Genomic DNA, 72089 nt, shown 5'->3' with positions numbered 1-72089 from the left:
AGAAAAACACAGTAAGAGTATTTCTAGTCCATCACAGCTTTGTGTGAATGAGCATTACCCATCATCTTTAAGAACCAGGCAATTGCATGAGGGTAACTTCCCCAAACATTTCCCAGATATTTACAGAATTCTGAAATATGCAGAGACATGCCAGTAATAATTACCTCATTAGAAAATACATATATATTCACCATGTTCTTAGCTTTCATAGTAAGAAATAATAATGGAAAAATTAAAATTAAGCAACCCAATTATGTGCAAGTCACACTTTGAAGTTAGGTACCACTGCTTCCTCGTCCTGCCAGCTCTCAGGAGCACCTTGGGCCCAGGAGCACAGATACCTGTTCAGAGTTCATTGGAGAGCAGAAAAGCAGAGCCACAAGTTCTTAGTGGGAGCTCCACTCAGGCTTTGGCAGCTGATCAGGGGAGCCCTGCGAGTGCTAGGAGTTCTTCTGGAGGTTTTCCACAGAGCCCTCGCTGCTCTCGTTGAGGGGCGTTTCTGACACTTCCCCCAGCTCAGTATCCAGCACTTCCTCCTGGATGGTGAAGTGCTCTGGGGAGGAGGACTCGGAGCTCACGCTGCTGCCTTCCATGGAGCAGATGGCACAGGACAGGGAGGGCACCATGCTCTCCTGCAGCATGTTCAGCACCATGGGGATCTGCACGGATCTCAGCCCCGCCACGGCTGGCAGGGGCTTCACGGCTTCCCCCCACTCTCTCTCCTCATCTTTGTAGAGCAGAAGCAAATTGGACGACTTCTCTTTTCTTTTGGATTTCATGTAGCCGAGCATTATTCCTATCAGGAAGATCCCATAGAAGGACATGACAATCAGAATGTAAAAATACTCGTTGCTGTTGTTCTTCTCTGTGCTGGGGGATTCAGCATCAAGCATGGCTTGGGTCACATTTGCATGGTCCATCTTCAGCATGGAAAGGGTTTTACCAGAGCTAAAGCCTAGAGGAGAATGTAAATGGATATGTAAGATCAAACTTCAGAACAAAGGTGTAAAAGAAACACCTGGCAAAATGTTACCCCAGACTCTTCCTTATTCCTTGTCATTGTGAGCTTGCAAACCCCACACCTGATTCAAGCTCTCAGTCTATTGTACCTCTGTATTAGTATTGTAAGTAAATGAACTCTTATTCAGATACAGAAAACGTTAAAGGAAAGGAAACACATAAAATCTTGAATTCAATGCTGAATTATAAAACCCCAATCCATACGATAAAAAAAAGAAAACTATCTAGAAATTCTCTGCTAGGCACTTAAATATAGTTTTGTGCTACTTGATCATGTTTCCATGGTGGGGGAAAGTTAGAAGTATTAATTTGTTCAGTGATGCAGGAAAAAAAAAGTAATCAAAAAGCAACTTACGCCGGTATGTCAATAATTCCTCCTTGTGCAAAGCTCAAGAGACCTTTCCTCTACCAAATGCCGGGTGTTCTGAAAACCTTCCTCTGCTGCAGTTGGAATAAATAGCTCTCAAGAAATGTTTCATCACGTGTTTTAGAGGCACAGTTTATAATAGTTTTGTGTTGGAGTCAACAGATGAACTTGAAGGATTGCAGTTCAACCCACTGAACTCTTAACAGCTGTGAAAAGAAAAAGAGTTGGGAATTCAGATTTTACTCTTTCCTAACCAGTTCCACATTGGATTTTTCAACTTGTGAATCTGCTCTTTTAACATCCAAGTTGCTAAATCTGACCTCTTACCCTGAGAGCTGCTACACAGAATGGAAAACCTGCAGATTGTTATTCTGTGTTTGTCATACATATAGAAAAATATACACGTGAATTTTCTATCAGACACAACAAGTTATTTACATGTCTGCTATACAGAGTCTTTTCTAAAGAGACAGAGGAGGAAACAAGTTATTTGGTTTGGGCAGGATTAGAGACAAAGCTTTGGAAAGTGTGTGCAGAACAAAGTGGTGACTTTCAACTCATGCTGCAGCTCCACTTTTCCAACAGGTGAGGAGCTGGGGAGAGCTGGGCCCTGAGCATCCAGTGAGTTTTGGATGGATGGGTGCTGGTGCTGCCAAACTCTGGGCATCAAAGCAGCAGCTGTGGGATCTAGGTTCTCCACATCATCAGTGGTAAGGTGCAGACTCCTCCAGGGAGCAGCTTGGAGCTCCTGAAGTTTGCAGCTGCACTTTGCCTCCATAGAAGCAGCTAAGAGTTAATGCTGTGAGCAGGATATTATGCCTAAATAGAGGCCAGGCCCATGGAGTTAGTGATGATTTAAGCACAAAGGGACCTTAGCAGTTCCTGGGCAGGGGGAAGCTCTCTGAGCCACTGCTGCAGGCTGCTGGGCAGAGCAGGACACCTCACAGCCCACTGGGGATTTTGGGTGCAGCCTGGGTTGCAGGGCCCACAGAGTTCCCAGTGATCAGCTCAGTGGCACAGGAGGCTCTGAGACCCCCTTCCAACACGTAAGCAACAGCCCAGGCCATGGGAAGAAGGAGGCCCAGCCTGCACCTTAGGGATTTCATTTCCTTATCCTCTCCATCCCCGTTCTCCGCACACAAAGCCCAATTAGTCAGGGCCCACATGTGAATGTCACCCCTTCTGCAAAGCTTCAAGGATGTTTATGTAACAGAACACTCCACTTCCAGAAAGCAGTGGACTGGTGCTGGAGTTTCCCAACGGTAGGTCTGGGGTTTTTTTCCCTGCAGTCACTTGTGGATTCTTTGCACAGACAGCAAATTCTTTTCCAAACTCTGCCCTTACAATCCCTCTGAGGTAAAGGCAGATAGGATTAACTTCTCTTCACATGTAAGAGAAGGCAAGAGAGGGAAGTTAAGCAACTTTAGATGTAGTTGAGTATTCGAGAAAAGGCAGGATTGCATCTGTGTTTGGAACCAGCATTTTCCATCATTTCTCTGAACGACTACAGAAAGAAAGAAAAAAATTACATTAGCCAGATTGCCCTCTCTGCACCTTAAAATAGAGGATCCTCCCTTTAGGATGTTGGTTTTATCTCCCTGTGCATTCCCATGTGATAGCTCAGGAGCTGTTGATGTTGGGCTAACGTCTGCTGGGATTGCATCTGACAAAATCTGTCTGCAGCACCAGCTTGCCAAGTCTGAATTCTTCTTCCCTGCTCCCGACAAATTACTGAGCAGGCAACGAGAGCACATCAACTGTAGACTAAAGCAGAACCAGAGCAAGTCTCTGGATTTTCTAGCTAACTTTAGGGAATATTTACTTCACAACTTTCTCAGCTCCATGTGATATCTGCCCTCCCCATCTAGCTCTGAAAATTTGGGGGTTGAAAAATCAAAGACAACGTGTCAGATTTTGGCAACACCTTCTCATGCAGAACTTTCACAGACTTGTGAGGAAGTGCCTTGCATTGTTGGGTCACTGAAAATTGGTTCAGTACAAGGAGAAATCCTTTCTCTCTGCCCATGAACGCCCCTTGGAAGCTGCTTGATCCTGGGAACAGGACCAACTAAAGCCTAAAGTCATCAGTGTCACCACTCACCTGGACACAAAGGCACACCCAGAGGCACAGACACCCCAGAGCTCCCAGCAGTGAGCCAGCAGAGCAGGGACAGACCAGCTCACCTGCATGTGCAAACAGACGCCTTTATTTGCTCCAAACCCTTGTGTTCTTCATGTAGGAGAAACTCTGTACAAAATTACCAAGAAGAACTGGAGCACCCAACTGGAACACAGGAAGACTGCTCAGGTGCATCCATAGATTTATGCAATTCCCCAAAAGTTTAACTGAAAGATGACTGGATTGCATAATTCTGCACAGTTATTGACGAAAACTCTTTGCAACTGTGTTTACTTTGGCTAGTTGATGACAGCTCTTCTCCATCTGTTAGCCCACAGTTCTTAAAAACAGTTTAAGTTTAAAAAGGCCTGCAAGGAATCCCTGAGCCTTCTATAGACATGAACAGCAGGGATAGAAAGACACTGGGGAATAACCACCTGAAAAACATATGCCACTTTCTTACTGATGCCATCAAGCTGTACTCTGTAGAAACTATATTTTTGTCCAAACACAAGGACCTACAAAATTAAAAACTGGAGTTTTAGTTTCGTGTTTCAAAATTGTATTTGCTGCAAATTATATTGTAAAGCCATTGATCACAGCAAAAAGCTTGCCTAATTTCAAATAGCTTATTTTAAAGTTAAGCTTACTAGCTACTTCTTTTTTGATGTCTCTTTCTTTCTTCCTTTCAGATCAATTCTTTTCCCCAAACTTTGGGGAATTTTCCCTGAAATTTCACCTACACATGTCTTATGCTTTCAGCAATTGCCTCTCACATGTTCCTCTCCACCTCCTTTGCACCCATCCCAAAGAAGGCTATAACGTTTAAGAATAATCCTTGTGCTGCTGCTACCACCTTCCATATTTCCCTTTGGAAAACATTCAGGCCAATAAAGCAGAGCGACAGCCAGGCACTCCAACAATGAAAAGGTCACAACATAGTTGTTGATGCCAGATTTTTTTTCTCAAGGTCCCTGTCTCCTAGAGAGCCTTTTGTGGCAGCAACCTCCGTCACCAAAGGACGCAAACGTTGAGGCTCGAGGCATCCCACGGGGCAGGAATTCACAACATGGCTTAAGGGATCATATAATGTGAGCCCTTTCTCCAAATAAAAATTTGAGGACAGTCAGAAAACTGAACAAAGACAGAATCTATTATGAAGACAACATGAAACCTCCTTAGAGACCCAGATGACTCTGCAGGCTGCCATGGAAAATATATGCCTAACCCTTCATTACGGGCATAGCCCATGCTCTGATGCTGCATTTATCTTTCTTGCCCCAGTTAGTGAGTTAATGAGAATTAAGACACCAAACAACTGTTAAAGGGCCAGCTCCTGTGGGAAGCTGAGTCTGTCTGATGAGTGTTTGCTGACAGTACCACTCTAAAGAGTACCCAAGTATGTGCTTTTTTAGAGTTATCATCTGAAAAAAAAAAGAAAAGAGAAACAGGAAGCACAGAGGAGTTGGGGTTTTTTTCTTCCTGCACACGCATATTTAATGGAAGTAAATGTTGGATAATTTACTGCTAGGGGGAAAAGGAAGGGAGAGTTTTGCCATGCAAGGATTGTTTTTGATTTAGACCTTCCAAGACACTACATTTGACAAAGGACAACCAACCAATGGTGATCAAACAGATGATCAATATATTTTGCTCACACATATTACTTCAATTAAGGTAAAGTTGGAGCTGCTTTTGACACCATAAAGGAAGACATGATAAAATAGATAAAATAGATGTTTGTGGTCCTGATCTGATCCTGCATTTAAGGATGTGCCACGCTGAGAGGTTCACACTGGCTTTCAGTCCAGCTGCACAACACACACCTCACTGAGCCCCTGAGCCAAAGCCCCTGGAGCTGCTGGCAGTGCCTTTCCTAAAGCAAACACCAGCACCTGCTCCTTTCAGGCTCTGTGCAGCTCAGTGAAGCCTGTGAGGTGTTGGAATAAAAGCTGGTTCCAAAGCAGCAATTCTCTCACCCCCAGAGCAGGCAAAGAGGGGCAGAAGAAGCACAAGCCCCCCATGCCCCCTCCCTGTTAATGCACTAACAGGAGGAAATTTATGACCTGTACTTCGTGCCCTTAACGCTTCTGTGCCTCATCAGCCACTTCAGTGAAATTAATCTCATAATACCTACAAATTTCTTGTGCTGGAGGCACAGCATGGTAAGACAGTGGCAGACCACCCCCCAAAAAGGCAACAACCACTGTGTCCACTGGGCTGGGCTGGCATTTGAGCCAATGGCACATGGCTGGCTCCAGGTCCAGTGTCATTTTCCATCACTCTCCCTTATTTTTCATACTGCAGAAATGGATGGCATTCTTCATAAACTTGACATGAGCAATTTCTAGAGGAAGATGGCAATTTCCTCAGTGTCATCTATCATATACTGTGTTGCCATCTGGATGCCAAGTGGGAGTAATGGTCTGATCTGTTATTAACTATAAAAATCTTAGTAAAATGCTGCAGCTCTGCCTTGTTACTTTACACCCTTCACTAAGGAAAACACGCAAATATAACTCCAGAAGAATCCTGCATCAGCCTTCTTTCCAGCTTCAGAGTTTAGTTTGCTTTAATTTGAATTTTATTTAACCTTCCTAGCAGATCCATATTCATGAAATCTGAAATGTCTCATGCCTCCTCTGCACACAGGGCAGCAAAAAAATAAAATTAATTAATAGAAGGAAGTCCAGGGTTTAGCAGCATTTCACAGCCAAGGTGACCATCTGCACTCACAGTCCCAGCTCTAGCAGTGGCAAGAGATTTCCCAGAAGCCACATCTGGAGTGTGCAATTGCTCTCCAAGCACACAACAAAGATCTGTAAAGGCAAATTGGTTTCAGATTCTGAGAGATGACAAAAACCAGAAAACCTCAATGATATCTGTAATAACAGTTCAGACTAAAATGAGCATTTACTGTAAGGCATGTTTTGTGAAAGTCTTGGAGTTTTGGAGAGGAATTCCTTTTCAGCCTCTAAACTGAATTTCAGAAAGTTAGGAGTGACTGGAAAGAGTGCAAACAGGTAACTCTCATGATAGCAATAACCAGAAATTACATTTAAAAATTACAAACTTTTCTGTGGTTAATATGAGAATCTGAGTTCAAAGTCACCACAGCCTCAATTCTCTCTCCTGTATCTAAGACAGGTTAAGAAGTTATTTTATCAACATAGATTTCTTTGCAATAAAATGAAACCTATACTTCACATTATCCTACCCTTTTCTTTTGATGTGACACAGTGAATGCTTGATGCTTGATCTGAAAATACTTTCTTTTTCCTTTTCCTTTACTTTTCCTTCTGCCAAATATAATTGTCTGTTGGATGCACTACCTTTAAAAACCAAATGAACTCAAAGCTTACTTGGCTTTTGGGGTCAAATAGTAGATTCAGCTGCTCTGTACAGCTTAACTGTTCAACATTATTTGCTTCTAGTTGGATTCAAAACAGCAAGCAAAACATTAAATTCTAGATGCCACCAAAAAAAACCCCAAAATGCAAGAGCCTTTAAATGTGATTAGCAGTGCTTAGGAGAAATTTACTGGCAAATCCAAACACACAATTCTTTCTGTTCAGCAAAGAGAGACTTCTTGTTTTCCCAGCTATGGAAAGGTCCTTATTTAGGTCCATTCATTCCCCCTGAACAGCTTCTAGCACTAATCTGCTCATAATGAGCACCTTGATTTACATTAGTGAAGGCTTTTCAACAAAAAATTTTAGATAAGGAGGTATGTATCAATATTTATAGGGCTTTTGAAAAATTCCTCTGCATGCAGCATGAAGATCTGTTTTTCCCTTTTCTTTTTTTTTTTTTTTTTGTTAATTTTAAGACTTTCTACTACAAGAGAAACTCAGCAATGCCAGTAATTGCTTAGCATAAGAAATAAAGGGGATGAAACCACTGAAAATATTCAAGTGCTCAACTTGAACCCTCACCTGACTACAGATTATAAATTAAAGATCATTGGAAAAGTGAAGAGCTGCTTGCCCAGCATAAGGTAGAAAGCTCATGGAGACACTGATCAACATCCAGCTGTCCAGTTAAACACAACCAGAGATCAAACAGGAAAGCATGCCAGGAATCATTTTTAGTCCTACTAAACCACAGCATGGTGGGTTTCATTTTCATACATAAAGGAACGGTGAAGATGTTGATGTTTAACAATGCAAGCTCTGCCTCAGACGTGCCCAGAGCTCCCCCTGAATCCAGCTGGATTTTAGTGAGTGTTAGGAACACAACTGCCAATATGAGGCAGGATTCCAGCATGGTCTGTGTCTATTCTTCTGCCCTAAGATTGAAATGCTTGCCAGAACTAAGGGGTACTGCATATCCAGTTCTAACACTGCTCTTGAAAACACAGCATTCAGAAGAGGTTGGAAAGAGAGAGAGAGATCATCATGGCATTTACTACAAAAACAATTCTACCTGTTTAGGAGCTCACACCATACAGTAAAGACTACAACCTGAGTGTCACAGTGATCTTCCATCCTCCCAAGGACAAAAACACATGCAGGGGGAGAGTCACTCTTCTCTCCCAGAAACAGGTGCAGGGCAGAGGTGAAAGGAACAGAGAGTGCTATCACAGTAGCACACATCCAGCCCAAAGTCAGAGCACTTGCAAGGCCTTCGAGGAACAACCCACTTTTTTTTCATTGTTGTTTCTTCCAGTCCTACAAAATGAGTTCACAAAGAAAGAAGCAGCCCTTCCTTGTTTCACAGCCATGTCAGGATAACATCCCAGGTCACTGTGACCTTCGGCGCCTGTGAGGTTTTCATTTTCACATGAGCACCAGATGTTGAGCCCTCTCCCTCCGATATTCACTTTTCTACAGCATCAGGCACTCCTCACATGTGTGTTTGTAGCACTCCCTCTGAGTTTTGGTTGTGAAACCTCCCAATTTAACTGTAGCTGTTACAGCAAACATCCATTAATTTCAGCTCTCAACCCTGTTGACCTGAATCTTCATGGGATTTCAAATACAGCTTAGATTACATCACTGCTGTTCTCAACAGCAGTTCCCTTTCATGCTGAAGCAACTAAGATAGCACTTCAGTTTGATCTATTACATCTTGGCATCTGTTGACTGCATTCACTTTTTAAAGCATTCGCTTTTTAAAATACTCAGAACAGCTATTTGTATTCTTGTTCCAAAAGTCTGCTTTGGAAACACAACAAAAGGAGCAAAATAGCAATCTGGGGTGTAAAGAGCAACAATAGGATGAGCCCCAGGTGTACAGCAAAGAGGACAGAAGGTGCACAAAAGAGGCAGTGACAGCATATGCATCCTCTCCAAAGGGAGGGGTTCTGCCAGGCAGAGGAGGGAAAGCACTCAGCTGTGATTTCAGAACCTGAGGCTAAGATTTGCTCCTGTGTTTCAGTGTTTTGGTGTTAGTCCTGATAGCCACAGCTGTGAGCATGCAGGGGAAGGGTCCCTGAATGCATAATGTAGAGAATGGGCTGTGAGCAACACAGGATCATGCCAGCTCTCACAGGACAGCATTTCTTTCTTCTTAACTGTTAGGAAAACTTCATTTCCTTCACAAGCACTCCTAATCCAGCCTCGTATGGACAGTGATGGAGCCTGAATAATCTAATCCTCCACTACCAGGACCTTGGCTGATGAAACAGCCCCCCATACCCTCCCACACCTCCTGCACAACAGACATTTGGAAGGGGCTCCAAGAGAGCTGGGAAAGCCCAAGGAGAAGGAGAAGCCCTCCTGAGATCTCCCTCCCCAGGGCTGTGAGTGCCCCCCGAGATCAGGCACACCCAGGGGTGGCGCTGGCACCAGAGGGAGCAGAGTGTGCAGCCCCTGGGAATCACTGCCACATTCCTGGGTCTGTGCCCACCCCACCCATGGCAAACTGCCCCCGTGCCACGTGGGGAACAGAAAGGGGAGAGGGCACACACCCACAGTGCAACAAGGCTGATCAAAGGAATCCAAACTTAATTCCCAAATGGATTACTAAAAAATTATACCAACGAAAAGAAATTTAGCAATAAAAAAATGCCTACTCTAGGCAGAGGTGGTTTACTTGCAAATGATAAAATAAAACCCAGAGGGGATGTATTTTTCAAATGCAATCTTTTATATCTCAGCAGACATGAAAAAAATTTGTTAAAGCAAAGATAACCATTGTTTTGATGGAACTGTGCATTTAGAACTTAGGGGAAAACTCTCCCTTCCTCTCTTGGCTGCTTGTAACATGTGAATAATCAGCCCAAAGTAAACAACATGTGGTCTTGTGTGGTCTTTTCATATGAGGTTGGTATTTCACTCGAAACTAGGAAGTGACAGGAAGTGGGGAGTTCTGCACAGATATAGGAGACCTTGTGCTTTCCCAACCAGCTCTGGAAATGCAGTGTGTTTGAAGAAAAAAAATCATTCCTGTTGCAGATGGGAAATGCAAAAAGAAATTATATCTAAACACACAGAGTAAATAAATGTTTCTTTGAGTCACATAACTAAAGAATTCTGTGTAGCCTTACTTACAACATTTCCTGACTCTTTCACGAGCATTTCAGTGCTCCAACGTCACTGAGTACCAGTCAATCCTTAAACTGCAGTGTTAAAGGAGTTCCTGGAAGCAACATAACTGCTGCATTATTTGCAGTGTAGCTCTTGATGTGCTGCTGACAGAAACCACCCACCTGGGGAAGAGGAGCAGGGCCCTGGCAGACAGAAAGGCTCAGCCCAGCAGGGGCTGTGCTCCCCTTGTCAGGAGTCCATGAGCAGCTTTCTTCAGCAGGGCTCCTGGAAGAATGGTGAGTGTTTACCCTGCTGCTGCTGCCCATTGTCACACCCACGTGGGCTGTGGAAGGTTTGTCTGGGTTTCTGACCCACTGCTTCTCACCCAGCCCCAGCATGCCCCAGCTCCTCCCACCAAGGCAGGGGATGCACACAGAGCATCAGCTCCCCGAGTTTTCCAGCTGCTGCCCCTTTCCCTGCCCCAAAACCTCTCTCCCACACCCCCTATCTGTATCCCCAGCCCTCTCTCTGTGTGGTTTTGACCTCCACCCTGCCCAGGCACTCAATCCACTCAGCCACAGCCCAGGAGGGGTTTGTTCCCTCCAGGCACCCCAGAGGATTTGGCTGGGTCCCTGAGTGCCCCGGGCTCAGCTTTGTGCTCTGTGGAGCACAAGGGCGCAGCCTGCTCTCACACAAAATCCTGCCTCTCCGAGCTGCAAATGCAAACTGGGAGCCATGGCTTTGAGTACTGGAGCTCATGTGGTCCTTGCCTTCATTTCTGGGCTTGTCACCTTCTGAGGTACACGTCCTGCCACCTTCTCCCTCTGTGGGTCCAGTCCCTTGCCTCTGATTTCTCCCAGATTATCTCATTTTCAACATCAGTCCTTCAAAAACCAGGTTGCTAAAGCATCTCCTTAAAAGCCCTCTAAAATAACCCTGCTATCTTGTAGGGTGGGAAGTGAGATAGAAAAAAGATTTTAAATAGCACTGAAATACTATGAAAAATACTCATGTGCACTCAGTACACATCCTTGTGCTTGTCCCTACCTTCTCTGCCTCGTCTCTGACATTACTGGCTGTAAACACAACGTGTCATATCAAACCCAATGGCTGTGCTTGTGCAGGGGCAGGGCTGTGTTCTCTGGAGCTAAATTCCTCACATTTTTCTGAGCCCTGAGGTACCTATCACACCCCACACATTTGGGAAGCACTCTGGGCTGGGACAGCTCTGCAGGGTTCCAAGTGCTTTCCCAACACCTCTCTTGAAGAAAGAGCTGCCCAAGCCAATTCCTTCCTTCTCCCCAAAAGTGAACTCTCTGTGTTTTTCAGATTTCCCTGGGGGTGCAGCTCAGCACCTTGCTCCCCACAGCACCAGCACAAGGCACATTCCAGGAATGCTTCCAGCCATAGTCTGTGCTTCCAGCTCCTCACTCTCCTCTTCTCCTGAGAGTTCACCCATGATTTAGTCAGATATTTTTATTTTAAATAGTTGTTCATTTGAGAGCAGAGAGGGGTGCATCTGTTCTGGAAGGTTCCCTGTCCAGATCCTCATTGCTTGGTATATCCTATTAGGATTGGAGCAAACACCAAGAAAATACTAATCTGAATTCATTTCCATTTGTAAATAACAGATTTAAATGAAAGAGTGAATGCAGATTTAACAGCATTAGGATTAGCTAGCAGCATAAGCAAAAAATGAACCATAGGAAAAAAACTCACAAAAAAAAATTTCAATCCAGTTCTTTGGGATTAAGGAGTTTTGACAATTAAGCTTTATGATTTGCTGCTGAACCAACCAACAAGTCAAAATATGTCATTATTTTTCTCTAAACCCAAGAACTAATAAGGAAAAAAAATAAACTCCAATCAATGTTTTGGTCTATTATAAAGGCTTTTTTTTTTTTTTTTTTTTTTAATATCAGGATCTGAAGATTACTACAGAACATAACTAAAATGTAAACAGCACGAGATTGCCAGTGATGAGCTGTGCCAGGGTACAACTTTGAGATGACAAGGGCAGAACCAACTTGTTCTGGACTCCTGCATGATGTGGGGATGAATGAAACAAAATTAATCTCTTCCAGTAGTGAGAAGGATGAAAGGCAGCTGCAGAGTCACTCAGACAGGCACAGGTCAGAAATCCCTGAGGGTACCACCACCCTTACCTGCAGGACCAGCAGGCTCTGCCCACCTCTGCTGCAGCCCCACTGGCTCCTCAGCTCTCTCAGGAGGCAGGGCTGAGCTGAGACACATTACAGGAGCCCAAATGTTCCCAGCAGGAAGCTCAAACCCCCCCCCAGTACTCTTCATTTTAAGGAAAGAAAATATCTCGTTTATTACAGGCGCTCGACCAGCACAGGCACAGCCTGGGAGCTGCTCAGTTCCACAGGACACAGCAAACCCACACAGAGATCATTCCTCACTGGAGCTCTGCCTTGGTTTGTTTTTCTCTAAGGTGAATCACACTCTGCCCTTTGGCTTTAATACCTACATCCTTTTCTAGAATAGATCCCTACCACCTCAGCTCTGCAAACTGCCTCATGACATCCCACTGATGTCACTGGCAACAAGGGCTGGTCCCCTCTCCTCTGTGCCCCAGAACAGCACAAATCTGCCCCTTTGCAGCACCTCCAGCTCTCACAGCTCAGAGTTTGCTGGTACACCTCTGCCATTAGCTCCCCCTCAAACACAACTCACGTGGACTCTCTTTGGGATGCAGCAAACCACACCAGGTTTGCTGCAGGTGGGAGCTGTGACAGATCCTGTCTCATCAGAAATCTCAGGGTAGGGAAGGTTAGATCACCACTAAAACACAAAGTTGCGTTTTTTGGTTTTTTGGTGTTGGCTCGTGTCTTTTTATCCTGCCCCCATTACTCATTTCAGGGTCTGATGAAACTCAAAAAGGAAAGAAAAGAAAATGAAACACAGACATTAATTTGGGCACCCAGTGCTCAGACACTTCCAATAAATTGCCCAGTGCCTTGCTGTAATTGAGCTCAGGAAAACAGCCATTCTGCTAAATTAAAGGTATTAGAAGCCTTATGAGCAAAGTGATCCTAGGCTTTGCCCCTTAATTTATTAGCATTTTCATTTAATTTCTCTTATTTTACTCAACCCTTCCTTTCAGAGCTGGTCAAGTTACAGCCACCAAGGTTCATTATCACATGGAAAAATCCACGTGCCAGGCCAGTGCCACAGACTGCAGCAGCACCTGGAGAGCAGTGACTCCAGCAGGAGGGAGCTGCACAGCCCAGCCTGAGTTGCCATGGCCACGAGCGATGCTCAGGGAGAGGAGATTGCCATGGCACCGGCAAGAGAGGCCACGGGGCAGGGGACACGCTCCTGATCCCAGAGCCATCGCTTCCATTAACGAGGGATTGCAATGGAGCCAATTGCACACAGGTAATGCAGATTTCCAGGGCCATTTCTGTTGGGCTAAACTTAGCAGAGGTTCTAGCCCAGCTTTAAAAACAAGCGGCAAAACCACACGAGTTTGTTGACAAAATAAATCACAGACAAAAGATAATGGATTTCTATTGTTATAGCAATAAATTGGGGGTAATTAATATGGACTAAACATAGTAGAAACTGAGGATGTGAGGATCCCTCACATCTGCATGAACTCCATACTGCTTGCTAAAGGTGAAAGGTGGAGGCTTCCTTCCCAGAAGGCAGATACAGTGCAAGGAAAACCAAGCAAGCAGCAACCTCCTCTGCACCAGCATTTTTAATACTGGAAATTTGTCCAGGACTGGGGTGCTCAAAACTCACTCTGTGTGGCTCACAGGCACTCTGAAGCAGGACCACACGTTATCAACTGCCCCTGTTTAATCAGATACCTTGCAGCCCTGAGACACTCACCTCACACAGCTGAGCTGTTGCCAGGACACCATTCACACTTCTGGCTCCCCATTAACATCAGCTAATAATCTTCTGCCCTGGGCTTTCAAAGCACTCCAGAAGGATCCGAGGCTGCTGTAAGAAAACAGGGCAAGAGAAAAAAGCTTCTTGCTCTTGCAAGCAGTCAAATTAAGTTTAGCCCATGGCTTTTGCATGCCTCAGATAACCAGGAAACCAGAAAAATAAAATCCTAAATCCATTACTTTAATCAGCTGGGGATCTGAGTTGTGAATTTTGAATTACAACTTGCTAGGAGTTGGCAGGAGCAATTAAACTTTAAAAGGCAGACATGACCACAGGTTCCCCTGTCTCCACCCGTTTTTCCCTCGAGTGCTAACTAGCTCACTCTCTCTCTCTCTCTCTCTCTCTCTCTCTCTCTCCCTGCTTGCATCCACAGCTGGCTCCCTCCTCCTTCCCTGGAAACCCACAGCACAGCCCCATCCCTGCTCAGCTGCTTCCCCATTTTGTTCAGAGCACAGACAATTTGAGCAGAGGTTCAGACAGGGGCACAGAACTGTTCATCCTGAACAAACCTTCAGGAATCAGCATCCCAGGGCTGGGCTGGGGCGAGCCCTGCTGCAGAGGCTAGCCAGCACTGCTGCTCCTCAGCATGGGCAAGACAGGGAGACAGAAAAACTCCAGCCAGCCTCATCCCACCCCATCATTCTGCTCTGACTGAAACAAACTGTTATCTTTGACCCTACTCTCCTCCCAGGATTCAATCACAGCGCTTGTGAAATGCTGCTGCTTCTGCAACACTAAATCCTCAGAGGGGAAATCAGTTCCATGGACGTGTCTGAGCAAGGGCTGCAGAGCCTCAGTGAGCACCACGCTTCCAGGGCTGTGTGTCCCACTCAATCCAGTCCCTACCCTCAGCAGGAGGGGAGCAGGGGCACAGGGAGATGAGTGCCAAGGCTGCTGCAGGGAGCCAACAGAGCGATGAATGTCCAACCTCTACTGCAGCAACCAGACTGTTCTTACCCTCAGGTGGGTTTGTGTCAGATCTTATTTCAGCTGAACTCGATATTAGCCTTCAGAACAAGTAAAATAAAGAAATCCTTACATCTATGAAAAAAAATTTTGCTGGCAAATAAAAGAGGGATAAGAACCCCAAACCGACGTCGGTGTGATGATACCTGGGAGTGAGAAGTGGAGATTTCTGACTTGCACCCTTCATTCTGTCTCTGGACACGTCACTGGCTCCAGGACTGAGAGGAAAACACGACTGGGTCACTGCCCAGCAGGAACACGACCTCCAGGGAGGTCAGGGGCTCTCCCCTACAGCAGGAAAACTACAAAGGATGGATTCAGAAGAGATAAAGATTTTTTTTATTTTGCTCTGCTATTGTGAAATAGACAGTCAAAATCCTTTCAAAAATAAATAAAGTAGGCCTGGGAAGATAACTCTTTACAATAATGAAAGGTATTGCTTTTTTCTTGATCCAAAATGTGAGGGAATCAGGTCAGAACCATGGGTCTTTGCTCTTGTGGGAGATTCCCAAATTCACAGGAAAACAAATGTCACTGCTGCTCACCAAGTCATCCTGCAGTCACCGAGCCATGCACGCAACTGCTATCGTAACTGACTCATTGAGAGGCTACAAACATTTCCCACCATTTTCCTGTAAGGTTGTGGGGTTTTTTTGGTCTAGTGACTGAAAAGAAAAAAAACAAGTCAGCTCCAGCCCAAAAATTTAAAATTACATTTTAAATATTACTTAACTGTTATTTAAATAGTATAAATGTTTATTGCCTTCCTTCACACCTTCTGTCAGCTGAGTTTTCTTACACTGCAGTTTCAGGGAATGAACACACTCAGACTGTGCCCCAAGATATTCACACAGCTGCCTTTTAAGGCTGCCACACAGACCAGCAGAAAAACACCAGTAGAGATTTTTTTCCTTTGAAATTACCAACACAAACATTTCATTTCATTAGCTGAGGAAATAAAATTAATTCAAGTAAACGATCCAACCTCACATGGTCTGAGCTACTGAGTCCCTCAGTGCTGCAAGGGCATTTTCTCCCAGAGTGGCTGCAGTGACAAGGGCTCTGTGACACTTGTTTGCTGATGTCCCCAGCACCCCACGCTGGCTGGGAGCCCCTGGCTAAGGTGGGTGCAGCTGCAGGGGAGCCAGGCTGCTCCAGCCCCACCTCTGTGAACACCTCCAGAAGCGATGCCTGCTCACACCAAAAAACTCCTGCAGACAGCTGGAGGTACAAACTCTAGAATCAAACAGAGGAAGAGGAGGGATAATGAAGAGGATTAAAGTTTCAATATACTTTAGAAAACAATTTGACAAGACTTCTGGCAACTCAATAAAGTCTTTTGGTGCAGCTAACGCGTGCTTCCGATTTTTAAAATGATTTATAATAGGAGTAAGATACCAGATGTGGAGATGATGCAAGCATTTGAGATGCATCAATCTTTAAAGCTATTTCTCTCTGAAAACTATGAGAAAGGTCTTGGCAGCAAAGTCAAAAAGTTTAAAAAAAGGGTGAAAGGAGACTAATTGTTTATTAAGGGGAGCTGGGAAGAAAACCAAAGCAGGACTGTGGACCAGTGGAAGCTGGGTATCGTCTTGTGCAGCCTCTGCCGAAGGTTACCGCAGCGTCCTCCGCTGGATGAAGGCAGTGTTGAGGAGATGAGCTCAGTTCAGGGATTGCTGTGGGGAGGAAAGGCTCCGTTTGCCCGGCGGGGTTTGTGCAAGCCCTGCATGGGGAGGGTGGCTCTGCCCTGCCCCGCTCCCCGGCCCCGTCCCACGGCCAAACGGCGGGAGAGAGCCGGGGCAGGAGGGCACCCACTGCCAGCGCTCCCATGGTGCTCCCAGAGCTCCCCATGGCACTGCCTGCATTCCCCATGGCACTGCCAGAGCTCCCCATGGCACTGCCTGCATTCCCCATGGCACTGCCAGCGCTACCCATGGTGCTCCCAGTGCTCCCCGTGGCACTGCCTGCATTCCCCATGGCACTGCCAGTGCTACCCATGGTGCTCCCAGAGCTACCCATGGCACTGCCTGCATTCCCCATGGCACTGCTAGAGCTCCCTATGGCACTGCCAGTGCTCCCCATGGCATTGCCAACACCCCCCATGGCACTGCCAGAGCTCCCTATGGCACTGCCAGAGCTCCCCATGGCACTGCCAGAGCTCCCTATGGCACTGCCAGAGCTCCCCATGGCACTGCCAGAGCTCCCATGGCACTGCCAACGCTCCCCATGGCACTGCCAGCGCTCCCCATGGCACTGCCAGAGCTCCCCATGGCACTGCCAGAGCTCCCATGGCACTGCCAACACCCCCATGGCACTGCCAGAGCTCCCATGGCACTGCCTGAGCTCCCCATGGCACTGCCAACGCTCCCCATGGCACTGCCAACACCCCCATGGCACTGCCAGAGCTCCCTATGGCACTGCCAGAGCTCCCCATGGCACTGCCAGAGCTCCCATGGCACTGCCAACGCTCCCCATGGCACTGCCAGCGCTCCCCATGGCACTGCCAGAGCTCCCCATGGCACTGCCAGAGCTCCCATGGCACTGCCAACACCCCCATGGCACTGCCAGAGCTCCCATGGCACTGCCAACACCCCCATGGCACTGCCAGAGCTCCAGCTCCAGCTGACAAAGGGACAGCCAGACTCACAGAGGTACAGGCAGAAGAGAGTGTGGAAGAGGAGGAACCAAACAATTCTTTAAAGAGGTCTCACTAAAACCAAAATCTGAAAGAAGCCAGAGGCTGGCTGTAATCTCAGCCCTGAGAGGGGAAGAATGTATTCCTAAAGAGACTTTCTGCTTTGCTGCACTGAATCACCACAGGATTCTTCAAACCACAATGGGCTAGAAATTTCTATCACAATAAAGCTGTTCTGAGTACTACTGGAGCTTTCTTGAAAAAGTAAATAAACAAAGGCAAACAGATGGAAATAGTTATAATTCAAATACTTGGAATTGCTGGAGCGCTGCTTTCAACTGTCCCCAATTGGTTTGGGCCCTAAAAACCTATCCAAACTTTTTCTAGCTAAATCTAGAAAAGAGTTAAAAAAAATTAAAAAAAGAAATCCCTCCTGGCATAAACAGGTGGGAGGTCCCTGGGCTCTGGCCCATCCAGCACGCTGTCACACATTGTGACAGTGATCACAGGGGTCCCAGGGTGAGGGAAGAGATGACAAAGTTGACTCCATGTTTCAGAAGGCTTGATTTATTATTTATGATATACATTATGTTAAAAACTATACAAAAAGAATAGTAGGAAGGATTTCATCAGAAGGCTGGCTAAGAATAGAAAAGGAATGAATAACAAAGGTTTGTCTCTGACTGACACAGTCTGGACAGCTGGACTGGGATTGGCCATTAATTAGAAACAACCACATAAAACCAGTCACAGATCCACCTGCTGCATTCCACAGCAGCAGGTAATAATTGTTTACACTTTGTTCCTGAGGCCTCTCAGCTTCTCAGGAGGAAAAATCCTAAGGAAAGGATTTTTCATAAAAGATGTCTGTGACACTCCATAGAGCCCGAGGGCCAGCCTGGCACCCCGGGCACCCCCCACCTCCAAGGAGGGACAATCCCTGGGAGTGGGACAGCCAGGGAATGGCCCAGCAGTTCAGGAGGCTGACCAGGTATTTCCTGAGCCACACTAGGGCCAGGACCATGGTTGAGCAAAGGAGAGGGGCAGGCAGTGCCCCCCAGCACAGAGGGGATGGAGAAGGGGTGAAGGGCAGCATCCTGTGGCCAGTTAAACTGTCAGACATCACACGGCAATTCAGAACCTTGCTTAATATTAACTGTGGGACATTTAGACTAATGGACAAAGACAGGTGTCAGAATAATGTAATTTTTTTCTCTTTTCAAATCAGGTTTTCAATTTCCCACTGAACTGGGGCTGCTAAAGACCAGCAACACTGACTGCTCACAAATCCTCAAACCAGAGGCTGAGGAAAGCAAATCTTTGCTTTCGTGGCAGGCATTTCTCAAATGGAGTTCTTTCTCTCCTCCAGATTAGCTCACCCTTCCACCAGGAGCACAAAGACAGGGTGGGTACTCACCTGCACAGTGCCCTGAACTCAGGCATGTGACACCTGGCAGGCACAGCCTCACTGTTCCAGCATTTCAGAAAAAATCCTGTCTAGAAATCTCTGCCAGTCAAGACTTACCAAGAGCATCATGCTCCCTGTGGAAGCAATCCAATTTATCTACATCATTTTGTAAAAATTCTGTAAAATAATTTAAAAAGACAAACCATCAGTTATGGAAAAAAAGCACACCAGAAAGATCTGATCAGCCCGTGGTATAATGAAAAGTTACTGGTAGAAAATAAAAGTGATAGAAGGAAATGGAAAAATGGTTTATAAACAAGTATCCCTTAGTAGCACTGGGAAAAATTCTGGGGAAAGTCCCAAATCTCATCTATTTATGAAAACTAGGAAAATTACTGCAAAACACACACTTCCCATCAGCAACATGCTGCCCTCAGCCAGACCTGTCACCTGCCAGTCCTGGAAAACCTCAGAAAACCTCCACTGCTAAGCACATGGAGGAGTAACTCTAGCGGAGATACTTTCAAAGGGATATTTCAGAAGTTTATCAAGACTTCAAACAAAAATGAAAGAAATTTCTGAGAGAAGTTTTAGCACATTTTGCTCATAACATCCTTGGAGAGACATCAAACAGTTCAGCAGGAACCACCTCCCCCCAGAGCTCCAGGGTGGTCTGCCCCAGGAAGGGACAGCCCAAAACCTTCTGGCCCCAAATCTGCCCTGTTGCAGTCACCCACACCATGTCTGCCTGTGCCTGTCAGCCCGTGCAAGTGCAGAGGCACAGGCACATATCCCACCGGAGCTGCACTCAGCCAGCAACCTACCAACCCATTTTACTACAGAAATCTATCCATGGGTATCAATCAACCCATTTTGCTCCAGAAATATATCCATGGGTATCAATCAACCCATTTTGCTACAGAAATATATCCATGGGTATCAATCAACCCATTTTGCTCCAGAAATCACTCTTGAAGAGTCCCCCTTTTGTGATTCTCCTATTGTTTTACAGCTCTTATGCAGCTTTGGCAAGAAGGGAGGAGGATGTGATGCTGAACAAGCCACATTGCTCATTGGCATTCTCAGCCCTCCTGCTAATTATGTAACACTGCTCTAGCTGGAACAGACCGAGTCCTGAATTGCTACAAAATTGAGCAAAGTCACCTCATTTCCAAGAAACCTGGCAGAAATACCTAGCAAATGTGTGTGAGATCCAGAGAACTGATGAAACATAAAATGCTCAATGAGTTTCAGTAAATAGCTTCCTCACAGCTTGTTAAACATCCACAGCCCATCTTCCAACTACACTGCATAACAGGAACTATGCTTTCCAAATCCTTCTTCAGCCTGGTAAGCTACATGCCTAAGATTTAAAAATGACTATGCAAATATGGTACTAGAAAATGTGCCAAAAATAGAGAGTTTGAAAATTCCCGATACAAGTCTTATTTAAAAAAAACTGAGCTGTATCTGACCAGCATTAAGATAAACACAATGAATTTTATGGGAATTTGATAGTTTCATTTGCTATTAATAATTTCATATTTCAAAATGACACTTCTTTCTCCCTTAACTTGTCTAGGAGCCTAAAGTAGCAGAATCTTGATGTAAATTCACTTTTTGTAAGCAAACTCCCTCAGTGTAAGGGTCTACATCAAAATGTCACCATTTCAGAGGAATAAAGGTCACCAGCCACCAGGCTCATTGCCAAACACTACTGTGATTGCACATCAGTGGGAAGCCATATAAACTTTTCCATTAAAGTTTAACTCTTACATTCATAAAGTCATCTCCCAATTATCTGCAAATAATTACCAAAACAAAAACCAACCAACCTACCCAGCCTTGCTACCAATACAAGGCATTCCACATCCAGAGAAAGAAATAAACACACACGTCATGCAGTGGGAAAGGGTAGAGTGGAATACATGGAAATTCAGGAGCTAGGGATTCAAATATGGTACATGGATTTTCCTGCTGCTGAAAAAACTGGATGTACAGGACCCAATTTGTGAAATTAATTTTATTTTTGAAACATGATATCCAATTACAAATAAATAATTCATACAATATAACTCAGGGTATACAATGTTCAGGCAGTTCAGAGTAACAACCAAGATCACATGGAAAATGAGTTTACATTAAATAACCCATTACAACAATATACAGTTGGTCATTCAATTCATGTTTCAGCCTGGTCCAAGGTGTAGGCAAGTTGAAAATTGTTCCTCTTACCAGTAAAGAAACAGATGTACACTATTTTATACCAAGTCCAAAGTAGTTAATACACCACAGTAATAAAAATTAAAAATGCTGCATTGCATCACCTAAATGTAGTTTTAGTAGAGAATAAAAAGGTTGTGAATTTTAGCAGGACAAAGGTTATTGCAAAGGAGTTTTATGTCCTATAGCAATTTCTGCATAAACTTACCAGCTTTACAGGCTGTTCCTAATGTATGGTTTGGATCCCATACCCTTCTCTGCATCCTGTCTGTAAAGCAGTGGGATGTAGGGACCCGCTATGTTCTTAGCTCCAGTCACACATTGCTTTTCACACAATCTTTTTTCAGCAGAACCTTTCCCTGCTCAGCCACAGCTCCCCTCTGATGTGTGCTCCAGCCTCTGGGAGACCTGCAGCAGCAAACCCAACACTGTCTTTTCTGACATGCAACTTTTGAATTTCTCACCTAGCCCAGAAACCCTATCCTCTGTAAAGAACACTAGCAATTAGATTGAATGATAGCCTAAAGTCCTGAAAATATTTTAAAGAATTGTGAAATTTAAAGGATATTCACAGCATCCCTGGAATTTCTTGGTCAATTTTAATAATGAAATACATGGATTTTCACAAGAGAGTAAGTAGTTACAATTTTCAACCATTCAGAGACCTGATAAGTTTTTATTTACAAAAGCTTTGTTAAAAATCCCCCTCTTTTGGGGCCCTTCAGGTGAGGTATATGCCCCTTGCTCTTAGTTTGAACCCAGATTGTTTAAGGTTGCAGCTCTTCCCATGACAGATGCCCCAGGTGACAGAGAGCACTCCTCCCACACACACACCTCTCTGCCCACAGCCCCTGGGACACTGCAGTGCATCCCAGCAGGTATTTTTGTTCTTGTTGCTCAGGCCATGGGAAGACACACACAAAAGAAATAAAAATTTAGAGAAAAAGGAGGGAATTCCCAGCCGGCAAGCAGTGCATCTCTGCAGGGCTGGAACAAATCCCTCCAAAGGTGTTCTTGTGCTCACAGGGTGGCAGCCAGAAGGACCTGGCAGCCCAGAGGAGCAGGGGAAGGAGCCCCACACCTGAGCTGCAGCCTGACTGAACATCCAGCACAGCCCCCAGCACCTCCCAGCACTCCCAGGGACATGGAAGTACTCACAATCCAGCAGGAGAGGAGCCTGTCTTCTGCTATAAATCAAAAGAAAAAACCCCACACTCATCACAAAGATTTTTAAAAAGTCTTTCTATCTCCAGCACTGAGACTGAACTTAATGAACTGCTTTGTTTTCACATTCTGTAGAAGAAATAAATGTCCACAATGAATCTTAATGCCTAATGAAAGAAATGAAAGAGAAACTATATGTATCACATCCATTTTAAACATAAAAAAACCTGAACTGTAAAATCAAATGCATAGTTAGACTGCAACCCCATCTTGTGACTGGATTAGAAAAAAGAAAATAAAACTACTATTTCCAAACCATTTTAAAAGTTTCATTTATGCAATTTCTCAAAAGGGGATTTAAAGCCTTAGTAGAACAAAATACTAACTTCAGATTTGTTTAACCAAAAGCAGATTTATTTTCTTAAATCTGCTGCACAATGCACCAAGTGATATACATAGTACTTCAGCAATTTATTATTTTTCACTAAAAATCACAAAAATATTTGAACAATGTACAGTCTGTGCTGAGTTCTATTTAAGAACCTGTTGATGGAGCACAGGTACAAATTTAAGTGTTAGTAATGTCTAATACATGGTGTGACACTTCCCTACAGCCTTGGCAATTTTTCCACATTTGGATTCTTCAGCCATTTTTCAACATTTGTCTTATCTCTATTTGTCACAAGGTTTTCATTCATGATCTGGATATCTAAAGGCAATAATCTCAAAAATATGGTTCTGATTTCTCTTTGTTGCTTCTATTTTCATTTGATAACTAACACCAAAATTTACCAAATGTTAACAGTTTGTCATGGGCAGCAGCAGGGGAAATCCATAATTAGCACAAACCACCTCATTATTTCATCAGGGAACCTGCTTGATAACCTTCAACTCCTATGAGTCTCCTTTCTATAATCAGTGGAGAGCATTAATTAAAACAGTATTTCAGAGGTTTATAAAATGAGAATTTGCACATCAAATCCCTCCCAAAACCTCCTGTCACAAAGACAATCAGCAGGAACTCCCTCTCCCAAACCAAGCTTCTGGCCTTCAGCATTGCTATGTGCTACCACAGCAGGGCACTAAGTAAGCATCAGGACCTTGAGTTTTAGCACTACAATCATACAAAATGATACACAAGAGAGCAATCTCCAAATTAAAACCATTTTAGTATTTGCTTCATCACAAAGTTGACTAATGTATGCCTTTTCACATTCTCATGTAACCCTGAATATTCTTTCCAGGAATATTTTGAAAATAAAATTCACATCTGAAACAAATCTGAACGCTCTTACTCAAGATGAAAAGAGCCCCCTCATTTTTTCAAACAATATCCGTGAATCTCTACTGAAACAGAAATTGAGACTCCTTCCCAAAGTAAGAATTAGATGCAACAAACCAAGCAACATAAAAAACTATGGCTGACAAATGCCTCAAATATCTGTTTTTAAAGCAAAAAGTACTACACAAAAGAACAGAGAATCAAAGGGAGATTTTTAATGGCACAAAGGGCAGCTAGGCACTGTGTGAGCTGAGAACATAACTGTCATTATGACTTTAAAAATCCCCCCAGGAAGAGTTGGGTTGCAGCTAGGGCAGAGCAGGGGTCTTGCCAAACCTTAATAAACAACGGAAGAGGAAATCTGTAATGTCCAGACCTAATGTGAAAAGACAAAGGTTGCTACAGTCCCTCTGTTAAAAGGACACAGTCAAGCTTGTGAAGTATAAGGTGAAATTAATGATGAGAGTTCATATTAGCACTACACAATTCAGCTCTGGATGAAATAGTCACGAGCTATTTAAAAAAGGAGTTTCTGCATCTGAGAGATTATTCTTGGGTTTAACTTCTGCTGTGTTAATAGCATCTTCTGTATCAAAGGAGCTTTAACTAACACCTGCAAGAGTACCTGCCTCGAGGCAGAGCTGTGCCACGACCATCCTTCCATTTTCAGATAAAAATAAAAGTAACCATTAGGCACATATTGAAGGTGCATTACACAAGCTGGAATGTCAAACATTTTCTCCCTCAGATTTACACAGAAAAAATAGCACAGCAGCAAATAACCTGGTCCTCTGTTCAACAATTACCTTGTTACAAGCATTTTCAATGTACATAATGTCACAACATCAATACCTTCTTATCTTTAAATAATTAGGTAAAAAAAGGCCCCCAGTATAACCATTTCTTATATAGCCAAGTTCTCTCTATATACATCCAAATTTTCAAGATACAAATAAAACATTATACAGGATTTATAAATGTTTAAAAACTTGAGGCTTCAGAATCATGGTTTCCCAAAAAGACCTGGGAAAATCCACAGACTGACAAGGTAGCAGAGAAAACTGGAGAAAAGGAGACACACAAATTTGCTGCCGTAACATTTTACTAAACTTGCCAGTCCTCACGGTGATGTCATTAGAAAGAACAGTTTAAGCTGGAAATGAGGAGTGGTGGTTTTGTGTGTTGATCTCAAGTGTTGATTGAGACAGGCAATTCAAGTATTTGCTGTTTGATCCCAGCTCAGCAGAGCAGCAGTGGGCAGGGGGGTTATTTGACGTTCTTGCCGTACATGCGCTCAATGTCCGGCTGGTAGAACGCCGTCAGCTCCTTGCGCTTCAGCTTGAAGGCGTCTGTCACCAGACCAGTCTCTGGGGTCCAGGGATCTGGGCTCAATCGGATCTTCACTGGGATTTCAAACTTCTCCAGGTTTGCTGTGAAAAGAAACATTTTTAACACAGAGTCTAAGTGGAGCCGCTTTCCTAAAGTTAAGCACAAAAGGAGAAATCATTTTCTCACGCACGTGACCCAAATGAAGAAGTGCTCCTCCAACCTGCCATGGTTGGTTTGACACCTGTGGGGTCACAAGCAGAAGGACAGAATCTGCTAGTACTTGTTTGTCCAACTTCCACAGAAACCTTGGAATAAAGCCAGTTCAGGCATCTCTGCAGCTCCCTAACTTCCCTGCATTTCCTCAGTGCATGGAAATGATGTCCTCAAAACAAACTGTCGGAATTCAGCACATCCCTCTGGCTGTCTGGATGGCTGAAATCCCTGCCAGGGGGCTCAGAGACCTTGGCACAGAGCCCAAGACGCCTGCAACTTTGATTATGACCCATGGAAAAAATGACCAACCTTATATGAGGATCTGCAAGCCACAAAAGTCCAAGCAGAATGATGGTTAGTTTGTCACAGGGTGAAAAATACATTTTTGGGGTTTTTTAGAAGGGGGGTTCAGGGGACAAGATGGAGGAATCTGGGTGTGTCCTGCCTTTCTCCTTCTTCTTAGCCTCCATCTTCTGCTGTGATGCTGGCACTTTTGGATTGGCTTAAGGTAGAAACTCACTGTCTAACATAGGGGATAGGTATTGGGAAGTTAGTGTAAATAGTGTACACATAGTTTTTAGTATAAAAAGATAACACCGCCCTGAGGGCGTCAGTGTACCTCTGTCTGACCTGCTGAACGGACTTTGGCAAGCCAGAGAAAGAACAATAAACCACCTTGAGAATGAGAACTGAAGAGTTCTGACTCCTCCTTCGACTGGCGGGCTGGGAACTGAGACTTTCTAATGCATCTCGGGGTCACTCTGACCAGCAGAAGTCCCAAGAAAACTCTACTCTATCAGCATCATGGTACCCATCATCTGGAGAGAAAACCTTAAAATCCATACTACTTAGGTTAGAAAAAATGGGGAAGTTTGTTTTTTCCTCACAGTTCTAAATTCATCAAGGGAATTCAGTTCATATGGGAGCTCTTCCCTGTACTGAAAGAGAGCAGTGCTCTCCATGTTACACCTTCAGCACAAAACACTATCATTTGCAACAATTTCTGCTGTGGTTTCAGGGATGAGAAAAGAAAATAACTAAGAAAAGTAGTCAACAGAGAGCAATAATTTTAAAATCCTCTCCTTTCAAGTTGAATTTCAAAAACCTACACAAATGTATATTTATCATGTGCAACCTGCCATTTTTAGATTTTCCTCCCCCTTTTTCTCCCTTTGGCATTAGATTACTAGGTTTGGGTTTTCAGGGTTTTTTTGCAATTTATCACTAAAATCCATAGTGCTTAAAAGTAAAACCAAAACCAAATATAAAATAACATCAAAAGCATTGAATCAAATACTACCTCTCATCAAATTTTAAAAGTACTTAATTCTGTTTAGAACAATGTCACACAAAAAATGAAAGCAACTTTGTACATGCTCCCCATCACAGCAGCTTATGAGAATGACTTTGGCCATGTGCTCCACACAGTGAAGAAAAGCAGACTAGAGAGGTGGGGCAAGGAAAGAACAGCTGCAGTGTTGAGACTGCACTCCTGGCAGGAGGGTGCTCCTGGGATGGGAGCTGGCAAATAGCTCATCAGAGTTTAACATATTCACAAGCAATATAGAAGAGATGAATATTAACAAGCAGAGATTGCTGGAAGCATGTAGTCATCCAGGGTAGAAAGGATGAGGACAAAGGGCCGAGAGGGACAGAAGGACATCGTGATGTTGCAAAACAGCAGGAAACATCCATTGCAGGAAAGTGCCAAGAGATGAGTATGGAAAATTCTACACCCTGATGATCATTTTAAAAAATCATTCTGTGGCCATAACTGACTGTTATAAAAAAAGCTAGTGCTCAGAAACGGCCAAAAGCAAAAATAAGGCAGAAATTATTACAAAGAACAAACAAGATATCCCTGTGCCACTGCTTCACTCTGCACCAGAACAGCCTGACACAGTATGGCCAATTAGCATGAAAAAGATACTGAGGGGGAAGAATAATCCACACTGCCAGAATCACAACCACCACTGGGACTGTTTACTGCCCCCCCTCCCAGAGCAGAGCTCAGCAGAGTCAGCCTGAACTGGCAGATGGAAGGCTGGGACAAACAAGGCATTTCTTCACACAAACAGGCCAAGCAGCTACAACCTCCCACAAGATACTGTGGACACTGGTACAGAATATCTGAGTAATTTTCAAATGTGGCTAGAAAAGTAAGTGTAAGGAAAGTCTTCTGAAAATTGCTAACTACAAAGATGCTGCTTTGGGTTTGGAAGTCCTTCAGATGCAAGTGCAAGCCAGGAGAGCCCCTGTCACCATGGGTTTATTTCAGCTCTGCACTGGTATGCAGCATGTCAGACTGTCTCAAACCTAATGCATATTTAATGATTATGGATCTATAGCTGGCCCACACTGGTTTTGGACCAGCACCAAGGCCAACAAGATACTACAGGACATCTTACAGAACACCAAACATACGCACATATATACAGGGAACTGTACTTGTGAAGCTTCACTGGTTTTATATTCTTTCCTCAGCTATGGGCCACAGTAAGAGAAGCTGCATGAGACAAAAGGACTGACCCAATTCATGTTTGGTTGTTAGGGGTTTTTGTATGAAAATCTCACTTCATACAGGTTTAAATAAATATTCACACCCATGGAAATATTTTAGGGCCTATGCTTACCTACTTCACAGACATTGCAGTCCACAAGATTGATAGCATCTACCCAGACACTCACCTGCCACAGCAGCCTCAGCTAGAACCTTCAGAACCTCTTTTTCCATCTCAGGACTGTTACAGATCTCTTCCCAGGTTCCTTTAAATCCTTTCTTTCGGGCTAGTTCTGCGAGCTCCTTTTGATTTGGCACAACAAATCCAATGACATAAGAATGGAAACTGAGAAGCACAATGTACTTTAGTATGAATTTGGCAAAGCAAACAACTCTTCAAAAATAACATTTCAAGTTGGGGGTTTTACACTTCATACAGAGATATTGCTCTTAACAGCTGGCTTCTGTTCACCTGATCATCCTTCTGAAATAGTACACAAATTACCTCGGCCTGCTTATAAGTAAGTAGAAAGAGAAGCTACTTACCTTACAGTAACTGGATTGCTTCAAGGTGTGCTGTCCATATGCATATTCCACTGTGTCTCATGCCCAAAGCTTTGGGAAGCAGCACCCACACGATGTCACTGCGCCCTGCTCTGCTCATGTTTGGCAGCCCGGAATGGAGCCTGGCGTGCGGCCTCCCTACCTCAGTTTCCTCTCAACTGCAGAGTCCAGTTACTGTAGAGGAGTAGAGGACTGCAGTGAAGAGGGGTTGGACAGCAGGTTGTGGAATGAGCATATGCACAACACATCTCAAAGGATGCCTGCTTCTGTAAGGGAAGTGACTTCTCTTTCTCTTTCAAGTGATTGTCCATACACTCACTCTACTGTCGGCACTCTTTGTCTGCTCCTGACATGCCAGAGCATAGGAAGATGTGATCTCAAAGCCTTTGGGCCCTAAAGCACAATTCACTCTGAAACAGGTATTCAAAGCTTTTCTGAAGGTGTAAAGTTTAGGTAAAATGTGCGCACAACCTCACACAGCAGCTTGACACATTCTAACAAAGCAGATCACAGAGCCAGAGTGGAAAGTGATCTCAGAAGAGCTCCTAATCAATTCACCTGCCCTGAAGCAGGGTCAGACACATCTAACAGATGTTTGTCTACATCTTGCTTAAACATCAGCAAGCACTAATGCCACCACTTCATCACTCCTAGCATGGATAAGCTGCTGCTGATGGAAACTCCTGACTCTTCCTCTTTGAAATTTACCTCACAGTTGTCAGATGTCCCTCTCTTTTCCACAGAAGCTATTTATTCATTCACAGATTTTTCTTGTCACCTTTTTAGTTTTGCTTCCTTTCTTAGGTTCATTTAGACATATCAGCAGTGCCCTTTCCTCCTAATTCATCACAGGTCTCTGCCCAGACATTGCCATTTTCTTCATGGACTCCTTTCATGAGGTTTCTCTCTTCAGATGGGCCACATGTGGAACTCAGACCCTTAATACTTGTTAGAGCAAGGAGATCATGGTGCATTTTGTAGGCAATACATCTGATTATGCCTTTTACCTTCTAATAACAGCATGGCAATTGTGGACTCATGTCAGCTCCTACAGAATTGCTACCAGCTGGTGGTTCTCACTCTGAACTTCTGCAGTCTTTTTAGCTGTAAGTATAATTTACAACTCCTCTCTTTCAACTTACTGCTATTTTCAAGCAAACCCCCACCTAGCCAAACTTGCTCTGAATTCTCATCCTATCCTCCACTGTGGCTTTGGCTCCCTCCCATCTTAACTATCTACAGAATTATTAAATCTTCTCAAGTCTCACCAGAGACAGATCATTAATACAAACTATGGAAACTTAGCCTGAGCATGCAGATTACTGGACTATATCCTTTAAGGTCTTCAAGATAATTTTAAGATACTACCTCTAAATATGCTTTTGGTTACTGCACATTACAATTTTCTCCTTTCTTACTGGCAGGAATCATAATGAGCATCTGACAGGAGCTGAGAAGACTGCACCAGAATCCATTATAAACACAGACTTCCCTGGCAGCATCATCACAAGCTTTGCCTGCCAGCACAAAACCATTGTCATTTTTCTCTTCCTGAAAATGTGTTAAAGGATGATTTCAGATTAGCCTCACTGTCACTACTGCCTGCATCTCACCTTCTGCCTTTGCCTCTGCCCCATTTCCCCATACACACTCAGGCTGCACTCTGCACTGAACCCGAGTAAACTTTGTTCCCTGCTGTGTATGCATTGTGTGTGAAGGCACCTGGGACACAAAGGACTCTGGCACTTTCATCCCTGGTTCCTGTAGTCTTTTGACACGCTCAAGATCATGTCCAGCAATATCACCAGTGTCTCCAGGGATAAACAGCACACAGAAGTAATCAGTTGGCTGGGTAAACATCAAACTTTCTAAAATTCAGCCCCTTCAGTAGAAGTGTACTTGTTCTGGACAAACAGATTCATCCAACTGGTTTTTTTCTTGGAAAGAACACCTTGCAGCTCTCAGTTCCTGGTACATGTAGGTTTTCATTCTGTGCCACAAAGTTAAATCTTCATTTGTTGCAGTTCAAAGCCAAAGCACTGTTTTGTCTTGAGAGGTATGCTGAAGGTAAATCTTCCCTCTCGAGCAGGCACTGCCCTGTCGCTGCTCCTGATGCTGCTCCTTTGTATTTGGCACCTTTGTCTTGGAAGTGATTTTCAGTGGAAATTTTCAGACTTTGGTCCTCCAGACCTCCTTAGTCATCTCTTCCATGATGAAAGATTTTGCCAAAATGTCAGTCCTACACTAGGGAGCCTCATTCCCTTGCTGTGCTTACAATTCTACCCACGTATGGCTCTCAGACCTGTGGTCAGAAACATATTTAATGGCACTACACACAGATATCACTGTTTCTATGCTGTAAAGTCTGCTCCTTACCTCCTTGAGATTACTGAGGACTTCCTCAGGTTTTTTGTTATGTTTACTCATTCCTCAGGTAACTGAGCTACTTATTTTCCTGACGTGATGCTTGAAACCCACTTAATGTGTCTTGTGAAATGCTGATAAAGCAGTAGGAGTCTCCCCTTACAGAGCTCTAATCACCATTCCTTTCAGCAAATGTTTTTTATTCCTTATCTCATTTATTTTGTCTGAAGTCAATATACCTTTTGACGTAGCAATATCATGCAAACAACTCTGATTCCCTACTACCACGTTCAGAGGAACTTTGCACCCTAAAATCTAAGGTCAAATCAGATATTAAACCCATTTGTAAAAGTCTGCCCTCCTTGTCGTTTTTCATGTGGGAGACAGAACAGCTACAAATAAAGGACTCCTCCTGCATATGAGATCAGCCAGGCAAAGTATAAGGAGAGACAGGATCCAAGAAAGGTTACAGGCACTGTTACCAAACCTCTCTGAGCTCCCACTGCTGAGGTGAGCACATGCCCACAATGAAATGTGCATATGGACAATCATTCAGGGACTCTATTACACGGCTACTCAGGCCACATTACACACATAACAGTATTAAGAAAGTGCAGCACCAACAGAAAAACCAATCTGGAATGTCTTGTTTGTCCTTGGTCTGGACTCTTGTTTGTAAATTACCCCTAAAAATTGCTCATAGGTTTTCCTGGTTTTAAGTGATAGACAAGACATGGCCTATTAGAGTCAAGTGTCTGGCTGGCAAGTGCATTTTAGCTTCAAACATTATGTTGACCTGGCAAAATTAACACAAGAATTTGGTAACGTGAGTCCAATAGCAAACTGCAACCCTGGAAGAGAAGAAATCACACGTAGGAAGCTCTTTCTCCACAGATGACAGAGGGTGCTTGGAACAGCTGCAGCTTCAGGCTGTCAAAGCCAGCAAATGTGAGACTCACACAGTGAGCCCAAACCACAAATAAAGCTTAAAAGAACGCAAATTTCCTCAGCAGTGGCTGGCCCAATGCATGCCAGCCTACTGATCCAAAACTGTCCAAACTGCAATTACAGAATGACTACACAAACTCCCCCAAAATTAGAGAACCAGGTGGACAAACCAGAAGTTGTTTCATTTATTACCACTGAGCAATTCTCTGGTATGCTTATCCTGGCTTCTTTCAAAGTAAAGTGGGGCTTTTTTTGGACATTAATGGGAGTCAGAATATTTCTGATCATTCAGAAGCTCCAAAATAACTTTCCAAACATCAGTGTAAAATGTCAAGAGGAAGCAAAGACCACCTGAAGTATATTTATGTGTAAGAGCTAAGAAACTCTAGAAATAGAAATTTAAGACATGTTTGAGCCCTTATCACCTCATTTATTAGTACACATATAAAGCAAATAGAAATGAGATTGGATTGTCATTCACTGTGTGTTTGCACAGTGTTTAGATTGTGGTTTTTCTCAAACTTCAAGGTGGTGCACTGCAGGGATAAAGAAAAGTAACTTTAATTCACAAGCCAGCTACTGGGCCATTGGTAGCTTTTCCCCTCAGCTTCCTCTGAAGTACCAAAGTACTTCCTCTGAAAGACAAATGACAACTAAACACAGCAAAGAACAAGGTGTCCTAGGGCTTCTAAAGGTAACAATCTCCAAGAGCTTGAGTGATGCCTGCAATTAATGCAACAGAGCTCAGCTGCTTTTCAGACTGGGAAAGGGAGAATGTAAGACTCATCATGGGTGTTACCCAATAAATGATGACAACAAATGAGAAAGGAAAAATAAAAATGGATTTCAGACCTTTTAGTTTTGATAGAGAGTTATTCCATTGTACTATAAGTAAAATCCTTTTTTTAACTGATTAAAAAAATTCTACAAATTGAATGGCAAAAAATTTTGCTTCAAAAGGACAAAGAACAGAGCAGTAACAAAGTACAAGCTGCTCTTACCTGCTTGCATATGCACAAATATTATCCACCAGTGGGAGATTCTTCAGAGCTGCTTCTACTTTGCCAAGAGAAACATATTCTCCTGCCTGCAGCTTCACAAGATCCTTTTTGCGATCTATCGAGGAAGAAAGGAATTAAGTGTTAATTACAGAATAAAAAACTCTGAGACATTGATTTTACATTTTTCTGAAATGCTTATTTAAATACCCAAACTGACTCATGTTTAATGAACGTACCAGAAACCTTTAATGTTTCTAGAATGCATTTTATCAGTCTGTCTGATCCAACAAAATGAGGGATATTACAGTTCCATGCATTTTCTGCCTTCAGAACAGCATTTCCTATATGACAGCACCATCATGTGCATGGAAGACAAATAGGACGATGCAAAAGCCACTGTTAGCCAGGAGCACACATTTTGTGCTGTCTGGCCCAGACCCCTAAGGCAGGATATGCACCATTTGGTGGCATTATGTTACCTATTTCAAGCTAAATCCATATTTAAAGAGCAACTATTCACCTTTTACTTGAAAAACAACAATAGGAACCAAAAATCACGCCTAAATTACTTGAGGTTACTGAACACAACCGTGCAAAATTATACAATATAAGGCAGCCTATCTACCCAGTTAGCTTGGACTCGACTCCCTAATTACTACCCAGTCTCACTAACTTAGAGACTCAATGTTAAGACTGCTTCAAAGTGAACCAAAAATCAGCTTCTAAAACACACAAACAAGTTTATATTAACATAACAGGACTTCCCTGGGATACATGGGAATGCTTTAGATGGCATGACAAGATACGGAGAATTTTTCTCATTACTGTATTTCACAGCCCTGAAAAAAACGTGTTTATATGAATATCTATACATATATATGTTACCTGCATTTATTAACTCACCAATAATTTTTAGACATCCATCATGATGAAACTCTCCAATGTCTCCAGTATGGAGCCACCTCTGCCCATTCTCATCAACAGTGAAATCTTTTTTGGTTCGTGCTTCATTTTTGTAGTAGCCCACAGTCACATTCTGCCCTCCAATAAGGATCTCACCTCTAGGATATGGTTTATCAGTGTTGTAATATCCACCTAGAAGGATGGGGAGTTTTATTAAGTTTATGAGAATGAAAACATATTTCAAAGGAAAAATTTGTGTCATCCTTCTGGCAGCAGTAAGTAATGTGCTTTACCAGTTTTACACAGGCTCAAATAAAACCAAATAATTTTGCCTCATAGTTTAGAGAAGAAAAAATCCATAAGGTTTTGCATTCATGCAAAACACACTTAAGTATTATGTACTTCTACTCTACAGTACATAAAAGCCTACAGTGAAAGGAAATATCTAAATGCATTTCAAAATTTATTATATGTATTTTTATAAGGTATCCATTAAGCTTCTATTCTGCATGCCAATTTTTAATGACTTTAATATTATGAAGATAATTTAAAAATAATTTCTTAATGGCAACTAAAGGTACCATGCATACCACCTAGTCACAAAATGCCACTTGCATTGGTAACTTCTGTCTGGATATTTCCCTGTTTTGAAAAGACTGAGAAATTTATTTTACGTTTCTTCAAACTTTTAGAGGCAAAAGTAGCATTTAAAATGCAAACAGCCAAGAAATAGTCTTTAATTACTGCTACTGAGGAAAGCCCAATAGAAAAACACAGTTCTTACAAACACTTTACAATTAAATCATAAGCAGGAATTCTCACCTTCTTCCCAGTTCATTAACTTGATTTCACAACAGACCAAAGGTGCTCCCACTCTTCCTGTAGTGTAGTCCCAAACTAGAATTTAAATAAGTGAATTTTCAGAAAAACAAAAAACCAAAGATGGCTAGAAAAAAAAAATCTTTTGTTGCCACGCATCCTCAGTGAAAATTAACTGCTATTTATTTCTGAACTTTAATTTACAGAACCAGACCTCTAAGAAAACTGAATAGACTTATCAAGAGAACACAGATAAAATTCTTATCCCACTAGGAGAGTAGATGGCTGTATTAACAGATACCCTCAGTATCTAAAAACCAACTGAAACCATTAGGTTCTGTTATATGAAATTGAAATCTGGTGCAGTAAGATTTTAATTCCTGACACCTCAATATACTCAACAAAATTTGAAAAAAAATTACTCAGTTCATGCGGTAAATACACCAACACCGAGATCCCATTCACACTAGAATGGGCGGCTCTACCACTGATTTTACACATGGGTCACCTGCTTTAGCACAATGCCTCCAAATCAGCACTGCCACTGTTTGACCCACCTTTGGGAACACCTGATTGCAGGATTCCCTGATGACATTCGGTGGCACCAGCAAAGGAGCAGGAGGGCAGGGCTGAGCAGCACGGGGCTGAGCAGCACAGGGCTGAGCGCCCAAGGGACACGGTGCCACCCACCCTGGGTGATGGTGCCAGCCCCAAGGGATGCTGTGCCACCCACTCTGGGTGACGGTGCCAGCCCCAAGAGCCACAGTGCCACCCACCTTGGGTGACGGTGCCAGCCCCGAGGGACACAGTGCCACCCACCTTGGGTGATGGTGCCAGCCCCAAGGGACACAGTGCCACCCACCTTCGGTGATGGTGCCAGCCCCGGCGGACTCGGTGAGGCCGTAGCCCTGCCCCACGGGGCAGCAGAAGCAGATGTTCATGAAGCGCTGCGTGGCCGCCGAGAGCGGGGCGCCGCCGCACAGCAGCACGCGGATCTTCCCGCCCAGCAGCATCCGCACCTTGCGGAAGATAAGGCTGAAAGGCAAAAGGACATCTTGGAGCTTCAAAACAAAGCAAGAGAGAACCTAGTTTTGGATCTGAACTGAGTTTCCACGGTCTTAAAATACACTTTAAAGACTTCCAAGGAGCATATTGAAGTTTTCAGAAATCCAGGCACAGATTTCTAAGACTGTTTCCATGTTCTAATTTGAAGATGGGTTTTTGAAGATGTTTGAGAACACAGATTTAATGAGGCAGTATGGTTGCATGATTTTCTCCTAAAAATTCTTTAAGTTGTATAAATTTTGCAAATACATTATCCTCTACTCTCATGGAAACCCAGAGTTAGACTCAATAGTCCTGTGGGTTCTTTCCAGTTTGAGCTATACCATCGTTCCCCTCTGTTAAAATAAGGAGTCTACAGTTTTCTGGAGGAATAAACTTCTCATCTTACCCAAAAATTGTATAAATCAATTACTAAATTCCTGATGAAAATTCAATAAATGTAAATTTTCAATCAGTTTCAAGTTAAAGAACACTCAAATTGTATCAGTAAGTATTCAAATCCATCAAACAAACTCCTGATTTGCTGTTTCAATTTACACTCAAGTACGGATTTGTTCATGTTCAAAGTGTCAATGATGAAATGAAGAAAAGCACAAGAAAACCAAATACTACTCCCATGGTAAGACTGACTTTTTGGTGCCATTACAAAGGAAGTTAACATTACCTGTCACAGAGTGGGGTAGTGTAACCTTTGGAAATCTGTTCCATTTTGTAGTTGTAGGCCAATATAAATAGATTCCTCTGGAAACTGGTCATTTCATTCACTTTATTCATGACATTTTTGTAGATTCGATCCATAATTTCCTAGTTATGTAAAAAGATGAACTTTATCTCAAAGAAACAGAAATCCTGAGTTCAGTACAGCAAAAAGAAAACACAGTCTAGAAATTCAAGGTGACAGACAGCCCCACTCCCAGGCTCCCTCCTCTACCCTTGCTGAGAGACAGCAAGATGCTCATGGAAAGGAGGAAAGCAAAATCTGGGCAAGAGCAGCAGTAAACCCTCAGCTGCCAACTCTCTTTATTCCACTATTTCACTGTAAGAAACTAGAAATGACTAATTAAAATGGGAATTGAATCTCTCTATCTATCTTAATTTTGAAAAAGTTTGATACTCATATCATGATTGTTTATCCCCAACATACAAACAAATACCAAAATTATTATTTTAAGGCAGCTTAATATCAAAGATGCTACCTTTTCTATTTAAATGGTAATGGTATTCATTTTGTTGCTAAAAATTGAATTATAAATTATATTTTAAAAAAGGTTTTAAAAATTACTCATCCTTCAGTTACTTACCGGAACTGCTGCCATTAGAGTTGGCTTAAGTGTAGTAACATCCCCTTTGCTTCCTTTCTTTATTTTAGAAGACTAAAGTGAAGAACAAGTTTACTAGCAGACACATTCAAGATCTTTAACATCAGAAACAAAATTGGTACTATTCTTAAAGAAATATTAAAAACATCTGATATAAGTAATTTTTTATTAATTTTTTTTTTTTTTTACTGTAAGGACTTACACCTACAACATACCTGGTCAGCCAATGTCTGAGGGGAAGAGTAACCGATGCGGCACCCGTGAGACAGACACACAAGCTCAGCACTCAGCTCCAGAACATGGGCAAGGGGCAGGTACCCAATATAAATGTCTTTTTCCCTGCAAAGAATGTATTATAAAATATAGCTTTATGCTGTATCACTAGAGTCCTCAGATGCATCATTAAGCAAATTCATGCAAAGTTTACTGCGGAAATGAGAAAGTAGAAAATGCCTTCGAGCTTGAGAGCATATTTCAAATCATATGGGTTTTGTTTCAAAAGTTGTACACTATACACTGTAGGTTTTAGGCATGAAAAAAGGGTGATGGTTACTCTATTACTCATCTCAGGACAATTAACCATGTGTTATGGTTGCAAAGGCAACTCAGTGGATGAGACTAAAAACTGCACCATACTGAAAGAAGCCACAGAATTTAAACATTAACCAGGGCAAGCACTGCTCAGGAAGGCTTTCAACCACTCTAGTGCAAGGTGGCCTCACAGGTTTTTGCATCCTGGTCTTGCCCACAAACCAAAGAGCAGAGAACAAAGAGTACATGAAGTAGTATCACGTCATTTAGTGCAGTGCTGGAAGATGCTCAGATGTCAGCGCACGGCATGATGTGTCACAGCCATAGCAAAATAAAACAAGTCACATTTTGCACAGTAATTAATCTAAAATTAAATGCAACTACATGACTTCTTCACTTGCTGGTTAGTAACAGTTGGTACCCACCCCAGATTTGGGATCCTCTCAGCCATTCCAGTTATCCCAGCAATTATGTTGCAATGGGAGATCATCACTCCTTTGGGAATTCCTGTGGATCCACTTGTGTACATGATCACTGCAATATCCGAGGGCACGGGCCTGGATGGCTGCTTGTTTCCTGCAAGTTGTTAAAAAATAGGATGTGTGATGTGTGGAGAGCCTCTCAGGCTGGGAGATCTGACACACAGACACATTTCAGCAGGGCTGCAATACAGCACCACGGGACTCCTGCTATTACATTCTGCTTTTGCTTGTAAAAGATTGTGGTCAAGCTTAAGCGCCTCCACAAAGAGTAGGAACTTTGCACTGGCTGAGCAATACTTCAACTGATTGTCCTTATCCACCACAACAGTCTTCCCATTATTTTTTCCCCTACTCCTGCAGTGGGGAGAAAAACAGGCAGAGCTTTGGCTTGTCCAAAGCACCACTGAGCATCCCTGCCCTGGGAAGGCTCACTGCCCTGCTCCCACCCCTCTGTGCCTCACGTGCTCCCTGGCAGGGAACAGCACACTGCCTCATGTGCAACACCTGCAGCAAAGCACTGCTGAGACAACCTGAGGGCCCCCCTCCATGAATATTTAAAAGAAGTTCAACAGCTTTAATTGGATTTAAGTGCTTTTTAAATACTTGTGCTGAGAGCAAGAAAACACAAAAACTACTGTGCTTACTCAGAGGAACCTGCATCACACACAGTGCATGAGGCACAGTGCACACACTGAATGAGAAGCATGAAAGCAATATTTAATAATTTTCCACTCACTGAATCCTGCCTATCCTGAACAAGGAACAACACAGAGGAAAAGAAACATAAGCAATAGCTCATCTACTTAATATTAATTGGACATGCTCGACCATAAACAATTCATGATAGCATTTCACAGTTTATGAATGGTTAACTTGACAAAGATAATGTTCCTTTATTGTAGTGCAGAGTATGTGATATTTTAAAGACTGAAGAAAGATTAAATACCTTTTTACATAGCACATAGACTAAAAAATTTCAGGGAGCTAATGGATTACTGCCAAAATTTTTCTGCTGGTGTTGTATTAAGTTGTTTAGTACTACATGAAACTGGTATATCAAATAGGGAAATGCACCTTCCAAAGAAGTTGAGAGGTCATGATGTTTGGAGCAAATCTGCCATTCCCTGAACATCAAAATCAGATGGACTGACCACCCCCCACTCCTAAAATACAATCCTGAGCCTGCAGTAGTTAAGAGATTCTGAAAACACAAAGGATAAGAACAAAAGAACGCAATTACTGAATATACTGAAATCTTAAAATATTAGGATGGGCAGCTCTTCAGAGCCAAGAATAAAAATTTCTTAAGATTACAATTAAAATAAGTACTAAAATTCTGAATTGGAGTTCTAAAAATACTACACAGACCAGAAACAGATTTAAATGTATTTACATAGATTGATGCTTTCAGAAATGGAATAAGTGACCAAGTTCTATCAGATTCAAATGACTATTTTACATTTTACTATCTGTGAATTTTACAAAACTCAATGGTAACAAATTACTGATTTCTTTTGTTATAAAATACACAATGATTTTTCTTCTGTGCCCTGAATAACCTTGTTTTAATACATCTGATCATAAGAATGCTTTTTAAGTTTCTATCCTGAATTAACTGCTTATCCTAAAAACTACTCTTCAACCTGTGACATTTGATTGTGGAGTCAGTTTTTACTCTGTTGAAAAACAAAAAACAAACTTACATCCCAAAATCCAACCACCCAGAACAAAAATAAAACAACAACAAAAAAATCACACGGATTTTATTTGAAGGAAAAGGAGATAAGAAAAGGTTAAATCTGCAGAATTTTGAAATCTGCAGTTTCTTCAAGTTTACTCAGCAGAGTCAAACTAGGGCACCAAGAGAGATGGTCTGAAGAAGAACCTACCAGTGCCTGCCTTGGCCCCCATGGCTTGCACAGATGCCATGGTGTGAACAATGACCCCCTTGGGGAACTCTGACCACGTTGTGGGTTTGCCATCCACTGTAATTATGTGTCGCAGAAGTGGAACTTGAGAAACAATTTCCTGTGAAAATAAAAATAGGTTCAGAAATTAAAAATTTGTTTTATGCCAGGAAGTAAGAAAAACCCCAAAATCAAGAACAAAAAGCTCCATGCTATCTGCTGTATACTTTTTAAAAGCACTAACATAAAACATCTCAGAATTTTAAGGAATAAACCTACCAAGCTCAAATAACTGCAAAGCTTACCAATTTTAAGTCCAAAAACCTCTCCAAACATTTACTGATTTGTATTTTATTTCATGAAAACCCCACAAATAAGACTGCAGTGATTTGTAGACATAATTGACCTTCCCTTCCCATAGAACACAGAGAAAAACTGGTGATACTGAGCTCACAATAATTCTTAGGCTGCTCCTTGGTTATTATGCTATTTAAAATAAGCAACAGCTAGCAAAAATATTGAAAATTACTAGTTAAGCATTTCAAGCAAAACATGAGTTCAAAGACATTTATCAGTGCTCTCATGGAAGAAGAGATCATCACCTACAGCAGAGCAAATACATTCTCTCACTGCAAGTTGAAATAAATATGCATGGCATAGAAACTGTCATTGTAGTAACTTCTTTTTAAAGTTTGGAAAATTCTCATTCAAATCTGCACAGCAGCACCGTTTTTCATTAAAACAATTTCCTTAGCTGAAAGGTCCAGTTTCCCCAAAACACACAATGATGAAACTCATACAGATTAGTTGTTCCACTTGGGTATTCCATCAGGGTCAGTAAGTCAAAAAAGTTCTTTGAATGTGCTAATGTTTAGTGAGCTTTTTCTCCCCCTGCATGGAAAAACAGCTCTAACTCTTTAAACACCCATCTTTAGACATAAAAACCATCCTCTGCTGGGAAAACATCTGATAATAAGCCAGGAGCATGATCACAGTTAGCTCTTTATACATTTTTCTCTTCTTCCCATTGTTACATTTATAGGCACTAAATCCACCCAGAAACCACGGCAGTTTCTTGTAAAGGTGTTTTTCCAGGCAGCACTCCAGCTCTGCAATACTGCAAATTGCTCATTCTCCAGTCACTGAGCAGTCTAAAACCCACTAAAAGCAAACTACCACTTTCTGTACATGAACAGAGATACATAAATCTACTTCCAGAAGTGCCTGCCTTACGCAAAGGCAATAAATCATTGCTCTGTGCAATGGAAGCAGACCATTTAACAATGGTGAGCAGACACACTGCAAAGAGATAGCCAAGGAACAGCTTTCTGACCTTCAGTTTTGTTTGCATCAGCTCTTTACTGGTAATGATGGTGGTCACCTCTGTTTCATTCAGCCCATGAACTATAGCAGGGCCTCCCAGCGTGGCGTACAGAGTAACAACTGAAACACAAAACAGGGCAAATGGTCAGTCCCTGGGCTACAGCTTCAAGTGTCCTTTACTAAAAAGAACTGAGATTAATCTATTCCAACTTAGGCAACACAGTAAAAATATTTGTCAATTCAAAGATGGGAAAGTTTTGTATTTAAAAAGCCTCTTAACATCTGAATTTAAATACAGTGTGATCTTCAGTTACTCCCAGAAGACAGAATGAACACCCATTCTCTATGTGACTGTTTACGCTTTTCCAAGGCCTAATTAGAGGTCCCAAAACCACATCACCTTATGAAATTCTCCTGGATCTACTCTCATACTGTCACTGCTTTTACCATTTGAAAAGTAGGCAACCCTTCTCAGTTTAATCACTGGGTTACATTCCTCTTGCACACAGGAAAGAAACGGCTTTCATCCATGTGACTTCTCCTTCTAGAATTCACATCCTCTGCTACTAACCTTTTACAATTGACTGCTAATAAATTACTACAGCATGGCAATATGTGTCATCAGCAGAGAATTCTCACACTCAGGAATAAATCTGTGACTAGCTTGTTCTGCCATCTATTTAAAATAATGTAATAAAGGTTCAATCATCACAGTCATTAGACCTTGAACTGACATCATGAGAATCATACAGTACAGCAAGAAAGCAAACATTTAGAAAATTGACTGTAAGAAAAATTCTTTCCTGTTTGTAAGGTCAGCTCATTAGTGAGAGTGTTACACAATGATTTCATATTAACACCTTTAAAAAAATATTTAATTTCCTAGCATTTTTAATGGAATTGAATGACAAGAGACCAAAAGAGACTAGATAAGAAAAAGGCAGCTAAAAATTGAAGAGAAGTATTGCTCAAAAAAAAAAAAAATTCTATTTTCCAAGCAGAACACTAAACAGGGACATCTCATAAAAGCTCTGAGATCAATCAGCACAATCCATAACTATAATATTCTCGCTGGGAGTTTTGTCATATCAGGTATCTGAATATCTTCTGCATTTTAGTCTGTATATAGCTGAATATTTAAAGAACATAATTATGAAAATAAAACAACTCACTGTACATTAGGACTGTAATCACTGCAGCAAAGATTAAAAATTAAATTAAATATAGTTCTGTTGTATTCTAAGATTTTTATTTTAATATTTTAAATCCAAGGAGTTACTAACCCAAAACAACTCAAAAGCAGTCTTCTTACACAGAAAAGTAAATAGTTGACCTCTACTTATTTTTTTCTTGTTAAAACAGCCCATCATAGTTCAGAACTGTTGCAGGGCAAATGCACATGCACTGTGTTTTCTTTAATTTGGTGGGAGCAAAGTCCAGAAGAGTGCCTCTCCTCGTTCCCACGAGCTCTCTCTCCTTACAGCAGTGACCCCTGTTATATAAACATGTAGCAGAAATTCAGCTGCCCCGAGCCAACAAGCAGAACCGAGCTGACAACACCGCCCAGAAGGCAGAGCATCATCTCGGGAATAACCACGGGGTACTTAATTACTCATCTGCAAATAAGTACATTAAGACACTCAGAGCTATATAACAGAGCCAAAGGGAGAGAGAGACCATTTATACGATGGTGCACTGATGTCATGGAGAGAGCAAAACTGAGCAATGACTCATCTCTGAAATTCTCCCTGCTCCACACTGGCACCTTAAACTTTTTCAAGCAAATCCAAAAGTTTTGATAGTATTTTTCTCTCCTCATTCTCTTGAAAATGTACTAAAAAGGGATTATTTTGTATTCACCTTTATACATGCAACAGTACAAGTGAGTCTTTGTTACCTGACCAAAGGATTGACCAAAAAAAAATCCCCAACAACACTGAATTTACCAGCTCGTAGGAAAAGACAAAACCTTACCCTAAAGAAACAAATAGAACTTTTACAATTTATTTCAAGGTAACTGGGATGTTAAACAGAGTATTTCAGCACCCATCATACATCAAGAATAAATAGCAAAATGCACCTTTAAAGGCTTCAGCCACAGTGACAAAGCCACTTCTGCTCAAGCATGATTGAAAAATGAAACCTAACCTCTCCTATTCCACCATCTGGCTATGCACTTTGTGTTTGATCGGCCTACTCTGGTGAAGAGCTGTTCACACACATGAAGAGGTACTCAGGAAGAAAATGTGTTTTCATGTTAATACTACTTCTTCTGTCTCTGATCCAGCAATCCCACTCTACCTCCGGCAAATATAAGACTTAGAGAACTTCAGAAAAAGACATTTAAAATCAAGCAAGTATTTCCAACCATAAAATAACTTGTTTGTGCAAGTATTCCATAATAAACATCATCTTCCTCATTCCAGTTCTATAGTGCAACAGGCATTCTCTCCAATACTATGTATGAAGCAGATGAACCTGCTCTGTTGACACCAGCTCTGGGCCCACTCCATCAGACTGAACACATCTCACATTTGGAAAGAATGTCCCAACACCCCCACAGCAGTTGGCTGGTATCAACCCTGCACACTGGAAAATGCTAACATAAGCCATTTAGCAATGCCTTGCCACTATTACTGTTTCAACATCATCTGAATCTCCCAATTTGTCCTGTGAACACTGCACAGCTCTCTCTTCATCTGCCAGCACAAGTCAGCCAAGTTCACAGAAGATGACACAGCTTAGCTGCTGAACACCACGTCAGAGTGTGTGCCGAGGCACGTCGCAGCAAGGGGATTTAAAGCTCTAATCCAGCAAACCCAAAACACACACATACCATTCTGCTCAAAACATCCAGCCCCTAGCTCAGATTTCCCCCCTCAAATTAGAAATCTCCATAGGATTTGTAAATGTGCTTCAGCTCCAAAGGGAAAAAAAATGGTACAAGCCCTTGTATTTTATTCCCAGGACAGCCACCAGGAATCTGACAGATCCCAAAAGTGATAATAGGGAACTGGCACAGAGACATGTAGTTTAAAAGCAGCACAGGCATCTTATCTGAGAATAGTCTGTGCAGTTCTCTGCTCTGGTTGGCAGGCTAGCAGCATTTACTCACTGAAGAACCAACCAAAAACATCACCCATTTAGGTGGGGAGGCACCTGCAAAGATCCCCTGCACACACCATCCATTGCAGCAGAGAGCTCAGAGCCATGGCCAGTCTGGGTTTTATGGCTCCCCAAAGATGAAGATTTTACAACCATATCCTATTGAAAGGGTAAATGTGGCACAGGAGGGAAAAGGCCAAAGCCTGTGAAGAACAAGATGTGTCCCCCTGATAGCATCACAGAACCCAGCCAGGCTGGGCTTAGTTAGGTGAAGGACATGTTAAGGAGTGATGATGAAATAGACATTTAAACAGCCACAGCACACTGAGACCAGCACTCAGTACATTCCTGACCAAGAAAAAAAAGGCCCAACCAAAATCAAAATTGAAGAACTGACAAAATATCCAGATAAAACAAAACTTGCAGGCACAGATGAAGGTTTGACGTCAACTCCTGAAACTGAGTCAATGAATTCATGTGTGATTTTTGTTTGTTTGTTTTCAGAAACTTGGGAATCTGTACTGATTTGAGATGAAAAGAAAATAAACCCCTCACAAATTCATTGAGCAAACTATATTTACCAAAACCATTCTCTCCATCTGCCAACAGATACAGGTTTCTCTAGTCACCAAAGCAAAAGGCTACAAAGTGCACAGTTTCCAACTTATGCAGTATTTATAATTTGAAAACTTTAATGTTCTCTATAAAATCTAGATAAAGTTTTCTTAGTACATAAAGCAAAGCAAGAAAGAGTTTTGTTTTCAGATTGTGAGGCTGAAAGCCATAAAACCTTCAGGGAAGACAGGTACTCACGCTGGTAGTTGCACATGAAGCAGGCCTGGGCTGCAATCATCCACTCAGCTCTGGTCTCACAGAAGATAGCAATGTTAGTCTTTGGCTGCTGACCCAAGACTGCTAAGCCATTTCCAAAATTAACAGCTTTAATGTACACATCTTCATAAGAAAGCCAGGTGTACTTGCCAAGGATGACCTAATAAGAACAATAAAATCAATTCAGAAAATGAAAATCCTTAACACACGTCCCACTACATCTTCACCCATGTGAAGAATCCACGGATGTTTGAGTAACATGTGCTTGAATTGTAACTGCAGTTTACTCAAGATAAAGATGACACTTTTTCTTGCCAAAAGCTACAGGGCCTGTGGAAGTTCCAACATAAATACCACACCACAGTGCAATATCTCCATGCATGTTACCACCTCAGTTTCTATTTTCACAGAAGGGAAAGCACATGTTTCCCACCTTCTTTTGTAGCTTCAGGAGCCCTCTGAAAGACTGTTTAGTTATCTGACTCACATACCTCTACTTTTAAAATAAGTTTGGTTTATAGAAAGCATGAAAAGCACTAGTTAGCACAGTACATTATTTATATGTGCTTACTTGGATATTTAGGCTACAATTCTACACAAATATGACGCTCAGATATTCATCAAAAAATAAAACTTAAAAGGGGGAACTGGAATTCAAAAAGCAGTATATCTCTGGGCCCTCAGTCAGAAGTTATGAAATCCCTGTTTGTTCTGAAAAAAATGTCAAGGAAAGGAGCAGTAATAATTTTGCCTTTTTTTTTACTGTTAAACAAAAGCAGGACAGAAGATAGGGTAGGAAATGACTGGCAAACCTCAGTTCTGAGAAGTCATGTAGAATATATTATGCAATCTCACTTCTCCAGATGGGAAAGCTGGTGAACAGTAAAACTGGATTTGAATTTACAGGTTTCTGTGTGTACTTGCACCTTGCAGTACTATTTCCTTACTGACTGATAGGCTATTTCTTTGAGACTAACCTAGAAATTTTCATATGTAGATATAGTATGAAGATGTTTTATACTGAAAATCTATACTTCAAATTCTTATATCCTACCCATCTATTTATATAAACACACTGACAATTCTGAAAAACAATTTATTAATCAAGTATTTCAGACATGTTCTTTACAAAGCATTAGTAATAAATGCAAGCAAACACTACAAAAACTAGAAAAGCTAGAAATAGAAAAGCTCCTTCATTCTTTTTTCCATATTTCATTCATCAATGGGAACTAAATTTCAAACTCTGGGCTGTCAAATCTAACAATTTTTGACATGTAACTACATTTCTAATGAGTCTGCATTTCCACATCTGCTTCTTTAATAAAACATATTTTAAAATCTCTCTCAAACTCCAACAGAAAAATAAAATTTAGTACGTTTCCTTTGTCAAGACACTTTTCCTAACTGTTTCATAGTTAAAATTAGTTGTAAAAATGCACTGTACCTACTACAGCTTCACTGCATACTGCTCAGTAACCTACTTGCTTAGTAGGACAAACAGGTACACATGCAGCTGCTTGGAATTTCACAAATGTCTTTAAGGGAAAATATCACTTAACAAGCCCAACAAACACCATTTGTCAACAAGAGCAATATACAGCAATTCTACCAGGAAATACAGATTTCTCACACAAATATCTGCTCAGTTTTTCCTGGTTTATTTCCAGAAGCTCTGTTTCAGTGGCAAACAGGCTGTTTCAAAACCCAAAACCTGGAAGTCCCTTTCTGTTTCAACACACCGGGATATTTCTGGTGTGGAAAATTCTCACTGCTTCCAAAAAATATATTGCACCTCTTCCTGTCCATCCAAATTTTGGTAATTTGGAATTTAAATTCCAATTTGGGATTTATTCCCCAAAGGCAGTATTTTTGGCAGACAGGGAAGTTCTTGACAAGCTCATCAGCTGAAAACAATTTATAGCAGTGATTTGGGCAGTACCCTTTCCCTCATTATACTCTGCCTACAGTGCAGCCTCAGGAAAACTGCTCACAAATAATTAGGCCAAGAAATACAAGCAGATTCTTGTTACTGTTTCTGGTAAGCTTGCCAATCCATAAGAGGTTTTAGTAATTTCCACCACTCTCACTGAACTGGGGAACATAAATCTGTAATTGGCCAAAAATTAATCTCTCCAAATAATACTTGTGATTCTGCTTTTTTCCCCTTTTTTTATTCTCTTAAATAATTCATCTTAAGCTTGTTGATATGTACTGAAAGACCACTCATTGGTGCTTTCTTTCCTTAAAAAGGAAAAATCTTTTACAGCACCATTGGCTGTAGCTATTTATATAAAAATACATTTCTGAAGAACACTGAGGTGAGAACAGGTAAGAACTTTTTCAATGCAGCAATTTTGAGTTTTACTTTCCTACTGCTTTCCATATATTCAAATTCCAGTATTCCTTCTCTATTCCATCCCTATGACATTTACATTATACACACAGTGAATAACAGCAATTCAGATATACACATTACTAAGCTGGCTCTAAGTCCCTTTGTCCTGCATTTCCCTAGCAGCTTCCTCTGCAGGACACAGAGCAGGTTACAGTTTATCTCATACTCCTCATGCTGCAGTGTGCCTCCAAACCCATTTCCCTTCTTGGCCCTGCCCTCAGCAGCTTTTGCTAACATTTTCCAATGTATAGGCAAGAAAGACACGGAGCTACTGGAGAGAGTGCAGAGGATGCCCCAAAGCTGGTGAGGGGTCTGGAGCATCTCTCTGTCAAGGGGAGACTGCAGGAGCTGGGCCTGGTTAGTCTGGAGAAGACAAGACTGAGGAGATCTCATTAATGCACACAAATATCTCAAAGGGGTGCCAAGAGCAAGGTGCCAGGCTCCTTTCAAGGGTTCCCAGTGATGGGACAAGGAGCAACAGCCATGAACTAAAACATAAGAAATTCCACTTTAACACGAGGAAGAACTTCTTGACATTGAGGGTGGAGAGCCCTGGAGCAGCTGGCCAGGGAAGGTGTGCAGTCTCCCTCTCTGGAGACATTCCAAACCCACCTGGAACAACCCTGTGCCACCTGCTCTGGGTGCCCTGCCTGGGCAGGGGTAGGACTGGATGACCTCCAGAGGTCCCTTCCAACCCTGACAATGCTGTGATTCTGCTTCTGCTGCCAACAGGTAAGACTGGCATTAGGCACCGTAATCCTTTAAAGATTCACAGATGTTTAACTTAACAACTTTCAGAGCTGACTTCTACTTGATAAATAAGGGAAAGAAGATAACTATCCAAGAGCTGGCAGAAGGGCCCGAGCAGGGAGTTTGAGCAGGGATGGAAGAGCCCCAGGGAGAGCAGGCAGCAGGACCGGCAGCGCTGGGGCTCCCTGGAAGCGCGGCATTCCATGGGAGAGCGCTGCCCTCTGGTGCTGCAGCCTCCAACTGCAGCCTGAGCCACACCGGCACACAAAACACCGGGAACTATCCAGGCTCCACCAGCATTTGGCAATCCAGAGAAGCAGAGACTGAACGCACAGCCAGCATTTCTTTTTTGCCAGGATTTTAGAAACATATTAAAATTGATGGTACAAAGGTGTAATAAAAGGTTCTTAATAAAGCTGCGGGCTCATGTAGAGTCATCAAACTACCTGATCTCAGTTACCTTTGAAGGTCTTCCTAAAAGTACCTTCTAAGGTTTAAAGAACATTGACTATGATCATGGATTAAATACATCTTCCTGTAAAAGCATATTAAAAATAATACAAAGGAGGTAATTTGAAATGCCCACTTTTGGCCTTTTTCACAGGAACACATGGATTGCTGCTGAATATATCTGAAAACCCCCATCCTAACATACCACTTACATAGCAATCTATAGTTTTCAACATGATAAGGTTCTTGGCATGATAAGGTTCTTGACTTCAAGCTTCAGTATCAGCAATAATGAGTAAAGTTCTGAATTTCAAGAATTGCCCATGTGTTTGCTACTGCACCCAAATCTTGCAGGCTTTATAGGTGCATCACCTGCCCCAACAAAGCTGTGTTTTCTTCTCCCCACTATGTCTTATTTATTATGTTCCCAGTAATTCTGTTCTTGGTTACCGACCCTTTTTAAAACCGAGCAAGACAAACAAACAACCCCCAAAACAAACAGGCATGTTCCTCAAAAAATAAAGGAATTAAAGAACACACACAAAGCCAAATCCACACACCAACATAGATCAAAGCAAGCACCTGGTGATATAACCTATAACTACGATGACACAAAATAATGAAGCTCATCTTTTGGGCATTATAAAAGTTTAGCTGTGGTTAAATTAAGTCTCTTTTTCAATTAATTACACCTTAATCTCAGCGGTAGTTTCAACATCATACTGACTTAAACACATGGTTTATAAAATTAATATTAGGTATGCATGATATTGGAGAAAGAAATTGCAGAGTACACTACAGAAGGAAACAGAAGAACTAACCATTTATGAATTACCATGAAATGCAACAAGTGCATAAGCAAGTATTTATATTTTATTCACACCCATGAATTTCTGCTACTTTGGAATCTCCACAGAAACAAATATTTTTTGCAACAATATACTATCACAAAAATTTTTAAAATTACAGGTTATCTGAGATATCATTGTTCTCACAAGAAATTAACGGAATATCTGATCTTAAAGATGTTAAGAAGCTCTAAATAATTTTAGCTGCAAGTGCAAGGACACTTAGTTTTCCCAATAATCAAAAGTTGAATATTTTACCTTCTTTTTGAGATATATATATAAAAATATAAAAAAATATTGCAGATCCTGTAAGGTATAGAAATAACATGCATTATACCTAAGAATTAAACTTCTTGTGCACCTTTCTGAAGGACTGCATCAAACCATAGCAAGCTTTGTGCTAAAGGGAGCCAGGCAACAAAAGGTGCCTGGAATGAAAGAAATCAGAGGAAGAGAAGCCTGACATTTAGAATCAACAAGGTATCTTGTGAAATGTTCTGATTTTCCTCACTTGCTAACACATGCTATGAGGTCTTAAGAAACACTGTATTCCCTAAAAGAAAAAAAAAATAATTAAATGGTCTTGTGTGATAATGCCACAACTTGGAACAAAGTAACAGGAGAGAAAGTACGGCAATTGACCACAATGAACCCTTGTGTAAAGCTTAGACAAAATTACCTAACTTGGGTAATTTCTAAGCCTAAATACTCACAAACAAGTAATTTAAGTGGATCAACGCAAACATCCTTCAGATTTCCAATATTCACGACGCTTTGCTTGCATAATGGAAAAGGCTAAAACTCCTAAGTCCTTAAGTCTTACATTCAAAATCATGATTAAAAAACAGGGCACATGTGTTTTTTATGTAAAAAACAGGGCAGCCAAAATTCTGATCTGTGCTCAGAAGCCATTCTTTATACAACATACACTTTCTGTTTCTTTATAGGGTAATGAGGCAGCAAAGTGTGCATGAAGCAAGAGTACACCAACCACTCATCCCAGCATTTCCTTCATACTGCAAAACTACCTGCACAGCTAAGGGGAAGTTTCACTAACAATAAAGTTTGTATAAAGATTTTAACAGAACTGAACTTTGCCATATATTGTGGTATTAACCAAATTTGATTTTAATCATACTCCTCTATCAGAATTAAAACTAGCAGCATGAAGAGAAATTCTCTCCATCTGCACAGAAACTAATCTTAACTAAAAATTATCTATTGTGGATTTAATAACTTCTAATAGAGAAATGCAGAACTTTAACACACAGAGATACACAAATGTGAACATTCTGCTGCAGTACTCTGCCCTTCTTCAGGCAGAAGTGCATTTTTCAACGTGTCTGAACAAATACAAAGCAGCAAATGACAATACAGTCTTGAACATAATACACTATAAAAAGTCAGTCTCTTGAAACAACAGAGCTGTTGTCAGACACTGAAATCACATCTCCCACACACATCAGGATTACAGATTAGCAGAGTGGTTCACCTTAAAGGAGACTCAAAGAAAAAAAGACTCTTCAATCAAATCTGAGCAATCCTTTTCCAAACAATAAATTCATTTAAGTCCTGAATTCCCTGGACAGAACAGAAAACCCTTAAATCACAACTAAGGCTGCTGGAAAGGCACATCTGAGTACTAGCATCTAGTATTTTTGCATATTTATCTGATGACAGTTCAGAATAACACAAAGGGAGACTTTTTAAAATTCACTTAAAAAAGAAACCTTAAAACCGCTTACATCACCCACTGAATATTAAAAACAAATACCTAAAACACACTTGTGCTTTTTCTTTGACTGAAACCATAAACAGGATATCTATTCAAGAGTGCAAAAATGTTTCGATTTGGCTTAAATGCCAAGTATTGAAAGACTGGGAATTAGATAATTTAATTTCTTTTCATAGCTACTGAATCTAAGCAGAGAAATTTATTTTTTCCCCAGCTTGGCTTTACTGGACTAGAAGAGCTGAGTAAAAAAGTAAACATACTTTGGGAAAAAATTCTTGAAGGCAGACTGCAAAAAGACTTACCTTTTTAAAAACCTTTCCTGATGGCTGGATTTCATCTTCCTCTTTCAGAATTTCACGTGTTCCCAAGAGTTTTTTGTCCTTGTACTTTGTTTTAGCATATTTAAAAACTTTGTCGAGTGTATCGCACCCAGGATATAAAACTGAAGCTAAGCAATGCAGACTGTTCACAGATCTGTATGCACCCCCAGGCTTGTTATTCACAGGTCTGGCTTTAACCTGCTTGGCTTTTGCTATAGCCTGCTTTGATCCTGAAAGGATGTACCATGGAATGTATGTTACAAGGGAGTACACCAGGACTATGAAGTTTATAAACTGTAAAAGAACAGGGTTGATGTTATGCTTCAGCTTCATTTTGGCCGCTCGAGAATGTTACAAGAGACAGTTTGGAAACATGGATCAGCTAGACAGGGGTCCAAAAAGATCTGAAAGAGAAAAAAGAAAAGGTTAGTAATAAACTGTCACTGTTGGCAGAAGGTATTTTTAAACATGATATTACAATCCATATCCCAGGAGGTGTCTTTAGGCAGGAGTTAGAAGTCTGAGCCCCAGACACAAATGAAAGCAGACACTGATACACAGGGTGGAACTGTTCCACTCCCCTTTAGCAGACTGCAGTATAGTGACATGTGCATCACAAGTATTTATCTGAGAGTGTTTTGTGATTATGCAGTTTAAAAGATCCCCTTCAACACCAGAGCACCTCCATGTGCACCTAGACTAGGAATCCCCATGACCCTGACTGTGAATCATCAGCCTCCAAACAAGCCCTGGGAACACAGGCAATGTCACCACTCTGCACACGGGAGCCCCAACCACTAAGGATGCTGAAATGTTTCCCAAGTGTTGGACACACTGGGACAGCCACCTGAGAGAAGGAAAGCTGTGTATATGACAGAACTTCGCTGCTTTATTCCTAGGGACTTCCCATCAGTTCCATGGTTTCAGTATCAGAACCAGTATCCACTGAGCCCACTTGTATCAATAGACACGAGCTAAGTAATATTGGGCAAATACCAGAAAAGAGCTTATAAATATCCCCAAATTCCTAACAACAGCACAATGGAGAGATGTGTAACATTTTCCAGAGTCCTTAATGATGCCAGGATATTCACTTTGTCTTTTTTAAAAGCATAATTTACTATATCTAATGACTACAATGATGATGCAACTTTCTAATGTATTCTACTGTTGAGTCATGAAATTATGCAATTTGTCTAAAAGATTAAAAAGGTAAATCAACAAGAAAACTGAAATCCTTATTGAAATCAGGGATGGTTGCCATAATGGCTAAAGATGAATTTCTGCAGCAGTCCATGAGCCACCAGCTGAAAAACAGTGTTTTGTACATAATAAACTACAAATGCACTTCACTCAGTTAACCTTTCAAACTTATTGATACAACCTATTAAAAGCAGTATCATAAATCAAGCAACTAATAATGATGTATACATAAGCTGCACATCTTTTGACAATTCTAAATTAATTTTTATTCATGAGATGTATTATTCTGTGCTGATGTCTTCCACTCTGACTTCTCCTCCCATAAACTCTCTGAAAACCCAAATGAACAGAAATTTGAGTTGAAAAAAGTAATGTTTAAATCATATAGAATCCTTCAGTAGCAATGGAAAGAAACCGTGCTTCACTAATCCTAGATCTGCAGTCCTTTTGGGAATGGATCAATCCAGCATCCTTCACATCTAGGAAGAGATTCATTCCATCTTTCCCTGAAACATAAAACTTCAAGCAAAAATATTTCATGACACTCTTTTTCCCTAACAAGCTGCTGCAATCTCACTGTTAACACTGCATCATTACAGGCAGTTTGAAGGAACCAAACAACATCAAAGTCTGTTCTGCAGAGCACCCTGAGACACATACTCAAATAAACCACAGGAGCTCTTCACAGTAGGAACTTACTGCAACAAGCAGCCGTGGAGGAAAGACTTAAAATATTTTAAAAATTAAATGGAAGTGCATATATTTTAATTTTCAGATCAAAGGCAAAAAGCAATGACAAATAGAAAACAAACTTAAATAGGCTAAAGGGCAAATTCAGTAATCGCTTGAAGAGACTTATGTTCTTAGGGTGCCACTGAAGGATACTTAATGAAAATAATCATGAGCCAGCCAATCAGCTACTGCAGGCCAGAAAAATTATACTGTTGTTGATAACAGCACAGAACAAGAGGTTTAAAAGCTGAATCCAGAGTTCACACAACAAAGACTTTGCCAATTTTTTAAAAAAAGTTTTATGCTGTACTATTATTTTGCCTGGCACAGTTCAGGAGATGAACAACTTTTTTCTCATTATAAACCTGGAGAACTTCTCTCTGCTTAAAAATAGAAACAGAATTTAACCAAACACTGCTACATATGAAAATTAAAGCAACTCATTTAATACCTTTAGGCAAACTATTCTTCAAAGAAATTCCCTATCTAACACATAGCCAAAGCTGTTCAAATAATATTCTCTCTAGGTTTCAAAACTTTCCTTGGTTAGAGAGGCACTGAACCCTTCCAGAACAGCAGCCTCCCATTTCACTTTGCACTTAGTTATCCCAACAGCTTTATTCTCTCCTCAGAACGAGAGAGGAACCTTTTCCACTATTTCTATGATAACCATGCCAAGGTGCCATGTCAAGTTCCTCTTCTGGCTCATCCTTGCATAATAACCCCCTAGCTGGAAATCTTTGCTTTGAATTGCAAACATAAATTGTGCTTTGCTCACCATTTCATAAAAGGCTGCACTGCAAGAAAGGATCTAAGGAACACTCCAACAGCACAGACTAAAGGGACAGTCTTGGACTGTCCCCTGGCTCAGAAAAGCAAGCATCCTGCTCTAGAACTCTGCTCTGATGTACATCTCTTAAATTGCTGATTATTTCAATTATTCCTTCACCAAAGTGAGGCTATTACCAGTCATCTATTGAAAACAGTTTATTTAAAAAATTAAGACAATTTTTTTCACTCTGTGGTATTTACCGAGCATCTATGCTTGTAACTAATTGTAATTACCATTGTAATTGGACATTGGAAAAGTGCAATGCTTTTTGGAACAAGAAAGAAGAAAACTATATTCCTGTAACTTCATTAGAAGAGTAAGCTCCAGGATCTTTGTAGGATGATGGTTCTAAAGAGAGCTGAGCCATGACACACAGGAGGTTCCTTGGTGGCAATATAAAGTCTCCCCCTCTTTCCTTGTGTAACTGGAGAACAGAAGCTGCATTTTAACTCATCATTTTGTTGATTTGTTTGCTATGTTGTTGAAGAGGAAAATACCAGGTAAGCATGGGAGATGCAGTTTAAAATGCCTTTGCGCCCCACAGATTTCCAACTGCCATTCCCAAAAGAACATCAAAGTCAGCTAAGTGGATCACTGAACATTCAATTAAAAAATCATTTTGATGACAGTGTAGAAGCAAAACTCTACCCTGACTCGAGGCTGGAGTGCTAGATGTAAGGCAATTATGACTTACAGCAAGCAGAACCAATGCAGCTGAATATGACAGTACATTTTCTCTTGGTTTTTTTCCCTTATACAAAAGGTCATTTAACCTCCATTAAGAAAACCACTTTTAATGACAATGTAAAAGAACAACCCTGTTTACATTAAGATACAATGCTTGCTCATGCATTCTTCTCTGTAACAATTATTATTTCAAAATGTATGCTATTTTAAAAACTCAAAATGAAAATACAGTATTAAAAATCAACCTGCAGAACTAATCTAAAAATTATAGTGAAATTTTCAAGATTGTATCAAATCTGAAAGGCCTAAAGGGAAGGAATATTTGCTGCTTAATATTCTGCCTTTAAAAAAAAAAAGTAGTACCCAACAAAAACAAAACTTTGAAAGGTTTAGTGAAACGCTATACATGATTTTAACATGTAATTGAAGTGCAATATGTTGTACTTTTAAATTTTGGAAGTAGATGACTGCTTCTGACTATAAAAAGAGTGCAAGCAAACCCATCATTTTGGGGCAGGGAACAGAAAGCAGAGGACACGATCCTAAGCAGTTTTTGCAAGTATGAGATTCTGGCACAGTGAGAAAGTTCACTGCATTCTCAGCACAGGAATTTCGTTCTTAGGTAGCTCCTGCTTAATCACTGACAAATAAAAACACATGACATGTGGTAATATTCTAACTTAGTGGTTTGGTCTGCAGATAAGCTGTAAACACTCAGGTTCTCACAGAACATGAGTCCATCCAGGTTTCACATAATCCTGCTGGGGTTTCTGAGGATTCAGTGCTCAAACCCTGACTAGTGATGCAGGAAAGGTTGGGAGGTGAAATCCTGGATGAAAGAGCTGCTAATTTATACAAGAATATAACCTAGAGAAAATCTGCTCAAGCAAGGGGTTCTGGACATGCATAAGAGCTGTTCAGTTACATGTCATTCATGTTTAGTGTGGTAGTCACCAAACGGGAAAGAGCAAGACCATAAATTAAGTTTGACACACTTTTTCAACAGCAGAAAGAAGCAGCAACCAGTGTACTCATTCATGAGTCTGGAGAAATAAACCAGTACTTTTCAGGACTGATCCTTCTTAATACATAATCAGTGATTTGGCCTGATATACTACTTATACTAATACTGTTATACCCTTTAGTTTCAGAAGAAAACTTTTGTTAGATGACAAAGAAAAAAATCCTTCAAGGAATGTGTTTACTAATTGACCTGCTTATAACAATTACATGACAATAAAAGCACTAATTAACAAGAAAAAAAGGAACCTTATGCAACTTCTCATCGTGGCAGGTACAGGTACAAGAGCTGATACAAGATGTTCCAGTCTCACTTTACTCAACAGGAGCTGTCACAGGCAACTGCATGAAATCTAAAAATGGAAAATTCCCATTAAATATGGCAATTATAAAACACATCCTCCATTTTTTCACTTGTATTTTGTAATAAATAAAACCTTTTTCTCATCTGATATTGCACTGTATCACCTCAGAGAGTCCAGGCCCACTGCATGCATGCTGACACAAAGCCAGATGTGACACAGCCACTGCTCAGACTTGAGTCCTGCACAATCAGCAGCAGCTTTGGCTGAACTCAGGAGCTCATGGTACTTGTTCCCCTGAAAGGCACTCCCCAGTGCCTTCCAATGTACACTGCTTCTACCATTTGGACAGGAAAAAACCAGACCTATCTTTGTGTATCCAATCACACAGAGAATGCACTTCAGCCTAAGTAATAAAATATTCTCGAGCACTTTACAAAAAGACTTAATAAAATAGTAATCATTGTATTTATTGATTTTGCTCTACTATACATTAAAGTTTTATTTATTGTCCTTTGCAGAAAGAAGTCTTGAAAACCTGTGCCAGCAAATCACATTTAAAATAGGTAAACGTAAACATTTTGTACCTATTACCTTTCTGCAAACATTACTATTTACACAGTTCTTAAAGATAATCTTTTCCAGTTTCAGTGGATTAACTACTTGCTGCTTGAGGCGAGCATCCAGGGTGCTCACTGCCCTGGTTTTTGACTTCCATGACTTCACACATACTAACCAAACTCCAACCCAGAGACTCCAAGATATTCTTGCAAAAAAACCCATTTTGGTCAACAATTTATAGTTGTATAAGCACATATTAAATTTCTCTTATCGGTGAATCTTGCAAAAAAACCCCCCCTGATTTATTAACATTCACTGAAAGGATAAAAAGGTTATTCACTGGATTAGGCTTTAACAGACAAAATAACAGAGTATCTTCATGCACGGCCCAATCTCTTCATTACAGAATGTAACAACAGGAGTTCTCAAGACAATGTAACAAAGCCCTTAATACTTCTAAACTGTACCAAAAGAAATAGCCTATATTAGTTTACATCTGGACTTCAAAAGTACCATTAACAACCCTGAAGAGGCAGGCTTTTACTACATCTGGAATTCACTCAAGAGCTGTCAGTATTTGCTAGCACTCAGCAAGTAAGTCTTTCTTTCACAAAAAGAAGGGACCAAAAAGAAAGAAATCCCCATCACTGATTTAAAAACACTCATAGAGTCATCTATATAAATTAAGAAGGCAAACCAAATGTGCACAGACACAACAGCCAATGCTTCACAAGCCAGCTCCCTGGACTGTGAAGCAAGGAAGGCCTGAGGCAATGAACAGTGCAGAGGAGAATCCCAAACATGCACCTCAGGGGAAGGTCTCCTTTGCAATATGGGTTAAAGGGACAGTTATTTTTGAAAACAGATGTTCTTCACAGGTACAGCACAAGGGTTCTCACATATTTCTTGAAACAGCGAGGACAGAAATCCCAGCAAGCCCTACTGAATGCTGGAAATGGATGCTTTGGGTCCCTGGAGAGGAGCTGGTCCTCAGTACATCCTCCCAAATTGGAAGCAACAGCAGTGTGGGCACAAGGACAGACCTCATCTCCCCAGCTCACCCTTCACTGCTCCCCACAAGCCTCTCCTCCCACCACCTCCTGCATTCCCCGAGCTCTGCTGCCCTGGCACTGCTCGTGGGAGCCGTGCTGCTCCCCAGCACCCAGCACCCTCCAGGCCATCCCAGCAGACCCCTCTCTCACAGCCCTGTGGTTTCCACACAAGTGCACACACTGTCCTTGTCCCCTGCTTGTCGATTTTCCAGCCTCTGACCCCTGCCAGTCACCCTTTTCCAGGCTGCTGCTGGGTCTCAGCACCACTTCTAGCACAAGGGAGACCTTCCACGAGCCTCCCAAACATCCCCAAAACCCTTCTCCAGGCAGACCTGGACCCTGTTACAAACAGGAGTGCCTCTCTGCAGTCAGGCTGGGAACAGGTCCATGGCTCTGTCCCAAAGGACATTGCCTTCCACAGGGAGGAACAGCACAGCTCAGCACACCGACCCCAGGAGCCCCCACCACTGGGAACAAACCCAGCAGGACCTTCCTCAACAGCTCCACACAACCCCACAGGGCTGGCCACAGGCACGGAACAGCCCCTGCTACAGAAAGGTCTAGAAGAGGACTGCATGGCTGTAACACAGGTGTGCACTCAGCCAGAGGTTCTCCTGAAACTCTTTCAAGTAAGCACACAAGAATGAAATTAATTCCCACACCAAGTCCAGTCCCTGATGTCTCATTCCCAGTCCTGGACAGGAGACAACCTGTCTCTCATGGACTTGGCCCTCCCTGCTGCTCCACATTCTGTGAACTGCTGTGGTCTCACACAGAAAGACCAAAATCGCTATTGATTATGTCTCTCCCTCAAAAGGAAGCAGATCTTCAGGACATTGAGAGAACAGACACTCTCTGAAAGGACACATAGGGTAATTCTGAGCTACCTTATTCAGATCATCTGTAGCCTCCAGCTGTGACCCACCTCTAGCACAAGCCTGGGTGAACCCTAAGGCTCTTTAAATGCTTCCCCTCGCTCTGCCAGGGAGCACAAGGCTGGCAGACGGCCAGAGCCAACACAGCACTCCCACTCCTGCTTCCACAACTCAACCCACTCAACACTTCAGCATAATCAAATCTACAACTCAGCTCCAGTCCCCAGGGACACTCAGGCACTGCTCTGCAGGAGCGTGGCTCTGAAAAGCACAGGGGGCACACACAGACCAGCAGGGACGAGGCATCATGACCTGGAACAAACCAGTTTCCAGGTAGGAGCTTAACAGGCTGCTGGGGCAGCAAAGGTTGTGCACAAACTGCACAGCCCGAGGCTGTGATTTCAGTTTGGCTCAGGCAGATTTAACGCTGGGCTGCTAATGAAAACAGACTGTTCATCTCCAAAAGGTAATTCCACTCTTGCCCTCCATTGTACCAACACACAAGTGCCTGTGTGGCTAGGAATGAGTCAGATTAGCTTGTTGGTCCAGTTTAAACCCTCTCCTTCTCAGGGCAGAATGGTGGATTTCCCTTTGTATCAACTTCGTTTTGAACCTATCATGAGTCACTGCAATCACCTAAATCAACAGAAAATTAGCAGTACAAAAGATGTTATTCTTCTGCTCTGGCAAACTGAGTAACCATGAATTGACAGGAGTTACTGACAAGGCAAACCCCGAGGAGGAGAGGGAAGGAGCCTGTCAGTGAGCTGCAGATGAAAGCCCACTGGGCTGGGGATGAAGAGGGCTCAGCACAGGGCCAGCAGGATGCCCTGTGACACGGGTGTCACAGCACACTGCTCTGGGATCAGGGCTGCGGGCTGGGGATTAACCTGCTGCTCTCCTACTCGTGATCTCACTACTTACTTTTATAGGAGCTCAGCCTTGGGGGTTTCAAGTGCTACAAGCTTAAATACTTTTAAACTTTGGGTATGGGCTAATGCACATCCTACAAATACAAAGGGGTTTAATTTATGTCCTTCACATGTCAATGCTATCTTTGTAAAATTATACTCCTATTTCCTTAGGAGGCAGCCAGGAGGCATGTTATTAGGATTAATAAATTATTATGTCCTTTTTAAACACCAAGATACTACAAAGGTAGGAATTACATGAACCAAAGTCCTTCTACCTTAGAGAGACACTCTTTACAGCATTAACTAAATTTTGATAGAAAGGAAAAGAGTTTTATTATATAGAAAAGATTCCTTTTCCTCTTAGTAGAATAATTTACATCGGGGGGGGGGGGGGGAAAATCACACCTAGTGTTGGCAGACAACAGGGAGACAAATGCAGAAACACAGAACTAAACTAGATAGAAGGAGTTGACACTTCTCGAGGGCACAGAACTAAACAGAGCCTTAGTATATCCAGTTATTCTAAAAAGTTAATGGTAAGTGGGTATTAAAAACTTCTATTGGAGATCAACTTCTTTCAGCTATACCCAAGCCCCACTGTCTGAAATATCACTGCACACTGCAGGACAGCAAGGGCCCGGGTTTGTACATTTCTCCTCCGCTTCCTAACGAAACAGTGACATTTATAAGAAACTGAAGGCTAAAGTGACAAAGAAGACAAACAGATTTATTTCCCCCATGAAAAAAACTAGAGGACTCCAATGCACAGCCTGACTGCACAGGCTAGACAGTTAAGTTCAAACCTTTGTTCCAGGTGAAAAATAAAACTAAAGCAAAGTGAGTTCAACACTAATGAGCTGCAGGAACAATAATTAAACACTCCTAAAGCTACCTTGACCCACAACATAAACACCCTTCCAATAAAATCAACTAAAAATGCACCTCATTGTAACACTGCATCTTACTTTTTTTTTCTATTTAAAACATTTCAAAATTTATTTTCCTTAAATAAGAGGGGTTTTTTAACTTAACCAAGACAGTTTAGATATTTAGTGGATTGACAAATATATCTTTATTAATAAGAACAATAAAACACAGCTCTAAGCTGACAACTTTGTCAGCAAACCTGAAAGGACTTCCCAAAAAGTGCTAAAACCACTTCTTTGAAATCATGTAACAAAGTAACAGCTATGCCAGAACAAAATCCAGTGCTGCTTCATCTTTCATCTCCTTCCCCTCCCACTGCATACATGACACTTCATGGTAAACAAGTGTCTTAACTCGTTTCAGGCACTTAACCAGATACTGTCAAATACACTGCTTTCATTCATTTTCACAAGCAATTATTAGGGCATTTAAGAAATGCATTTAGTGCCAAACTAAATTAAATGTTTTCATGTTTGTGACAGAGAAAAAAAGAAACCAAGGGTAAAGTACCTTGCTAGTGGAGAAGTCCTCAAAGGAACTTTGGTATCTGTCAATTCACTGTTAGAGAGAGATGAAACCACCAATTTCCCCAGCATACTGCTAGATTTTCAAACCACAGACACAAATTAAACATGGAAGAGTACATAAACAAGAACATCAATATCACGGCACATACAGTATGAAAAAAGTCTGAATAAAAATAAGCCAGAAGCTTCACCAGTAACCTTTGCCTACTGAAGAAGTGGTGTAACAGCTGAGTTATCACTGCCAGCTTATCACTCCAAATTCCTACAGTAGTTTTCCGGCTCGTTTAAGTCAATTGCCCTAAGTGCTTCCACTGGGAGGCAGACTCTGCTCTCCATCCCAATCCAAGGGATTCATCAGAATGGTTCCATGTGCTGTTTTCTACTGCAAAACACAGCCTAAGATCCAATTTCTCGGAAATCTGAAATGCTAAGGCATGAACTGTTCTGGATTGTTTGTTTCTTAGAAAAAAGAACAAAAATAGATGGTATACTGCCATACATTCAATGTGGTTTGTACTGCATCCTAGTCATGTACTCATTAGATCAGAACCATAAACAAATTAACAAAACAATCCCACATATTTCTAACTGTAAAGGTGCTTTGGGATTTTTTTTTTCTCCAGCAGAGGCTATACATGCAAAATATTGTTCTTATTTACTTCTAGATGAATTTGAGTTCATGTACTGCCACAGTAAAAATGATAACCCATTATCCTATATTCATTTTTCAATGAACTTTGGCCAGGTCCAAAATCTGGTAAGCCTGTATATTTATGTTGTCTTTACCTTCTTTCTTTAACATTTCTTCTCTAATTGATGGGATTTTGTTAGGGATAACTGTTGGCCCTGATGCTGGCTCATTCCCTGGTGTGCAGCGTCAATTCACGCACCAAGATGAGATATCTGATTTCTTTATTCTAGTTTGCACAAAGTAGGGATCCAGGTGTAACTCCACAAAGTCAGCAAAACTTTATACTAGTTACACCAAGGGCATCAGTGTTACAAATACACTAACTAGTACTCAAACCCATCAGTTACAAATACACAGCCTTCTCACTAACTAGTACTCAAACCCCTACTCACTAGTTACCTCTCTCACTACTCCTTGCTCATTAGTCCACATGCACAGCCCCTCTCTGCACTGGAGTCAGGTCTGTTTTGGGTAGGTGGTCATGGGTGGGTGGCCATGAATCCCCTCTCCCCAGTTACTGCTCAGTCCTGCTGACTTCACTCCTGGTGGCTCTTGTCAAGACAGCCCTCTCATCTTGGATTGTGTTCCCCTTCTCTCCAAACAGAAGATTAGCCAAGCCTACAAGTCTCTACAGGCTTCACAATGCAATTGCTTAATCATAACTGCCTACCTATAGCTACTAATTAACATCAAAACAACTGCACAGTTCAGTTCAAATCTTGAGAGACTTGATAACCTTACACCAGAAGCTCCTGAAAAACAAGAAGTAGATGAATACTCAGGTAACAAAACAAATCTGAGAGAACAAAATAGAAGATACAGACTTCACAAGAAAAAGTGTGAAAATTTCAAGTCTTTAGGCAAATTTCTCACAAGAAAAATACCAGACGAACAATACATATAAGAGAATTTTACAATACATTTCAAAGCAAGAAGGATATCCACAGCATGATCTAAGTTAGCAAAGTGATAAAGTGGGATGTTTCACCATTTAATTTGAAAGGCTAAATGACATTAGCTGGTGACATTTTTAATACACTTTTTCTTCTGAAGGATAAACACATTCTCAGATTCTAATTATTTGGTGCTTTGCTAGATTTGGTTTGGTCCGTTATATTTTTTAAACATCATCATTGTGTCCAGTCACCTACAGTGATTTACTGTCAAAATAAATGGAATTAAGCAGATCCCACGAGCATATCTACTTCTCTCACACCCCACACTTTCCACTGTAGTGCCCCAAACTCCAGAACAGGAACAACCCCTCTCCTCTGGCCTGCGATGGAAGTCACAATTCCTTCAGAAAGGATCACCACCTTAACAAGGAAACACAACTGCTCTCAACCCGTGTGCGTGGTTCAGATTGTCTTATCCAACACTCACTCTCGGTACAATGAAGAGATCCCCCTCAAGCCACACAGCAGAAAAACATCAGGAATGCAATTTATAAAAATCACAGCCCTAGCAAGACTTGTCTCAAACCAATACTCACACAAGATTCATTGGGAGTTTCAGAGTTTGTAGACTGAATCTCTCCATAAGGACTGAGCCAGACATCTCAAAAGCAGTGCTTCACTCCAGCAGCAATATAACTGCAAAAAATAACTTGTGGAGCTCTTCCTGAGCATAAATTCAAAGGGAGAAATGAAATCTGCTCTAAGGTCGGGGAATGTGTATTTTTCACTTTTGGTAACTTTACCTCTGCCACAGGTTATAAACCTATTCTCAAAACCAGAGTTATCTGCTTCTTAGATTGCTTACAGTGGTGTCTATGAAACCCTACGTCCTGAACATCCAGGTTTACAGATGATTAAGCCTGACTCAAACTGCTTTAATAGAAACACTTTGCTTAAGATTTGGGGTATAGCAAATGTAACTATTGTCCTGCAATGGCCAGAAACTGCCTCCCCCCTAGTATTATTTAGGACCTAATGCTAGAAAAATTACTTCACTTATTTAGCTTCAGATTTCAAAAAAACTCCAACTAAATCAAACCAATTTATAAGACACCACAAATGCTGCACACGCAATCAGTAGAAATGGGATTTCAACAAATATTTCCTAAGGATACAAGCACAGCACCATAAACACCAAACTGCCAAAAGGAACTGGAAAGCCTGAAAACCATGGCCAAACCAATGACCAATCAAGCACTTGATGAAATCTGGGGAAAACTACCAAAGAATTTTTGCTGGTAATGCTTTGGCCTCCATCTAATTATGGACAGACAGCACATTTTGCATTCAACAAGTCTGGGGTGACTGATGGGAAGTCACAAAAGGCTGAGCTACAGAAAGACAAGTAGGCTGTTTCTCTGCAAACTGCTTTGAATGGTTTTTATTTCTCTTGGCTGCTCTAAAGTTCCAGGGACAGTGGGGAATATGGCACTACAAAATAAAGAAACAGCCAAGGAAAAAGAAAATATTTCAAATTCAGTGTTTTCCTAAAGAACTACTTGATCTAGATTTTAGATCTATACTGCTTGGGAAAAAATTACTCTTTTGTTCAAAATCCAGCACTATAATTTATTTAAACATAGCGTAAAGAAGTCTACCCTGCTTATTTGAGTCATCATTCTATTTTCTAGCTTTAGAAATAACAGAGTATCAGGACAACCTCTCTCCATCACACTGGAACAAGTATCCTTTTCTCTCTTTTTATCACTCTTCCTTTTGTGAGCAAAGCAAGGCAGGATCAGTCATGAACATGCTCAACAATTGCATAACTCGAAGCAAACACGGAACAAGGTCTCATTAAATTAGAAGCCATTTTATTCTCTGAGAAGAAGCATTACACAAGTGTAGTTCTCAGCTCCAAGCCCTTATGTGTCACCCTTAAAAACAAAACTTACAAATACAGGTGGTGACAATCAGAGGACAATATCCAGTGCCCACAGATATGCTCGGAATGGGATGAAGGTGAGGAAGGAACTCCTCATCCTCCCAGGAGATCACTCAAGTCAGTGGTTCAGAGTCAGTACACAAATACTGCGTAGGTAGAGGGAGGTTTGGGTAGAAGAGAATCCTGTTTTTCTCTTCAGGGAAATCAAACACACCCTTAGACTCTGATTATGTAAACATGACCAAAACTGAGGTACATGGCTGCGTAGAGCCTTCACTGCTAAGTTTCAAGAGCATTGACCTTTTTTAAAAAGAAAGGTGCAACAGTAGCAACACCATTTGTAGGAATTTTGTGAATATTCCCAGGAAAAATTATTTTTCTGTCTTATACAGATGTCAGCATTACATTAATACAATCTGATAAGCTGGAAGTCCAGAATATACTATTAAATATTCCTAGAAGAATATAAATATTGCAATGTTTCATGAGCCACTAGCATTTCAAACAAGAGAAATAGATCTTGCTTTAAAAAAAAATCCCCCAAAGAATCATGAAATATTAAGCTAATGATGTAATTAAAATCTATGTAGTTTCAACCACGGTTCTCTTAGAATCTGTTATCTTAGATGTATACACATTTACAGATGCACAAAACAAGTCAGGGCAGCAGGTGGGTCAGTCCTTTCACAAGCTGACCTGGCCACAACTGCATTTGTGACTCTGTAACACAGGATTTGGGCAGAAGACTATTTTTTTTCTTAACCATAACTGATTTTATTAGTAATCTATAGATTTAAATTTTTTGAGTGTATGTTTCAACTAGCTTTCCTGATCAAAAACCCTCACACCCCCCCCACCCCCCTTCCAACACCCACTAGCAGCCTTGGCTTGGTGACCTGAACATCCACACATGAGCACACAGCGCTGCTGGGAAGTGGATCTGTACCTTGCTCTTGAAAGTACTGGATGTTACCACGTTAAGCCTTTTGTGCAGATTGTAAGAAAATCAGGTAAGAATCTCCACAAGCATCTTCCCTCTCAAGAAAGGTGAAAAAATAAAATCTACACAGTTTTCAGCACTGCAGAATTGGAAAATGTTTTCTATGCATCTCAAAGTTATCCACTAGGAAAAGCATTTCTCTATTCACAGTTTCTCTAGAACAATACAGTGCAGCAATACTTCATCAGGACAATTAAACTGCAGCTGTAAATGCCTGGAAAGTTCTGTTACCAGGGCTTTATAAGTCATTTGTGGACTTACACTGGGACAGACCAAACCCAGCTTGCCACAAAAATCACCAAGCTCCCTGCCTGAGCACTCCTGGGACAGCTGTCTCCCCTGGGTGTCTGCTGCCTTTACCTCTCTGCAGCACTCAAACAAAAATCCTCACAGAATCTGCAGATGTTTCTCTACATAACCACTTTAATCCTCCTGCAAGCCATCACCTCCTGCTTCTTCTGTTCCCTTCTGCCTTTATCCACACCCATATACTCAAAACCAACTACAGATACTTCTTTACCAAACACAAATTACAAACTCATCTAAATTCTAAGTTCACCGCAGATGCTCCACTTTCCAGTTTTTCATGGGTTCTCACAGAATGAGCTCATAAACATTGATTTTAATATTGGTTTGGTGAAATGACTGCAGACCACATTCACTTTCACAGACTGTCTTCTCATACTGTCTTAACTTTGTTTGGTAGAAATTTTAGTGTGTGTCTGATCCAGCAGACCTTACAGCAGCATGCACATTGATGTATGGCACTGCACTAATTCCTCAAGAAGCACAGCCGCCATGGAAAACCTTCCTGAGGATGGCCAAGGCTTCCCACATGTCTGAGCAGCCACCCTGAACAAAGTGAGGGATGTTCCATACCCTGTCCCAGAGAGCAGTAAGGCAAAGGCAGAAGTTTTGCCTCTAAAGGTGCAGAAGAAGTGGTTTTACAGTTTTCAGTTTTCAGTATCCTTACAAAGTTATCTCAGGAGAGAATGTTCTACAGGCAGGAATGCAATACAGCAAATAGATGGGGAACTGAACGTGGCAGTACTGTACTAGTGCCACTCTGCTGCTTCTGCAAGTCACTTCTAATCTTCACTATCTGTTTTCCCCTTCCAGGTCTCAAACTGGTTTCGTCTAACAGATACAAGCATTCAAGGCAAGGATATTTACACAGCTCCAAAAGCAAAGCACTAGATTTCCAGTTTTAAAGTGCAATGGGAGAAGGTTTGCAGTTTGTTCTTGCTGTTTTCACTATCAACAGTGAAAATCCATAAGCCAGTAACTTCAATAATCTTATCTTCCCTGCTTTTCAGGAAACTCATCAGACTGAGAAGCCGGCTTGTCCCGCTTCAGATATGGTAATTAACTAGCACATTTTTGTAATTAACAAGGCTTGTGAACAATGAGGAAAGACAACGTCCCAATGCACAGGTGGTGACAAATTGCCACCTCCTCCTCTGGGATTACAGACACCTGAAGTCAGCACCTTGACTTCCCATGAGCTGCAGGCTCACTTAAGGAATGAGAGGACACATGGGTGACGATTCCTTCCCAAGGATCAGTAAAAGACTCTTGCAAGTTTTGAACTGAGTTGATTCAAACCATTTTGAATTGTGAACAACTTTTCTCTAATTGATTCAGAAGGTAATACAGAATAAGATCTGAGTTTCCTTCAGAGTTGCACTCTTCCCCCCACCCCCTATTTCAGAATAGCTATTCAGGAGGTGTGTTGAGGATATGGCCTTGTCCACATGATTTCCTTCAACAGACTCAAAATCATTAGATCCCAAACTGTACCTGAGCACTGAATCCTTTGAAAGCCCTTCAGGCTTTACTACATGGCAAGCCCTGATGTAGACCAGGCCCTCAGGACGAAGAGCAGGTTCTTCCAACTCTAACTGCGTAATTAAACAAATAAAGTCCTGCCATTTGAGAGCTGCCTAGGACTGGCTTGAGTGCTTGCTAAACTGCTCCAAGTCTGACATGTAAACCTGCACTGCCAGACCACATGCAGCCCTAAATAGGCTGGCTCATAACCTTCCATTGCAACTGCTCTGTTGGCAGACACTAGATAGAGCCATGGGATAATTCAGGTGGAAAAGGACATCGGGGGACTCTGGTACAACCTCAAGCTCAAAGCAGAGTCAGCTGTGAAATCACACCTGCTTTCTCAGGGATTTATCCAGCTGGATTTTGGAAACTTCCACAGAAGGAGTCTGCAGGAGCTCTCTGTCCCACCACTAGACACACCTCAGGGTGAAAAATGCCTTATGGACACAGACCTCTGTGACTTCAATTCCCATCTGCTGTCTCTTGTCTTCTCACCATGCACCACTGTGAAGAACCTGGCTTCACTCTCTGGAAAACCTTCATACAGGTGCTGAAAAGGCCCACCAAGCCTTTTCTTCTCCAGGCTCAACAACAGGCACAGCTCCTCTTCTTCTCTTCACAAAGCAAAAGCTCACAACTCCAGCCAATCTTGGCAGCTGCCCACTGAACTGACTCCAGTTTATCAACATTTCCCTCGTCCCAGGGAGGGGAGCACAACTGGATGCTGTACTCTGGACGTGGTCTAACAATGAGAATGGGATAATTGTCTCACCTGACCTACTGGCTGTGCTTGCTGGCCACCATGACCCCCAGAGCTTTCTCAGCTGGGCTGCCCCCAGAAGAGGCTGTGCTGGTGCAGGGGTCACTCCTGACAGGGAGAGAGCCTGGAAGCCCCCACCCACCCCTAAGGAGCTGCTTAAATGGTAAATTTGCTTAGTAATCGGCAGCAGATGAAACGGATCGAAATTGAAGCCAAGTCTTCTTAGTGTTAATGCACCTTACTTAGTAGTACTAAGTCGCCTCTTAGGGCCATATTCAGATGGCCTAAATTCCACATAAATCCTTCTGCCTCCCATTTCTTATTAGCTGGCTTTCAGGCAGCTCCCCACTCAGTGTCTTATGTAAATTCTCTGAATTGCTTTTCAGAACCACCTAGAATTCTCCATTGACTGGGAAAATGGCCTTCAGTGGAATTCAGGCCACCTGAGCCTAGTTTTTAAGGTCCAGTAACACTGCAGCATCAGACTGCATTATTTTTTGGCTTTGCCACCATGGCATTAAGTAGCAGTTGGCTGTCAGGACGGGTTTAGTTACTCTCCCACTGGAACAAGTATTTTCAAAGAAAATGTAGACTGCTAAACAATTCAGGACTCAGTTCTTCCTGCTACTTTCTGGAAAATTAATCCATAGCTGGATCTCCTTTAACAAGAACACTTTATCCATAGTTCTTTTGAATTCTGTCCTGAGCCATGTGCTATGTTTGTTCCAGAAGTCTTGACAATCCATTCAAAAAAACTGGGTCTTTAGTATGACTCAATGGCTCAAACCATTCACTGGTCTACAGAAAGGAAAAATAAAAGCCCTACAATCAGCACTGAATGGGGGCTGGGGAAATCAGTGGCTTAAATTCTCACCAGTTCAGCAAAAACACCATGCTTTAAGTCAAACATGATGACAACTCTCCTAGTTCTTCAGAGATTAACAGTTTTCCAATAAACACCGTTCTGATTTTCTGAGGTTTCTGATTAAAGCACATCTTGTGATTTGAGAAGTGATTTCTTGCAGGCATTATGGTTTTGGTAGTGTTAAAAGTGAGAAATTACTCACAGCAGCATAGTTAGCTCAACAAGCCCTACTCAGTGTTCTTACATACTCAGGATTCTCCAAACCAAAGAGACGGAGCAGGGAAGATGGGAACCACCCATGAACACTTCTGAAAAGTGGAACCAGACTCTACACACCACAGTCCCCACACCTCTTTTTAGGCCATTAATAGTGCTTTGATAAAAGCCCCACAGCACTCAGGTGCACAGGTATGGAGAGCTACCCTTCGTTCACAGCTGTAAGCCAGAGCTCTCTCAAAACACCCACCTCTGTGAAATGTAAATAACAAAACTGAGGCTGGAATTTATTACCTGCACCCTTACTTGAATGGAATAGGACATTTGAAGATAGCACAAACATTGAGAACCAAGTGCCAGCTTATTGCAGGTCAAAGAGACTTCTGTGAAATTAAGTCAGTAAGCCAAGACGGACCAGATCCATACCAGAGACTGACTTCATTATGAGTTTCAAAATTTTTCACCATACAGACCAGCAGCTCCCTCAGACTGACTGAAGTTTGTCAGCCAGCCATCAACACTGAACAAACAAATGTTAAACCTGAACCTACCTCCCGTTTCTAGGGACCAACAATAATAAACATGCCAAACAACTACAAACAAAAACAGGTCTGTAACTCACAATGCTGAGTTTCAGCCATTCCTGAGGCATAAATCTACAGGTCAGGGAAGAATTGCCAAGCTTAAAAATGTCTTTCCTTAACTTTTCAAGGGACACAGAACAAATAGTATGAGAAGTGCTGCAGATAGCAATGAATATAAAGTCTTATGAATGCACCCAGATGATTACCCTCTTCCTAGGATACAGTTAAGACCCAATAAAATATCTATTATTTCATGCTTCTGGTTTTTTAGCCCCAGGAAATAAAAATCATAAGCCACAGTGAATTTTTGCACAATGAGATAGCAATCCACTCTGGAGAAAGACTGTATCAAGAGCAGAATGTAACCAGTCAAAAAATCACATTAAGGCTTTTGTTTTCATTTTATGTTTTTCTTTACATGATGCTTAAAACAATAACAAGACAAAACCCCCGAACAAATTTCACGTAAACTCAAATTTTTGTGTTTTGAGTAAAAATGACTACCCTTAGCATTAACAGACTTTTTAAAGTAACCAAAATCTTTTATCATAGGTATTACTCTTTTTTCATTAATGCTGTACTGATAACAACACTTTAAAACTGCGGCTACTCAAATAGAAGAATTTCACATCTGATGCTATCAAACCTATTTCACAGGCCAAAAAAGTGCTAAACTATAGAATCTGATAGTCCTAAACAAAATGCAGTAATCTTTTACAATAAGTAAAAGATTACACACCAGCTGCTGTACATAATAATTAAAAGTCAGGGGAGGAGGGCTTGTTTCTTCAGTAAGGTAAAAAAAAAAGTAGTGGTCATAAACTATCTTACAAAGATTCTTACTCTGTTACTGCCCTCCTTTTTCTGGAGGTTACTGTTTTCTCATTTCCCAGGGATTCTGTATGAGTCCCAAACACCGAACTTCACGCTATTTATTGAACTATCTGCAGTAGTATTTTAAGGCTGGCTACTCTCTCTACGAGTGAAAGGTGTTCCTGTGCTATCCTTCCCGGGCGAGCCCTGGAAGGGAACGCACCTCAGCCTTACACCCCGCATCAACCCCTGGAAAACAGACCGGCAATGCTGAAACGAGACTGCAAATCCCGGCCCGCTCCTCCCGCGGCCATGCCGCGTCCGCACCACCCGCGCCCACCGACCGCGAGCCGCCCCGCACGCCGAGACCGCGGGGCCGCGGTGGGTGCCGGAGCCCGCGGCGGGGACACGGCACACGGGCACCTGCCTCACGGCGCGCTCTCGCCACCGCCTCGGACGCCGGAGCCCGAACACAAAGCAGGGCAGAGAGCAGAAACGCGCCTGTTACCGACTATTATCTCGCTAATTATCCGGAGCGCCGCTCCCGCGGGGGCGGCGCCGGTGCGCAGCCGCCGGCCCCGCCGGCAGCCGGGCCCGTGGCAGCCCCGCCGGGCGGCTTCAGCACCCCCGCGGGCCGGATGGCCGCAGCACTCACGCCCGGCGGGGCCCCGCAGCACCGCGCGGCCGGGCGGGCGCGCTCCCGGCGGCGCAGGGCCCCGCAGCCCGCCCCGGCCCGCGGTCCCGCACTCACCGGCCCCGGCCCGGGGACGCCGCGGCAGCACCGCCCGCTCCGCGCACCGCCCGAGTGCGCGCCCGCGCTCACCCGCGGCCGGGCCGCCCGCCGCCGCCGCGCGCGCTCATTCCGTATGCGCCACGGCGCCTCCTGGTTGGCCCGCGCCGGGTGGCGCGCGGGGCCGGGCTCCCGCGGAACGGGGTTACTACAGGTCACCGCCGCCGGGGGGCGGGGCCGGCGCCGGGGACCAATGGCTGGCGAGGGGCGGGGCCGCGTCAGCAGCGCGTCGTTCCGCGCCGCAGCCCCGGCCCCTCCGCGCTTGGCGGTGCGCGGCCGGTGCCGGTATCCCCCTCACGGAGCCTCCTCATGGCCCCGGGCCCGCCGCTGACCGCGCTGCCCCACGCGCGGTACCGCCGGGGCGCGTTAAAGAATGCTTTCTGCCAAGTCTCCCCGTAGGAGTGAGTGACCGTGGCAGCGGCATGGGCGTGCTCCGGAGCCCCCGGCGTGGGTCGCTGTAAGAGCCGGGGCCGCGGCAGGGCCTGAGGCCGCCGTTCGGGCTTTGCCGACTCTGAGGGTTTACCGAAGCGAGTCACCCTCGGCAGCTGCCGCAGTGGCTCCTGGCCCGCATCTCTGCTGGCAGAGATCGCTCATGGCATCCCCCTGAACAGAGCTGGCGTCCCCTGGAACGGTTTTGGTCGGTGCTGCTCAAGGCTGGGCTCCCCCATAACAATTCCTGAGGATCTTTTGTCAATATTGACTCATCCAGGCCCTGCAAATGTTCCCTCAGAATTAGAGGTTTTCATTTAACCGGTGTAATACAATACTGAAACAAAACAAA

General features: G+C 42.2%; 2 protein-coding genes across 5 annotated transcripts; both read right to left on the bottom strand.

The window, feature by feature from the left end:
- Positions 1 to 440: 440 nt before the first annotated feature.
- On the bottom strand, positions 441 to 1433 carry KCNE4 (potassium voltage-gated channel subfamily E regulatory subunit 4; the record flags this gene model as incomplete). Its single annotated transcript, XM_084212265.1, has 2 exons — positions 1376 to 1433; positions 441 to 955 (listed from the first exon to the last, which is right to left on the bottom strand). Exon 2 carries the CDS (start codon positions 927 to 929, stop codon positions 441 to 443), a length of 489 nt encoding a protein of 162 aa, XP_084068391.1. The 5' UTR covers positions 930 to 955; positions 1376 to 1433.
- A 19516-nt stretch (positions 1434 to 20949) lies between these two features.
- ACSL3 (acyl-CoA synthetase long chain family member 3) lies at positions 20950 to 71359 on the bottom strand. 4 transcript variants are annotated; one of them, XM_084212050.1, is made up of 16 exons: positions 71270 to 71359; positions 56007 to 56110; positions 51266 to 51687; positions 44765 to 44942; positions 40857 to 40966; positions 39506 to 39644; positions 37560 to 37710; positions 36819 to 36942; positions 36586 to 36657; positions 35949 to 36088; positions 35082 to 35254; positions 34223 to 34297; positions 33401 to 33592; positions 32498 to 32612; positions 27809 to 27966; positions 20950 to 25008 (listed from the first exon to the last, which is right to left on the bottom strand). In XM_084212050.1, exons 3-16 carry the CDS (start codon positions 51614 to 51616, stop codon positions 24845 to 24847), a joined length of 2142 nt encoding a protein of 713 aa, XP_084068176.1. In that variant the 5' UTR covers positions 51617 to 51687; positions 56007 to 56110; positions 71270 to 71359; the 3' UTR covers positions 20950 to 24844. The 4 variants fall into 4 exon arrangements, 3 of the variants coding, with proteins under 3 accessions (XP_084068176.1, XP_084068177.1, XP_084068178.1); XR_014616411.1 differs by lacking the exon at positions 20950 to 25008 and adding an exon at positions 28167 to 28358 and having other exon boundaries at positions 27861 to 27966; XM_084212051.1 differs by lacking the exon at positions 36586 to 36657.
- Positions 71360 to 72089: the final 730 nt, after the last annotated feature.

This window comes from Fringilla coelebs (assembly GCF_963513975.1).
Source record: "Fringilla coelebs genome assembly, chromosome: 10".
Taxonomy (NCBI): Eukaryota; Metazoa; Chordata; class Aves; order Passeriformes; family Fringillidae; genus Fringilla; species Fringilla coelebs.
Note: the sequence above shows the minus strand (reverse complement) of the source record. Positions and strands in the feature narration are given on the sequence as shown.

Bases quoted from the DNA above. Each gene is read 5' to 3' on its own strand.
- ACSL3 (XM_084212050.1), bottom strand. From the start codon at position 51,616: ATGAAGCTGAAGCATAACATCAACCCTGTTCTTTTACAGTTTATAAAC. The intron at 39,645-40,856 runs GTCAGAAAGCTG...TTATTTTCACAG, and splicing joins TGATGCAAACAAAACTGAAG to GAAATTGTTTCTCAAGTTCC. The intron at 36,089-36,585 runs GTAAGTAACTGA...TTACATAACTAG, and splicing joins CTCTAATGGCAGCAGTTCCG to GAAATTATGGATCGAATCTA.